Genomic DNA, 72,089 nt, shown 5'->3' with positions numbered 1-72,089 from the left:
GAGTTTGCAGACGGCGTCTATCAGTATGTGTCAGTATCGATTACAATACAACATATTCTACCTTGACAGTCTAAAATGTCATGCCTTGACTAAGGGTTGCTCTCTGGATTGTCTGTGCTGATTATGCCATAGTAACATTTATTTCTGCCTGACATGGCTGGTGAAAAGGAAGGAGCGCTCCTTCTGCCCAATGCTGCTGTCCTTTGTATCTCACTCTGTTTGAACAGCTTGTGCCTGAGCCGGATATGCTCAAAAGAGCTGAATAGCAAAAACAAAACATTAGCATAAGATGGAAATATATTGTCAGAGTTCTTCTGAGTCATGTAAAAAATAATTAATCTCAATAGAGGAAGAGGAAGAGGAGATGCAGTCAAAGTAAAGTACCTAATTGAAATACTTCTTTTTTCAGTTTCAAGACACGTAATGCAGAGTGATAGAGCTGGAGGTCCTGGTTTTTTTTTGGTTGTTTTTTTTTTTATCCAATTATAAGGTCAAGCTATTACACAGAAGCTGAATAATCGTGGATTTTTTTTTTTTTTAAAGAACCCAACTGAGGTGACAAAAAAATGTAATATTCTGTGCAGGTCTCTTTGCCTTTTTCAAATCAATGCAGTTTTAATTCTCCTGTCCAGAGCCCACGCTGCGTAACCCCCCCTCCCCCCCCAAAAAAAACCAAATGTGCAAACTGGTATAAACACGAGGTCCGTTCAGGACAGCGGTGCTGCATCGAGTGGCGAGTCTGACCAACCCAACGCCACCAACTCTCAGTTTTCTTCTGCTTTTCAGCACGGTGGGATCATTCTCTGCTTGTATTTGTTGTATGAACACAAACTGTGAAATGTGTGTACATTCTCATTTTCCTGTTTCATATTGAAGTTATCACGCTGTCTCTCATTTCAGGCTCCTTGATTTCAGTGCAGTGGTATGTACTGCGCTTTCTGCGATCGTGGTCTCTGCATTCCTGTGTTCCGACATTCCTTGTGTTTTTGGGGAGCCCCGTGTGACTTGAGTGGGTTTCGCCACCTGCTCCTTACCTTCATCGATCTGTGACACGAATACATTCGTTTTCTTTTTCTCTGGTGAAATCATGACATTACCTGACTTGATTCACTATTGTAATTTTGTTCATGCATTTGGTCTCAAACATGAACATTATTCCTGTGATGAGTTGTTTAATCTGTGTTTCATGTTGGAATAACTATAGAAATTCTTTTTTTTAATTTGTTCTGGTCTTTCCTACAATGTTGTGCATGTACTGATAACAACTCAACTCAAATATTTTGTAGTTTCAAATGTTTCACTCGGAATTTATTGAAGAGATTAATGCTGATGGCACAACTTCTCTTTGCTTGGCATTTTGAAAGATTCTGTGAAGATCAGACACGACACCTCATTCTTTGGTTGACGGGATACAAAAGACAGATTTTTAGCGCCAGCAGTGTTATGGGGAGCTTCAGAGAAATGAAAGTAGATTCTTCAGACAGGATTTGGTATTCTGGTCATCATTTCACCATGTCTAGAAAAAAAAAAGAAAAAAAAACCTTCACATTACCCGCAGAACATTTCATTTCCATCATCGGGGAATCGACAAAAGCTTGTGTAAGAAGATACAAGTGATGTTGAGCATTCTGATATGTGAGCGTCAGAATTTAAATCAATTTAAATGTGATCTATTTTGATAAAAGGTCACCTTTAAGAATTTTACCAACACGTGAAGGATGCCACAGGTAGACTTATCTCCCTCAGACACTTGAACCAGAACCAGGATGTTCGCGGACCTCGTCTGGTCGTGAAGCCATCCACTGTGCAAATGTGCCCATCCTCTATTCTTCACTGCTCCAATTCGATACGCACCATCCCATGGGACTATTTTCCCACAGAGCAAACTGTACAGCTGTGATGCACTGTTTGTTCTGGTACCTTCAGCAGTTTTTTGCCACGGTAATTTTTCCATTGGATCAGACGACACAGGCCAGCGATCGCTCCCCAGGAGCATTATTGAGCCCTGGCCACCCGTGACCCCCCTTCCCACTTCACTAGTTTTCATTTTTGGACCACTTTTTGTGGTCAACTAACCACAACAGCCTGTGAACTCCCACAAGAGCCGCTCCTCTGGAGATGTACCGAACAAGCTTTCTAAACCATCGCAATTAGCCTCGTGTCAGAGTCACTTACATCCTCAATCTCGGTCCATTTAATTATTTTTTTTTTATTCTTTCTGGTACCAGCTCATCAGTTCTACGGAAAATATGTTCACTTGCTGCTTGAAACAACCTGTCAGTGTAAGGAGATCATCAGCGGTAACGCCGCCTGTCATCATGTTCACACTGATTACTGTGGAGATGGGACGTATGTAAACTACCTGTTTGAATCAATTCTAGGAACCTTTATGTAAATTAAATACATCACAGCAGGAAATATTGTAAAATCCACTGAAATGTCATAACTCACTCAAAGTTTGACTCTGAGCTTTTAACCTTATAAACATTATTATTATGGTATAAAGATATGCATCTCTGAGTTAAACATTTATAGCACATTTCAATAGCGGTGATATCGACCTGAAAAGTTGGGACAGGTAATAATTATCATTGAACAGTGTTTCCTGCTCAAACAAAACCAAGTGAATATCCCAGAAGTGGTTAAAATGGTTGGAGTTTCACAAAAGGAATATATTCTGATTATTGTTTAAAGTATCTCCAGTTAGTTTTTTTTGTTTTTTTCGAGTTTCCTCTCGTCAGCCAGTGTATGTGTGTTGGAGTATTTGTGTGGTTGTGCGTGTCTCCTTGGAGGAGTGTTGATCTGCTCCTGCAACGTTTCCGGGTGGAAAAAAGCTTCGTAGACGATGGATGGAGGACCGTTACTTTTCACAACTCCTCCGTCGTCTTCTTACAGTTTTTGTTTTATGTTGCACCAACTGTTTTTTTTATATATATTTTTTATTATTATTATTGGTGAAAAGTCTGGACTGCAGACTCTACAACATCTGGAGTCTTGTACTGTGAAGCCAAGCTGTTCTGATGGATTCACTATGTTTTTAAAGCCTCTTCTAAGTGTTTATATTTACCAATGTTTCTTATGAAAGACTTTAGAACTTTTTTGCAAGTCTTTCCAGATTATTTTTACTTCTGTGAAACGCTTCCCATCCTCAGTCGAGTTGCTGCCCAAACTATTTCACTATTTTGTATTCATTGTGTCGCTTCCAGCTAATTCAAAATGAGCTTAAATGTTTAATTCCATTTATATTCGATTTGGTCTTTGTGCCATTGTGAATGTAATAGAGGTATTTAGAAAAAAAAAAAAAAAAGAATTAGTTTTTAAGTACATTTTACACAAAGTCCCAGTCTGCCTATAAACAAAAACATATTAAATGATTAAAGCGGTTGAGCATCGAGGCCCCCTTGAACAAAAGCACAGAAGGTCCTGTGTTTGATGCTTAAACCAGTTCTGTCACACCTGATGCTCAGAAATCTGTTCGCTGGGCCCGAATCTGTCGACTGCAGCCAAAAGCACATAACCCACTTCACATATGTGTCGTGTGGAGATCCACACCTTCACGGGGTTTACCTGTACTTTCCTCCTCCGCTGTTTGACCTGGAACTTTCTGATTGTCTCCCTCTCTCTGGCGCCTCTTAAATGAGATGCAGCGGGCGATTTAGGGCAGCCTGAGCTCCACTGACAGCCTGCTTGTTACACTTGTCAGCCAGCTGAGGTAGTTTGACACCTGTAATCTGGATTGCCTTGGTTTTCAGCCAATTTCTGTTGGCAGGGCTCACACTGCCCAGCCAAGCAAAAAGGGGAAAAGTGACAACCGACTTGACCACTGAGTTGTGTAAAAGTGGTATCATCAGTTTAATACACACCATGAAGGAGTTTCACCAGGAGCTTATGTACCTGTAAGCTGAAGACCACATGAGGCGCAGCAGTTGGTGGTTTTAGTTAAATTCTTGGAAATTGGGAGGGACACTGGGATAATTTACTGAATGCAATTTATTGGTAATACAAATCTCTTCTGGTTTTATTTTACTGGATTAATCAATATTTTAGAGGCAGATGTAATGGGAGCATCCCATCAATAAAGTGTCGTCTAGACTTTCACAGGCCACTAAACCAACATCTTACAGTAATCAACATAGGGCCTTTATAAGATCGCTTGTTGTGAAAATCATCACAAAGTCTGGCCATCAACCACCAAGACCATCACGTGTGGCGTGAGGGAGTATTCCCCAAATGCTTGCCCGGCTCATTTCACCGCCACTCATACAACCGTAAAATTAGATTTTATACATAAAGCATGAAAACCACGAACAGCAACTTTCCTCACTCGCACTTGATTGACAAATATTCCCTGTTCAGAGGATTCTCAATGACAAATCTGAATATTATTAAGAAACAGGCATCTGCCTGTCTCTGTGTGTGTGTGTGTGTGTGTGTGTGTGTGTGTGTGTGTGTGTGTGTGTGTGTGTGTGTGTGTGTGTGTGTGTGTGTGTGTGTGTGTGTGTGTGTGTGTGTGTGTGTGTGTGTGTGTGTGTGTGTGTGTGTGTGTGTGTGTGTGTGTGTGTGTGTTGGCTACAAGCTCCAGCTTGTGGTTTGGCAGCAGATTGTTCCTTTCTTTAGTTTAGACTCAGCAGTGCATGCAGTGTGTGTCGTTCGGAAACCGCAGCCAGGCACTGAAGTGCACTTAATGCTGTTAAGTTGGGCCCAGCAGTGCGTGTCCTGCAGTATGTTGTGTGTCCGCTGCGCTGGGGGAGGAGCTCTGACTATAATGTGGCCAGGCAATTATACAGCAAGTCGGGCCCGAGTCTGAGAATCGCCTCGTTGTCTGCATTTCCATTTCTCTGTGGGCATCCGGTGATCTGTTCTGTTTCCACGCATGGCTAAACATACATGTAGTTCCTGTGTGTGTGTGTCTTTGTGTTGTAATGAAATGGGACAGTTTCCTGTTGCCGCGGTAATGGAGCAGCAGAGCGTTGCCAGGCATGACGACAGATATGTGTATTATTGCGTCGTGTTGGGGACAAACAACAGGCAGTGATGGGTTGGACAGAGAGATGGATGGTCAAGACAGGAAAAAAAAAAAGAAAAACGAGTACATGACGCAAAAGACAGGTACAAGAGATGGGCAGCGTGGGAAACGTTTGTATGTCAAAATGAAGGCCTGTGTTTCTGTGTGTGTGAGAGAGAGAGGGAGAGAGAGATGAAGAGACAGACTGATGGACGGTTCCTGTCTGCAGAGCCAGAGGTGTACAAGGAGGAGAGAAGACAGAGATGTGTGCGCTGTGAGGGGACACGGATGGGGTGATGTGATCGATTTGACTGGGCCCGTGTCCCCCGAAGACGGAGCGAGACGTGCAGATAGATGGATAGAAACAGAGATACAACAGGGGAAGAACTGCCTTGACAGACGGATAGATCAAGTTGGAGGAACGCGGAGAGCCGGCGGATGGATAGAGTAAGACGATCAGGAGCGTAAGGACTGATGCCAAGATGGATATAGAGGTAGATGATGGAGGGACAAAAGAAAAAAGAGAGAGAGAGAGAGAAGGGCAGAGGTCGGACTGGATCGATGCGGAGACACTCCCAAAATGATCCATGTTCATGCTTTCATGGGAGGAAAGAGGCAGAGATGATTGCATTACGACCCTGAAGATATGAGTGGTTTAAATGTAGTTAAGACTGAGTGTCAAACAAAGACAGAAGCAGTTTGGAGTCCGACCTCCACCGCGCGACGCTGCGTCGAGCCGGCAGCCGCCGACAGCCAGAGACGGAGGGTCACGTCTCCCAGTCTCCAGGTAGTTTGCGCTGCGGAGGAGAGATCGTTTAAGTGCGAAGGAACAGACAATACGTAAGAAAGCTTCGCAAATGTACTTTCAGGGTTTTTTTTTTTTCTTTTTCCTGCAGACTTACTTTATGAACCATTTTTCTCTTCATCACAAGACTTTATAAGAACATTTTTCTATTCAAACCAGCCTTTTACCTTTGAGTTTTGATTTATGGCCACTTCACAAAAAGACACTTTCTATGGAGTATCAGTTCTCTTGTATGAAACATAATAGCACATTCATAAGGTAATGTGCTACATACATTAGGGTTTTATATACTGTGTGTTACTGTGTGTTATATAATGTGTGTCTATATATATATATATACATGATATGTATATTGACGTCTATAATATGTTAGGATAAGACTTTCTTAGTTTAAAGTGTTCTGAATGACCATGATTTGTCACCATATGGACTGTGAGACTGTTTAAAAATAACAAACAGAACACTTTTCGCATTATTTCTGTCACAATTCAGGCAATGTTCCTCATCGGTCGAGGCGTGTTGCACCATTTTATCAGATGAGGTCACATTCTGGGAAAAGTCATGGATTGAATAGGATTCTCACTGTGAGTGCATTTCCTCCCACAGTCCAATAAGATGCATTGGAGGTTTTTTTTTGTTTTTTTTTTTGTGAATCGAAATTCCCTGCTGCTGTGAATATGAGTGTGTCTCTCCCTCTGCGGTTCCCTGTGATGGACTGGTGACTGTAGACGATTTACTCTGCTTTCCCCCATAATAAACTACGATCCCCTGTATGCAATATAGACAATGCCGTAGTACAGTTGACCGGATACTGATTTCAGAAAGTATTAACTAATTAGGAATATGAAAATATGCTCATCTCAAAGTATTACAACTGTTTTATTTGTCAGAAAATGTAATTACATTTTGAAAAAAAAAAATTACATGATGCCGACTAATGTTCTGTCACAATACAGCCACCAACTGTGACTCTTTATGCAGCGTGTTAATTATGAACAATTAATGCATGTTTCATAAAGGACTATGAATGCAAGAACATACATGAAATCCTGATTATATATTTTTCATGTTACTTTTAGGAATTAATGTTAAACACTGATGTTTCACATACTGCCCTTTACTTAATGATGTTATCAAGAGTGTTTAATTTTCAGTTTGGTTGCGATTGTCATTTTTCACACCAGTGTGGTATGAATTTGTAATAAAAACCATTCATTACATATCTATGCCGTGCAATACATACTTTTAGAATTAGTTTTCAACCATTTGATATTATACGTATTCCTATAGCCGCTCCCCTGATAAATGTCTTCTGATAAACAGTTTAATAGGAAGTAGTATTCTCTGTTCTTTGAGTTTTTAAGTAACAGTACTTTCACTTGTAACTGAGTACAGTTGATGTGACAGTACTTGTTCTTGATCGCACAATTTCAGCACCTCTGACAGCAGCGCTACTTATCCTCATGTTCTCTGCTGGATAATAGAGCCAGAATAAATTCTCAAGCAGTCGGTTAGACGATAGACAGAAAATTACCCGAACATTATTTGGCTAATGAATTAATCACTTTGAGTCATTCTTTTAATTTAAAGGCAGCGCTTTCGCCATTTAGCTTGATAAATGTGAATCCTTTCTGGCTGATTTCACTCCGCCGCGATCATAAATATTGTTGGTAGGCTGGGCGAGTAGCGGAGTGTCGTCTCTTGATGAGACGGAATCTGAAATGGCTTTTTTTCCAGGAGTAAAGTCTCAGGATGAATCCCCACCCCCACCCTGCAAAAAAAATGAAAGAGAAAAAAAGTGTGGGAGTAAAATCAGAAAATGAATCCTCTAACTGCATGGACTGCCTCTCACACATTCATCGGACGCACTGCGTTCTCCTCTCTGCTCTGACCTACGTCCTCTGCAGGCTGTTTCCCTGTATATTCTGGTTTTTTGGGGGTGTTTTTTGTTGACATGTGGTAAAGTGAATCAGCAGAACAAGTCCTAAAAATTGACCCTTCACCGACTCGACGACTCATTAATCCAAAGACTGAAGGAAAGGCGGGAGAAGTGAACTAACGTTTACCAGCCTGGCTGCAGTAAAGACCGAAGGGCCGTCTTAATGGCCTGACACCAATTCCCCGGCTGTGACAGGTCAATTAAAGTGCTGATCACGTGTGACGTATGAGGGATTTATACACAACCTGAGAGCAGACGTTACCCGAAGGTCCGATTGTTTGATCGGCGTGGCTTCAGGTTGACCGTGGCGCCTTTTACATTTCTGGCAGGGAAACAGTGGAACCCACTGAGTGTGAAATGACAGAAGGCTGTTTGGATGAAGGCCTGCTGAAGGTTTTTGGGACTTGTTTTCAGTTAGAAGTCAAATGAAAATTCTGAGAATTATGATTTTTCTTTTCTCAGTGAATTCATTAAATTAAATTCAGTTTATTGCAACAAATCCATTACTAAGCTAATAAACTCACATAGAAAATATTAATATACAACTAATGAGACACAAATAAATTCTGTAACTTAACATGTTCCCAAGAGTCGAGGTGAGGTTTGTTATTTTTCAATGACTTAAGACTAAAAACAGAAAACATTAAAGTAGTTGGAAGAAACTGAAAGCAAATAAAATTTTATTTGAGCTTATCAACAAGTTCCAAAAAAAAAAAAATGTGTGCAAGAGATTTGTGAAGCTGTGAAGAGATTAAGTGTAACTTCAATAGTTCTGGATCATCTCTAAAATGTGTTTTGAAGATAATTAAAAAACATTGATTGCGTTTCCATTGTTGTTGATGTGAGTCAGATGAAATATGAGCAAATCGTAGGTTGTTTTCTTTTTGTTGAATTATCTATCTATCTATCTATCTAATTAACTATTATTTGGGTTTATTGTGCGTTTCCTGTGAGGAAAATCATACTTCCTGCTTGATTCAGTCTCTCACCTCATTAAGTCCTAAAATAAACATTTTAAAAAATTTACAAAAATGTATATTGTGTGTCAGAAGCACCTCATAAGAAGTTGCTGCCTTTATTAAATATCTTCTTGATTTTGCCTTCAATAGTTGATTAATCTCAAGAACTGCAAACTTTTAGATTATAGAGAAGAGATAAGTAACTGTAATCATGGCGAGAGTCACAAAGAAATAATTAAGATTGTTTTTGTTTTAAACTGTGATCACGATACCTTATTCCTTAAATCATCATTTGCGGAAGTCCACGTTTCATGATGAAATGATATGCCTGTTATCTAGACCCCCTGTAGCAGCCAATAATATAATACCTCCCAATAATGTAAGAATCTTAGCCATTTTCAATCTAATAAATCGAATTACTTTCCGATGCTGTAATGAGATAGTCGATTTATTGTCGTAATAATATTAATAATAAGTTAATACCACAAGGAGTAGCTTGAGTTGAATCCTTTCAAACTGAAATAATTGCAGGCAATATTGCAATAATACATAAATATGGCTGCATTTCTTGGAAATAAACACTTTTTTGCAGGTTTTTTTTGCCATCTGCTTGTCAAAAATATGTATAGTGGATGGCATCCGATTCTTTTGTGGAGGAGACATACTTTGTAACGCTCTTAGTTATAGTTATTAAGACAGTAACACGGGAGTTACTTTATATATTTATCTAAATTGCCTTCCCAAAATAGTCAGAATCATACGGCGCCAGTCGCAACACACTTCTGAAAAATGAAGATGCAGTCAGAAGTCGCCTGGGTTTTAATCACCTGGAGCACAGTGGCGGTACAAAGAGGCAGAGTCCTCCCGTCAGCCACGTCCATCAGGGTCGAAGGTGTTGGTGGAAAAGCCGAGCCTTTAGTCTGACGGTGACTCAGCAGACTTCCGCAGCTCGTGCCGCCGCCAGAGAACTGCAGGGGAGCCGGAGTCAAGTGGCGGAGACTGGCAGGGGCCTTTCACTGCAGAGCAGCGTGAGCAGGAGGCCGAGCGAACCTGAATGAAGGCGTTCAGACGGGCGGGAGACGTTTTAGCTGCTTTGTAGGCGGGAGCACTTTGAGTGAGGTAGCATTCGCCGGCTTTACCACAACTGCTGTTAAAACCTCAATACACCTCAGACATGGTGGAATCCACCCACACACACACACACACACACACACACACACACACACACACACACACACACACACACACACACACACACACACACAGACGAGAGACGTGTTTCCTCCCAAGAGCGAACAGGTGGATCTAATTGTCTAAATCATTAACCGATATCCCGCACTATCATGGCAAGGCGTTATGCAAGCTCTCGCTTGCTCTGTTTTTCGGTGGGGGTTTTTTTTTTGTTTGTTTGTTTTATCGACAATAACCGCCCGCGAAAAATCCTCGGAAATCCGGAGGACACAAACGCCGTCTCCACTGCAGCACTCGTTAATGTAATATTCGCACAAATACACTCTACCTCAGCACCTGACAAGTCATTATGCTACCATCTGGCAACGCTTTGCCGATTTCATACCGTTTTCACAATTTAGGAGGTCCGTCTTGAAATGTCAGTAATAAAACATGCAAGATGGCGTGAGTGGGAGCTTGTTTTTTGTTTTTTGTTTTTTGTTTTTTTTGTTTGTTTTTTTTTTTTGAATGATGAGCCTAATTACTGCCTCTGCTCTCTCTTTACTCTCACTGAGCGCGAACAGTATCTTTCCTGGAAATGTGTTGGCATTACTCAAGCCGCCCCAATAATCTGCTTCATTATCCTTCTCCGGCTCCATAAAAGGTTAAACTTTAGGGATTTATAAGATGGACAAGCCCTGATGTTTCCTGCCAATACTCACATATAATTTACTAGCAAAATCAATCGGCGAAAATCCCAAATGGTCACATCGATTCTGTTTTTCCTGGAGCACTTTTTTTTTTTCTTCTTTTTTTTGTTGTTAACGAGCAGTGATAATTCAGGTGGGACAACACACTTTGTGAGTTTACAAACAAATTAACACCCGATGTCCAGGCGGTGGACAGGGACTCCATCAGCAGCCGTGTGGATTCGTCCCTCCCCTCCCTCACTGTTACACTGTGTTGCACCATCATGGTAGAATACTGCTGAAAAGTCAATTATTCATTAAAGCTTTTTTTTTTTTTTTTTTTCTCCTCACCCCCTCTTTTGCTGTACTGCAATTTCACAAGGTTAGTTTAATGTCAAAAGTAGCCGCAGCTGTGAAACAATGCAGCAGCAGCTCAGCGTGCAGCTCCACAGTCAGACGCCACTTGGATTTTTTTTTTTTTTTCTAGAGCTGCATGTTAACTTCATTTATGGAAATATTTTTGGAAACTTTTAAACATTGATGAGAAGGTTTATCTCCACCGTTATCAGCGGCAGGCGCTCATCAAACGGCGAGGAGCAGCCGAAGCACCGGCGCTGGCCTTTGAAGCGGTGGAACCTGCAGCTCGCAGGAGTGTCTGCTTGATTTAACACTGAGAGAAACGCGCGCCGCAATTCCAGCGCCGCCGTCTTGCACTTCTGCAACGCAGTGTCAGGAAACATATACATTTCAGCACGATGGGAGGAATTATTTCCATCTGAAAGCTTCTCCTTTTTCCTTTTTTTTTACTGGCTCACCAACAGCTGTGATGAGTTAAGATTTTCAGAATCATCGTGGCCTGGAGAGAATAAACCTCCGTCGTCTCACCTGAGGAGGCCAGTTGTGAAGAAGAAACTTAAAAGTTAGACCATCCGGCAGGAAATAGGATCTGAATCGTGTACCACCTTGCATCTACACAGTGGAACACTGGAAGTATTGATCCTCTGGTATCTATCTGTACACCTTTAGAGTGCAGTATATCGGTTTTCCTCCAGTTTCCTCCCGCACACTCCATAAGCATGCATTTGAGGCTGAATGGTGGCTCTAACTTGCTCGCCGATGTGATTGTGTGTTTCTCGCCTTTCAGTGCTTGTCCTGTGATGGACTGGCAGCCGGTACAAGTGTAACCTGCCTGTGCTGATAGTCAGCTGGGATCGCCTCCAGCCGCCCGCAATCCTGAGACTGATAAGTGGTGGCTGGAGATAGATGGATACACCCCTCTCATAGTGTTTGGTGAAAACCCGTCCTTCTCCCCCTTCAGTTTCCCTTCTTTTTTTTTCCTCCTCTCTCCTCTTTTCAAAATCTGAGTCACATTTTCTCTCTCTCTCTCTCGCTCTGTCTCTCTCTCTCCATCTTGCAGCCCCCTCAGGTGCAGATGTAGCTCATTTAGTTAATTACTGTCATTTCTGCTTGGTTAGTGCTCGCAAATCTCATGCAAATGCATGGTAAGACAAACACACACACACACACACACACACACACACACACACACACACACACACACACACACACACACACACACACACACAGAGTGAATACCTGAAACTATATACCACCTATTCATACTGTGAAATCTCAAATAACACTCACGTTTACACTACGGATCACACTTGTCAGTGTTTGTCTATTTAGACTGAATGCAATGAGGCCATGAATGCTGCCCATAGGAAGGAAGTCTGTACACACACACACACACACACACATATTTCAAGTCCGAAGTGTGTGGAGAATGATGAAATGCTGTTGTTATTTACTTTTTTTCCCCATCTTGTGGATGACAGGAGGAGCAAGGGGAGGAGAAGGATAAAAAAATAAAAAAATATTGCTATAGTGAGAAAGTCAAACATTAACAGGAGTGACTGAAGCTGGGAGAAGATTGATTTTTAGAAGCAAGGAATGAGGAAATTAAAAGTAAAGAAAAGGCCACGACAAATACTTACACAGGCCTAAGAGAGGGGAAAGAAGGAAGGGGACACGACTTGAGGAATGGAGTGGGTTGAAACAGTACTTCACATAATCAGTGTCCAGATATGCTGAGCTTTATAAAATCGTGACTTTCTTTATTTCACGATATCAATAAAATATTGTGCAATATTTATTTAAGCCTTTGCTTCGTGTAATTTATGTTTAAAGTGAAGAACATGTGGCTGCAGACTATAGAAATGTAGAAGCTGTTTTTTTAGTCTGTTTGTTGAGTTTTTAAAGAGTCTGAATCTCCTTCCGGAGCCCAGCAGGGGAAACAGCTGATGCCCTGGATGGGTCTGTCCTTCAAAATACACCAGGTCTTCTTTCCTAGTCAGTTAGTGGAAATGTCTCCGAGGGGAGGAAGTGTCCTGTTGATAAGGAGATTTGTTAATATTCACAAATGTAATCATTTCTCGCCTGTGCTTTTGGATTCCTTGTGCAGTAACTGTTCCTTGTGTGTGTGTGTGTGTGTGTGTGTGTGTGTGTGTGTGTGTGTGTGTGTGTGTGTGTGTGTGTGTGTGTGTGTGTGTGTGTGTGTGTGTGTGTGTGTGTGTGTGTGTGTGTGTGTGTGTGTGTGTGTGTGTGTGTGTGTGTGTGTGTGTGTGAGAGCCCTTCCCTTCTGCATGTTGAAGTCTCTAATCACATAACAAACGCATTAAGTGCTTTCGTCCACCTCTTCACCTGAGCGATCCATCCATGCACTAATCCTATTTAGATCAGCCACAACACATCTTTCACCCTTTTCATCATAATGTTCCACACTATTTCATAACTAAGTTTCAGCTGTAGCGTAGCTTTTGATGTGTAATTTCAATCATCACAAACAGTCACTTTCCATTTTACAAATTAAAAAAACCGTCCGAAAAACCCAGTCTGACTCTTAAAGGTCTTACACATACGGCGCAGTTTTGTTTCTTTCTGGCTTCAGTGAGCTCTTCTCAGCAGCCGAGGTGAAACGTGGTCACTCCCTCACGGTTTCTGCTGGTTTTCCTTTGCAGTCGCTTCCCATCTTTTCATCCGAGCAGAGTCGGTATAAAGCCACAATGCTCCAGCAGGTGTTACTGTATAAAAGAGCACAACAGGACTCTTAACATGTGGTAATATCCCACTGGGGGAAACGCTCAGTTGTGGCTTAAAATGGATTTTCATGCTATAACCAATTGCCAGATATTGAATTAGAGAGGATTGGTGACAATCAACACAAAAATCTGGATTTTTTTTTTCTTTTTTTTTACTCTGATGTTGCTTATTGAAAATATTTCATTAGAAAACACAATAAAGTCAGACACGAGATTGTAGAAACCTAAAACTTCCAGCATACACATTCATTTTTGATTAAGCTAAAAGAAAACGTATTAGAATTGATGCAGTTTTGCACAGAACCACATGTTGAACAGCCTCCGTTGGGAATTCATGTGTTGAATTCATTTGCACATGCTAAAATGCATAAACGGAAATGCATCTAAGCCATCTTTTTTTATTACACTGGCCCCAAAACACTGTGAATATTATTCCTCCTGATGATATCACGCTGAGTGATACAATTCAGAACTGATGCAATTGTGCAGTGGAGGCAGAATTTGCCATCATTCATCTCCTATGAAAAGTAACTTCAGATGAAATAGTCAGATGATGGACTCCAAGGGTGCATTGATGCTGCCTGCTATTGCACATGGTTCCTGTTTTCCTTTCCTTTTCTCTCTGAGGATCAAGCAGACGAAGATTGATATTCATCTCCTGCTGCAGAGAGTTTCTGAACCTTTCACCAAAAAACCCCACCAAAAAAACACATCAGAGCTCAGACTCGGGCTGGAACAACAACCCTCCTCTGCTAGGACTTCATCAGCAGCCCCCGAAACATATAATCAGATCGATTAATATGGGAGTCATCGCTGTAACACTTAGCAGCTGTCAGGCCTTATGCTGGTAGAAACACCTTGATTAGGAATAAGCTGCTTGTCGGCTGTTTGAGCCTCAGATAACCACTATTTAAGCCTTGTCTCATTTTACTGTACATTTGAACACTGTACTTACATCATTATGTATTATATTTATAGCTGATAAAACACACCAGAGGTACGACAGTACAATGTTATGTTTCACAAAAGCAATATCCTCCTCTTTAATTCCCATCGCTGTGAAACATTGAAGGATTTGATAACATCTTACCACTCCACCCACTTCTGATAGATTAATGTTACTTTAGGAGCAATGTGCAGCCCTGTGTAAAACAGAAGTTAAAACTCAACAATGAGGAGCGACAATGCAGCCGTCTGCTCATTGGTCGTGATGATCGCCAGTCTCGACTTGCCCCCAATATTTGATTATTTCATCGGCTGTAAATCCTCCAACTGTTGTTTACATTTGCTGCTTTACTCACTGGTTGTTTTGTTAACTGGGTTTATTGAAATGTCGGCGCACGACACAACACCGCGGTCTTTCAAAGAGGTGCAGACGCTCCTCTCAGTAACAGGAGGAGATTCAGCAGGAGCTGGATGCTAATGTTCACAATGAGAAAGTCTTCTGTGTTCTTCACGCATCCCCGCATCCTTGACAACCCTGCGTTGCTCACAATCCTGCCTACAGTTTAACCATACTTTCTGTGGTGGGACCGCATGACAGAGTTGGGCCAAGGTGTGCTCATGTGTGTGTGGGTTTTCCTCCCTCAGTCCAAAAAAAACATGCACAGTGAGTCCCAGGACAGGAAACTATGGGCTCGCGGATACAACTGCTTGATGAGAATTGTGGGGAAGGCCATGAGTTGTTGTTTTTTGGTCTTAATACAAAAGTGATGTTCCAGTTATGCTTTGCTGCAGATGTTGTTACGGTTTGTAACTTCTTTTGATGCATCGGTTTTGCAATCATCCACACCAAGAACGCATGGGAATAGAGATGTTCTTCCTCTGCTTGTGTGGGTTTTCTAAACCCTAATTTATATTCCATGCGCAAGCGATACACAAAGGCTATGCGTTGCTGCGAACCGCCTCCGCTGCGTCAACGCTACGAGCTTCTCCAACAGCCTCGATCTACGCGTTCAGCGGAACGCAGAGCGCAAGCGGAAGTACGCCGACCACCAACCTCTAACTTTGTCATGGAGCATTAGGAAACTCCACATGTGATCCAGACGACGGTGTCGCAAATGTGCACTTTATTGGAGAAGCACTGTTTTCAAGAGTGAACGGCACACGCCTGTAAGTGACAGTCGCACAGTGGGGACCATCTGTTATCAATGAAGCTCAGTGGTTGAAACATAATATTCAAATATACAACATTACGTTGTAATGCTGCATGAGGCATGGAGAAAGTTTGTTTCAATATATATATATATTCCTCTATTTACATGAGTAAGAATACACTTGTTCAACATATTGAATTGTATTTAAGACTTGTGAACCAGTTTTTAAATGTAAACAAACAAGGGGAGCTTAAACTAGAAAGAAATGCCTGAAGAAATGTTGTGGGGATTCAAACCCGTTTTGACATAAAAGGCATATTTTTATTAGCTCTTGTTGGGATCTCTAGGTAACAAATAATATTTGCTGGAATGTATTAATCAGAAGGCAATTCTAACCCAAAAAGAAATACTTGTCTGATGGTATGAGAAAACAAATAACTTGCACCCATCTGAACTGTGTATAATCCATCCATCCACCCCACCCTCCTCCACCCATTGCCTTTCTCATTCACTTTTAACAACCATACTGTAATAAATCACAGGGCCTATGGGATAAATAGCCATCAACACTATCACGATAGAATCATAATTTTTAAGTAAAAGTCTAAAAGTAAAGTTCACAGCTTCCATGGCTCCATAGTGACACTGGATAGCATTGGTGTGTTTCCACCGTGGGTTCCCCGAGTACACACAATCCGGACACCAGGCTTGTTTTGTCACTTTGGCTTTTGTTTTCAGCTCTGAGACGCACATAAAAATCGCACTTTAACAGAAGGGCCATGAACCCCAAAGCTGCCCGGCTTGTTGGTGCTGCATGTCGAACCGTAAACCACGGTCCTCCTGACCTTCTGTTCCCCCCGGCGCTGCCTGCACAGCTTTGAGGATCAGTAAGCTCGCTCTTGCTCTCTCTCTCTCGCTCTCTCTCTCTCTCTCTCTCTCTCTGTCTCTCTCTCTCTCCACAAATCCTTCACAAAGAAGTTACAATCCCTACACACACACACATACACACATATATATATATATATATATATATATATATATATATATATATATATATATATATATATATATATATATATATATATATATATATATATATATATATACACACACACACACACACACACACACACACACACACACATATATATATATATGACTAAAATGAAAGCAACCTGGCGACAGGTGACTCCTCTGTAATGGAGCTTTAATGACCTGCAGTCTGCATCACTTTGTCTCAATCCACAGTCGAAATCCTGACGCAGGCTGTATGTCCCCTTTTTGAAAATGTTAGGTTTGTGCACAGTTGTTTTCGGTGGCAGAAAATAATCCTTCCGCACCATCGCTTTGCTCAACAAGTGCTCCTTTTTGCCTGATGAGTGTCTGTTATTAGCAGACGGGCACAAACACAGTTGTGGTCGGTTTGATTTGCAAAATGTCAAACCCATCAGCAAACATCGGAAAACTGCAGAAACATGGTGGTTACAGAAGATTGCGGGCATGAATGCCATTTCAAAGTCCCAACAAAGATTAGCCATCTGTCGCGGGTGTTGCCGTGGCCACATGGGTACGTGAGCGAGACGTTGTCCGGACATCGTGACTTCCTCGTGTTCAATAGCCGTGTGCACCTTGAAGATCTCAAACACAATACGAATAGATGTGCAGCCTGTCTTTACTCTGTATGGAGTCAATAAAACAACTTTTAGACGGACAGTCTCCCAGGAGGTTTCATGAATTGATCAATATGCTGGTTTGGTCTTTATAATAAATTTCTACTTGAGCTTTTGTAAATCTTCACGCCAAACGTTTGCTTGAAAGATACGAAACTCTGAGTGACAACAGCACTTATGCTAAATAACATATTCGTGCTTCTCTCTTTTGGTTGGGTCAAGGCTGTGGTGTTCATTACATTTACGCATCACATATTTTGGACAGGTTATTATGCCACAGAATTTTCAGCAAAAAAAATAAATAAATCTGCTTTCAGCCGGCAGATTGTAAAAAGCGTCAACATTACACAGGCAGCCAGAGAACAAGACAAATACATGCCAGCCTTGGCATTATCCTAGAATGTTGTGTGAACAGTTTGCTAACGTTGCCAAGAAAGCTCAGTGGACTTCCAGAGATCCACCTTTAGCTGCACAACTCAGGGTCACCTTATAAATACTTTCGACAGTTTGTCTGAATGTATTTGCCCCCCCCCCCCCCCCCCCCCCCCCCCCCCACCAGTTGTCTAATCCCACATCTGTGCCTGATCCGAACTGCTTCAACACTGAGTCTACAAGGCGCGGCATTGCTTTGGCATCGTTTTCCTGCTGCTGGGAGGACACCTGACAGCGCCAAAGCAAAGTCCCACTCAATCCCTTTGTAAAATGAAGTCTGCCTGAAAAGATAGAACGGACGTAAACATTGAGGGGAAAGGCGGTTTCTACAATCGTCCTGGAGTATCTTGTCTTCTGACTGACGACATGGGCGCTTCTGTGAGAGGCTGAATTAACCCAAAGTGAGCAAATGATAAAGCTGACTAGATAACAAACATGAAATATCTAAAGAGAGTTCGATCACGTCCCAACTTCCAATTAAAGATCCATTATGAATAAAATCTGTGTTTTGCAGCTCAGCCTTATGGTCCCAGATGAAGATTTTTAGCCACTAAAACAATCTTCAGTATGTATAATGGAGACATCCACAATTGTTAACAGGCTAATGCAGCATAATCCATGTTTTAATGTCACTTTGCACTTTGTACTGAAGGAGGAGAAGCAGAACAGTGTCAACAGTCATAACTTACACGCTGTATCTTCAAAGAGAGAAGCGTGAGCCTCGTCGGTGATTCCAATATGTCTTTCTAATATTATTATACAGCAGCTGTCTCCACCATGAAGTCAAAGAGAAAAGTTTGAGAACGATCCGCACTAAAACACAGGAGGTCTCCAACCTGTCAAGAATTTCCATAAACCGGAGATCCTTACGTGTAAACAAACAACCAAATCATGCACAGCTTCTTCTCCAGGAGGCATCGCAAGTCCAAGACAAATCTGTTACAAAAAAAAACAAGAAAGAAAGCAGTGTCCAGCGGACAGGCAGGAATAAGAAAGACATTTACTGACATAACTACCTGATTGCTTCTCAATCAGCTGCTGAGCTTTTTCAACTGCTGACATATTGATAAAGTGTAAATGGACACGCAGGGCCACTCAGTCCATCTGTGATCAGACAAATGCACTCAAGACAAAACAAAAAAAAAGATGAAATAAGTCATTTATTGTGGTGTAATTTCATGTGTAAAGCAGCCAAGTCTTCAAGAGTGACTTTATCTTAAAATGTCCAACATGGATATGTTATCGCATAACCTTGATCTTTATTCCTTGTAGATGGTATTTATGAATGTAGAAATGTTTAATTGTGTTCCGTATGATAAGCAGTATGACATATTTGGTGAATTTCATGTATTGAGTCATCCATTACATTTACATACAGAAGTGGGATTGTACAATGACAATAAAGATGTATTATTAGTTAAAAATATCTATAAATATATATTAAGAATGTAAATAAAAACCAAGATTGGGATCAAATTCAGAAATGCATATGCATGAATACTTCAGTTGGTTTTGATGTCAGAGAGGCACAACATGAGGCAGAAATTAAATGATATTGAATTAAATATCCTATTACTACAATTTAAATAACAAAAACAGTTTGCATCTTCTCGTTATGCGTGCGTGGGTTTCTTCCTCATTTCCTCCTTTGCCGCTTTCTCTCCTTTTTTATTTATCCTGTGACGGATGGATAGGTGAATATGATAAAAGTGAAATTAACACAAAAAAAATTAAATTATTATTTGGAATATTTGTATTAAAATTCAAATGTATCATAAAAAGAAACACAGCAACAGCACTGCACAAACTTCTGCTGCATCCTTTACATGGACTTTAATCCAGCTTTTAATAGACTCACAGCACGACGTGTTCACAACCGGCTGGCCTGACCACATTACCAAACACAAACCTTACCTTCTCACACAGCAGATAATTAACTGATCAATGGCATTGAATTAACAACAAAAACGCACGTAGAAAAGGAAGTAAACACTCCAGTTGCAGTTGCAGGGCTTATTGCTCGTATTACCATAGCGATAATGCAAAGTTGTGGAGGGAGAAGGAGATGACATTTTCCTAAAGCAAACTTTCCCCGACTCGCATCTCATCGCCTCCTGCAAGAACACAACAGACCCGGTAAAGGTCAAAGACTGTCGATAATAATACACAGACACACACACACACACACACACACACACACCCGGGAGGTAAAACCGACATGAGATCCTGCAGGCGAACGCTTAAAGCCTTAAGGTGGGGTGGGTGGAGGTAAGCTCTGCAAAACTCTCAGGTGAGCCCAAGAGCAGCAAGCAGAGCGGTGGAAAAGAGCGAGAAGAGCCACGGACTTAAACATTCCGCCCCCCCCCCAGCAAGGTGCAGGAGATTTATGTTATTACGCCATATCTTAAATGTGTGGAGCAGCGAGCGCAGGGTGTCTGCCCGGATGAGCCCGACACGTCTCGCTCCATCCCAGATAGCCAACCAGGATTGACCTAAATGCAAAAAAAGTCATTTCTGAATTCATAAGTAATTGACTCAGTCGTACAGCTCTACGTGCTAGACATATAGCAGGAGACTCCTCACACACCAGAACTGCAAAGTCATTTAATCACATCAGTAGTATCCACAATGTGATGAGTCTGATGTTGTGATTTTCTTCGTAAAAACCAAAACGCTACCAGATAATCCAACAAAGGCCACCGTTGGAATTTTGCACGCGCTCGCCTTAACTCATTGTGTCATTTCTGCGTGCACGTTCTCCCCGCGCATGCACGGCTTTCCTCCTACAGTCCAAAGACATTCCTGTGAGATGAACTGATAAACATAAAATTTCACATTAATGTGACTGAGCAATTGTCTATCTCCCTCCATGCCTTCACCCGTGGTTTGTAGGATCAGCTCCGGTGACCCCGAACAAGATAAAGCAATCTAGACGACGGAGAGATGACTTGATAGAAATTTAGATTTTTGGATTGCCTCGAGGCAACTTTCATATTTCTATTCTCTGAATGTCTGAGTAGTAGAAAGAGCTTGGGTGTATGTGAGGGTGTGCAAGGATGCATATATATATATATGAATACGGTTGAGTTGTGACTGTAACTTGAATGTCAAAACAGTTTTTTCGTTGGGACTTTGGGGAGAAACTAGGAAACTCAAAGAGTTTGTTGAATACCTGCTCAGGTTCCGGCGGTGTGGCATGCCACAACTCTGACTTTCCATTTTATTCTACTGGCACACTTTATCTTAAAATATTCTAGTCAGCAGCACATAAAAGGTTAAGGTCTCGGTGTTATGACCGCCGGCGTAACGCTCAGCTATAAATAAATGTTTTAATACACTGAAATGTTTTCTGAAACTGGGTGATTCCAGCTGAAATTCATGTTCGGCCTCACCGGTGCCGTTTGGTACAGAGTTGAACAGCCTTTGTAACAAAGATAAGAAGATTTTTGGTTTGAAATGGATTGTAAATCATCACTTTCTACTCTGTATTTTATGATCAATTGGAGCTGCTGATATTACCTAAGTGTGTGTGTGTGTGTGTGTGTGTGTGTGTGTGTGTGTGTGTGTGTGTGTGTGTGTGTGTGTGTGTGTGTGTGTGTGTGTGTGTGTGTGTGTGTGTGTGTGTGTGTGTGTGTGTGTGTGTGTGGGTGTGTGTGTGTGTGTGTGTGTGTGTAGTTTGTAGCACCTGTTTGTACACGTTCGGTAATGCAGGGACGTCATTCACAGGAGGGGACATGTGGCTAAGTTTCCCTTTGTGTTATTCCAAAGAGGTACAACTACGATATTTTAAAAAAACAACTACATTTTTTAAATAATTCTTTACAAAACCTGACCTTTTTTGAGATTATTAGTGCTTCGTCGACACCATGCCAAAATCCCTAATGCAAAATACAGTAAAATGCCCAATATCCTTCAATTGTGGCTCATTTGTGTCCTTTTTGAATTTTGTCAATTTCTGCATATTTTCACCATCACAGAATAGCTTTGATGCTAACGCTACATCAGTAACAATCAAGCTTTTGATGTGGCGTCGCCTTGATTCTTACTGTTGTCTCATGTCGGCTGCAATTATGAAAACAGTGCAATTCTTAGAGGGAAAAAAAAAATCCAAAATAGTGGGTTATTTTAATGGAATTCTTTCTACTATTTTGACACCTTTGAAGTTTTGGTGGGCCGGTTTAACTCCCCAGCTCATCATCAAAGGAAGCTACAAGAAATAACACTATAAGAAACAACATGTAATCATAAAGGTACAAAATTTTACAAAGCAATTTTGTATTTTTTTTTGCTCAATCTCCTTCTTTGTCCAACTAATGCACTTAGTGTTAAAGAGCAGGATGGCCATAGTGGTGGTATTTACATTTCTGCAGCTGGCGGGTCAAGGGTCGTGCTCAGGAAGTCACACCAACACCTTCTTCCATCTCCTTAAGTGATAATTAACGGTGTCTTGCTTTGTGCTTGTATATCCACAGAAGAAGGGAGCTTTCCAGTACTAACAGTTTATATATTTATCATACATTTATTTCACTGAACACTTTACATACAGTGAGCTTTGATGTGAAGAGTCTGGAAGTGTTTTGCACTTTAAAGAAGTTCGTAATGGTTGTTTTACTACAGTCAATGAGTTTGAACTAAAAATAAAGCAAACATTTCCATTTTAATTTTGCTTTATTTGTTTGTGGCAGTCTGTGCCAACCAATGCCAACTCTACCACTGCAAACTGTATTGAGAGAGATGAAAATCTAAGTATTATCTTTAGTCTTCATGATGTTCTCTCGATTAAAGCTTCCTTCTTGATTTCACAGATGGCGTCTTTATTGTGCTGACAGGCTGTTTTTTTTTCTTTTAAATGACTCTACTATGAATTCAAATGTAACAATGAGCACCGCTAATTGACTAACAGAATCAGTAGAACGCGACAACACAGTTTTATTGTTTCCGTTTTTATTTTAAGCAACAATTTGACTTGCGCGGATTCACGCTGCCGTCTAAAAATACTCACCGACGATTCACGGGTAAGGTGAGATTACCAAACGAGCACTGGGGCAACGTTAGTGGGTGAAACCTTAAAGATGGGAGATCGTTTCACGGCGAGCTGCTCCGCTCCCCTTGTCTGACTTTATTTTGGAGTTTGGGTGTGATGTGTTTGTCACAACAAGTCTGTGTAAGTCTGAGAGCCCATCTGTCTGTCTGCAATGTCGGTCTAATTGTGTGAAAAGTTAGACATCCGCCCTCCCTTCCCTGTTGTTCTCAGTCTGCTCTGCTCTTTTATATCCCTACCTGGGCGCAGTAATGAGGTTCACATGGTAACATGGGGAATTTAACCAGAAAACCTCTCTGCTTTCATCTGTGTGTCTGCCTTGGTGTGTGTGCGTGTTTGTGTGTGTGTGTGTGTGTGTGTGTGTGTGTGTGTGTGTGTGTGTGTGTGTGTGTGTGTGTGTGTGTGTGTGTGTGTGTGTGTGTGTGTGTGTGTGTGTGTGTGTGTGTGTGTGTGTGTGTGTGTGTGTGTGTGTGCGTGCGTCTGAGTGCTGCAGCAACAACACAACCCTAACCTTTCTCAGCAGATAGGTAGGGAGGTGAGTTGGCAGCGCGGTTCTCAGGAAGGCTGCACACATCAGCAGATGCATGTGCCGATGCAAATGTGGCATATGCAGAAAATATAATGAGACAGGCTTGCTGAGTTTTTAAGAGAAGGAATGGACACAGCGAGGAGGAGGAGGAGGAGGAGGAGGAGGAGGAGGAGGGAGAAGACCGGGGAGCGGCAGACAGCCGGAGACGACACACTCCGGCAGAAAACAGGGAGAGCAGGGAGAGACTGTGCATGTGTGTGTGTGTGTGTGTGTGTTTCTGTGTCTGTGTGCGATGGAGGCATATTGACGAGGAGTGATGGAGGTTCGGTGAGCAGTTGACGACCACACTGCTAAAAGAGCCAGCCTGTGCAGGTGGGAGAGCAAACAGAGACGTGGAAGAGGAAGAGAAGAAGAAGAATGGGGGGGTGAGAGGATGAACGAGGGAGGGGGGAGTTGAAGGAGGAAAGGAGGAGAGGATCACATATTCACACTATGTCTGTGCTGCATCCAGAAACAGGAGGAGGAGGAGAAGTGAAGGAGTGGGGAGGAAATAGAGGTAACACCAGCCGCCGAGGGAAAGAGCATATGGAAGGAGAAGGGGAAGGAGGAATGTGAGAAAGGGAAGTGGGAAGATGGAAGGGAGGCGAGAACAGACGAGCACAATCATGGAGGGGAGTTAGAAAGAAGAGAAACAGAGAGAACGGCAGGGATGGAGAGGGAAATGCAGAGCTGCTGCGAGCGAGGCGCACTCATGACATATTATGGCTATTATTAGAAAGAGAGGAGAGGTACACCGGGGGGGTCTGTGGTGGTGGTGGTGGTGGGGGGGGGAACAGCCACCAGCCAGCTCACTGACACAAGATGCCTAAACGTGGTATTCAAACAGGAAAAACGATAGTTTTAATCAGCCAGGAGGAAAGCAGAACCGGAGATGAAAATTTTTTTAAAAAGGAGGTGAGAAATAAAAACAAAGGGGGTAAAAGTCTACCAGCAGACGGATGTGATAAAGAGGAAGGAGAGACGGGTGTGTTATTGTGGAGCGAGCCAGAGCATGCCCGGATATGTCAAGTCAGATTTGTTATGTATCCTTCACTCCTTCAACCCCCCCCCCTCCTTCAATTCTCAGTCCTTCTCTCCCTCCTTCCACCTCATCCTTCGCTCCACTGACTTCACACTCACTCAGTGTGTGTGTGCGCGCGCGTGTGTGTGTGTATGTGTGTGTTGCTGAAACGACTGCCTCTCTGCACCTCCCGACTAATTTTCCACAGCTTGAAATTTCACATGTGAAAAAAAAAATTCCAAAGTGAAACTGAAATGCAAAACCTGTGACGACGCAACAGCGTGAGTAGGAAATCTAGCCAGCGGCGTTCGGAACGCATCGCTGAAGCAGGTCACATAAGAGTCCATTACTTTTCCATCAAGTCTCCCTCCGGACTGGAAAGTCCCCAAACTCTGAACGGTCGGCTGTACTTTCACCACTGAGACATTTACCGCAATTAATTCCTCTTTTCATCAGAAGCTCTTTACCCTCTTAGACTTGGCTCTTTAAGTTTCAGACATATACCCTGATCCCACCCCTGCTAAAGTCCATAAATGACAGTATTCTCAGAGGATACAGTAGGTAAGCTTGCACACTTGCTGTTATGGATCCAGGCCTGTAAAAGGAGGCTTAATTTTCTTACCAATTATAAGTGAGCTTCATTCAAACAAACTTTTCCAAAATGTGTGCTAATCCGGTTTGTCTTTTGGGTATTTTTTCTTCTTTTTTTTTTTTCCCTGAGAAATCAAGAGCCTTGATGTGAAGCTGCACAGCCTGTCTTGCTTTTTGATTCCAGGCCTCCAGTCTGCAGCTGAAGAACCACTGTGCCACCAAGTGGTCGGAGGCGTCCTCCAGAGCGAGACGCAACCACAACACGGACGTGCAACGTCGCTGGGAGCTTAACACAATTCCAATGCAATCTGTGTGTTTTCATGTTCTACAGGGAAGCTTGTTAGCTGACCAGTAAATCACCACTATGTTTTTTTTTTCTTCTTTTTATTTTTTCAATCACCTCTTTCTTCACTCCGGCTCTCCGTACGCCGGCTCCCCTGCTGGAGGCTTCACCCCCGCCCGTCTCCGACAGTAAATGGTTTCCTCTGTCTCTCCCCCTGCTGTTCCTTTCAGTCCCGGGGAAGGAGATGGACAAACAGCCACAGGTGCAGCCAGGAGCCGCGGCGCGGCGCCGACAACAAAGCCAGGTCTGTGGAGGAACATCAAGCATCAGAAAGACTGTCAACACCGGCAGCTGATAGTGCTGAAAGGAGGGGAAACAGACGTGTACAAACAGAAACAGACATCAGTGCCAGAGAGAGAGAGAGAGAGAGAGAGAGAGATTGGCTGTTCATACGACAGCAACAATGAGGGGGGATCAATCATTAAATTTGCACATTAATCTAAATTTGTAATAATTGACTCTTATTTGTGTTTCATTAGTGTGCACACAGTGCTGCTGAGCTGCCAGCACGGCGTGCTTCACTTTAATAACTGATTCACTCGTCAACCTCAAGGGTCAGAGGTCAAATAGCGGTGCCCGCATGGTATTTTGGTCTGTTTTAGTTCATTAGTCACTGTTAAAATCTGGTATTTTTACCAAAAGGGGTCTACAACATGAACTACTCTGAGGGTGAAATTCTCAGCAATTTCCAGGTCGTGCGTTAAAGAAACTAATGTGATTAACTAACGTCAATCCAGTTCAGCACTGACGTAGCTGAACTGGGTTGAAAACAGCAGACTGGACCTTTTCTCCAGTGGAGAAACTTCACAGCAGGTTGAACTTTTCTCCTCGTGTCCAACTTCTCAAAAAATAACTTTGGAAAATTGCCTCCACCAAATCAATGTCCTCCCTTTTCTCTCTTATTCAATGTGTGGAAGAAAAAAAAACAAAATAGAAGCCTCCACGAATATCTATTCAATAAAAATCGTGGCAGCTTGTCAACATTTTTTTTTTTTTTTGAAAGATTTCATCAGTTGATTCTGACAATCTACGAACATCTGGTAGAAATTGTTTGACACCCGAATGATGTTTCCTAAGGCCCAGAGCAATTTACTTTGATACTCAGAAATATGATTGAGTAAAGGCTCTGTTATAATATGCAGCCAATATGAAAGCTATGTATATTGATTCAACACTTTCAAAACAATAACACCTATTCTGGAGACATTACATTGAAATTAAGAAATACAACCGAAGACCATTATCCTGACTTGTTATGCTGCCAGTATTCAGGCACACAAATAAATATATGAATTGCTTGTTAAATCTGCTGTCTTCTTCTCATCACCTTTCCGGAGTTATTCGTGTTTTTCGGGTTGGCTGCTCCTCAGTGTGCTGGAATCACTCACATTTAGACTTCATTTGGTCGCCAGTGGAGGGTATCAACCTCATGAATGAGATCCCATTTGGCGGCTGAGCTGCCTTCTAATCGTATTTGTTGGCTCATGCTGTGTCTTCACAACATCTTTCCTGGCCTCCACTCCCACCGGCACTGGATCGAATGTCTGATTTCTTCTTTCAAACGATTTTGCATTTGCCAATTCAAGTCAAGTTCATAAAAATAAAAAATAAAGTTGAGACAATAATTTATTCAGCAAGACAAATATCCAATCTGGTGCGGGATCAATTACAAACCAGTGAAGTTTTTAATTCCAATAGGTCATTGTTTCCAACATGTAATTAGTACAGAATGAAGATACAAAGATTATATTTTTAAGATCTTAAACTAGAATCAGCCCAAGACACATGAAAGGTGGGTTTTTCCCCCCCTCAGGAGCTGGATCTAAAAAGTCTGAGAAAAATAACAAACTCTTGTATTGATCTTGGAAGCAGCTCAGTTATAACAAGGAGGAAACAAACCAGACGAAGTCTGGATTGCATGCATCATCATACTCATGCTTACAGACTATGTATAGGAGAGCGGAATTTTTTTTTAAGTCGGTTGGTAAACCAAACTGGAAATCCAGCCGAGGCAAATTTAAGACCCACAAAACCTTTTCTTTGAATCCCACTTTCTCTGTTACTTAATCTTTATTTTATCCAAAGCAAAACAAATCAATAAACTGCTGAATCCCGGGAGGCACGTCTTCCTCTCCTCCCTCTTTCGACGGCTTCTAATCCTTCAGTATGCAAATGTCTCTCCGTGCAAACATTAAAATGCAGACAGTCTTCCACCCAAGTGAAAAGTCCAGTGCGCGTGATGTGTGTGTCTGTGTTCAGTTACTTTGTTTCAAAATCATGCTTGAGAGTGAGATTTAAAAGGTGCACAAAGGAACTTTCTCCCTCCAGCAGATGAGGTGAGACACATTACTGCATTATTCTGCAGGCTCACGATCACATATCCACATGGCGTAAGGTGACTTCAGATTCACCTTCGCCAAATCAAAACATCCAAGGAACAAAAGGAGTGTCACGGCTGGTCAAAGCTGTGTTGACCCCAAACGTCTCGCCCACCAGGCTGCACGGTGAGATCGGATGCAGCGATTTTCTCTGCGACGCAGGTACAAAGACCGAAACGAGCGACCGTGACGCTTGACTCCGCAGGAGACGCCGCCTCTGAAACAATTCATGTTTCATGCGTCGATTCAAAAGTCGACTACTGAAGATGAAGCGGCTTGGTTCCTCAGATGAAGACGCTGAAAAGCAGCTTGTAAACAGTCCTGTGGGATGAGCAAAAACAAAAAAGAAAAAAGAATGTGGCGAAATCCTCCAACTTCTGGGGACTCCAGTTTTTGTCAAAAGCGCTTTGTTGTCAATACCTATAGAATGTGGATCAGATGGCGAAACTGTGACGATAAAAGACGCTCAGATGTACAATTGTGGAGACAAACCGACACTTCACAAGCAGCAGATTGATGCTGTGAACTCATCCTTCTGTGAAAATGATAAAAGGAGGAAAACAAATAGAGGCGGACGTTAAAAAAAGGAAAAAAAATCACATGACGGAAATGTTCCCCAAACTCTAAAATATACCGGGAGAAAACAGACACACCTCTGCATAAACATGAGCCTGCCACCAATGATGCAACGGCTGAAACAACCTTTATGAATATTTTATACGCGAGCACCTGCTTCTCACACATCACTCACATATGTACAGTAAAACATGTCAAAGAGCTGAATTATAGAGACTAACCAAAGTAGAATCATAATTAATGATAAAAAATAACAACAGATACTATAATTACCAAAGACGTGCACATTATCTGGTTCATCTTTTCCATAAAGTACAATATTTTGTGGATAGAAAAAGCTTTTTTTCTATTGATGATCACCTTGTTTGGCAGATAATCATTTGAATGTGTTGAGCATTGTAGTTTTCAGCAATCTAAACTTGACAAGAGTGTATTTAGCGTTAGTATTTCAACGGTGGTGCACTGTACCTGGACTGTACAGAAAAACATTGTACTTGAGGAAAACATGGCGTTAACCCTTTTTGATTATTTGGGAAGCAAATAGTGACACTCCTATTTCGTGATAAAAGAAATATGTCACCTCCTTCAAACAAGACTACTGTACTATTATAGCCAACAAAGAGGAACCACAAGACGAACCCCGGTTTATCAATCAGATTGACTTTAATTGTGTATCTTCCACCATAATTAATCGTCATCACCACGGCCAGGGTGGCATCAGTTAACAGTGTTATTGCCAGCGGCTCCGTCACCTTCACCACCGTCATTTCCTCAAATGAAACAATTACATTATCTTAAACAGGCCAGTGACAAAAGCTATAATCTGATGTGATATGGACAATCTCATTGTCAGTTACATATTAATTAGCTTAAATAATGATAGTGCTTGAACAGAAAGCCCATGCGTGGCTCCACACATCACCGTGTGAGGCGATGATGTGCCGCATGGGACGTTACTGGTTGAGCTTCAAAGAGGCAGCGTGTACAAGACGACGACGCCTTGGAAACAATTTGTCCGTCACAAAGAATCCAGCGGTATTAAATATTCAGAATGACACCAAAGGAACGTCTTGAAATGCGAGATCATCTGTATTCTCATCACTCAGATCTACTGTAACTGTGCTGCGACACAAACTGTGTTTTCCCTTTGGAATCACACTTAATTGATTTTTTTTACTTTACATAGGCTGCAAAAATTGTTGCAGGAAGTGAATGTGAAATTAAAGTCATATTATCGTGTTTACATGCATCTGACAAGAGACTCGCTCGACGTTTTCGGCCTGCATGATATCCAACGTTAGCGAGATACTTGCTGGTCATTCGCATGAAATTTACCCGGCGCGTGTCTGACGTTTGCGTATACATTTTGCAAACGTTGAGTATTCTTGACTCAGCGAGTGAAAGGTGTCTCCTCACTCCGGCAATCACTCCAGAGGTCAAGCAAACTTTGGCTCGGAATAGAATTGCTGAAGTTACTGGATGAGGATCGGGCTGACACGCTAAATCGCCTTCGACTCTCAGTTACTTTTTTTATTCGCAGATTACAGTGAAAAGAAAACAATCGGCATTTGACCTTTTGTTTTATACGTTCATTTCCAAAAGGTAAACCTCCGCTTTCAGGTGGTGGCCTGATGTTGCATCAGACAGAAAACGACTCACAGCTGTTCATTACTGCGGGACAAAAACACAGACACTCCAGAGATACAGATGTTTTCACATTGGAAAAGTGCTATTAATTATGAGTAAAAAGAGCACGGAACTAGAGTCTGTGCACAAGTTACCTTGGTTGGTTTAAAGTGTCTGAGGTGAAAGGCGAACCCTGAATACTGTCGTCAGTCATTATTATTCCTTGAATCCACTAATTGATTAAATGGGATTCAACAGAGTGAAGCAGTTGCCAACCAGGATCACATTTTTCCAAGAATTTAAGTGAAAATGTCGCTGGACTGTGAGGAAAAGTGAAAGATTATCTTTTCTTTCTCTTCTCACAGTGTTATAAAGTCGATTGATGATTGTTCAACTCACCAAATGAGCACGAGAGAAACAGCAACAGTACTGACAACAATAGTTGAGGAAGCATTTTATAGGATGTTCAAGTTATTATGTCGGTCACACGGTGGAAAATGAGTGCAGACCTTTGTGTCCACGCACAATCAAAGAAACCACGTTAGAAATGACAAAAGAAATTGTCGGTGTCGTTTAAGAAAACTGTCCAAAAAGAAAACCAAACCACCTTCCTCTCGATCGCTTTATTAGTAGTTTGTGTCATATAGAGCAACAGACAACGAGTCACGCGATGGAAATGAAGACTCCGTCACAGAGTGTGAGTTGTTTTTAGCTACCGGTGCAGTCCCGTCGGTGACTGACGCTCCCCATTGCTCTTGTGGTTATAGGTTCGGGAAGCTGCTTAGCAACATATACAAGTCCAGCCAGAAGCAGGGGGGGGGGGGGGGGGGATATGGGCAATATTGCTTTGCAACACATTCAGTCACAGTAGAAAGAAAATCAGAAGATCGGTGGAGGCTGAGAAGATAAAAAGCACAATAACATCAGTCAGAGAGTCGTGTCCTCCAGGTTGAGGCGTCTGTTGCACGTCTGCCCACTTCACAGCTCCTGATCTCCCAGCCTGTGCTTTTTTCTTTTTTTTCTTCTTTTCTTACATCAGTGGATAAACAAATCACTTTGTTTGTCGTGTGCAAACAACTGACTGGACAGTTGTTTTCTCCCCGGCCTGTCTCAGTGTTGGGCTGCCTCCTGGATACAGACATACGTAAAGGCTTTTGCTGCCACCTAGTGGACAAAATGCAACTTTGCCAGCGTCAACCACACACGCCACAACATGGATGAACTGTACATCAACCATTCAGTCGAAAATACAAACAAATATCAACATGATCGTGGAAAAAAAAGAACAAAAAAAGACACTATTACTTAGTGCAGACGTACAAATGCACACAGTGCAGACGTGATGCTGCCACCTGTATCCGATTCAAAAGTCTTTTTTCCATTTGTGGAACAAGCTTCTTCTTCTTCTTTCTTTTTTTTTTGCTTTGGCATGTTGATGGTTTCGTGTCGACACAGGAATGCAGCATCGTAACTGAAATCCTGAGCGATAAGACGTCGGCAACGCGGGACACGAAGGCAAAGAGAGCAGGACACTTCCATGCTTGCGGTGTGTGCGTTGTGTTCACTTTTTAAAGACTGCACGCTGTCGTGGAGGGTTGTTGGGGGGGGGGGGGGGGGGGGGGGGGGTGTTCTGGGCTTAATGTCACTCTAGTCTAAAGTAAGCGGTTTTACAATGGCTGCTTCGCTGCTGCTGTGACTAAACATGCAAGTGTGTTCCTGTAAGACATCATGGGCACAAAGTTCTCTTGGCACACCTGAAGCGGCTGACACACGTTTGACACACTCCGAGATAGTAAAACAGCATATAAATAGCCAGTAACAACACATATTAGTGCACTACATTTGTTTTGAACATAAATGAGTAAATAAACGAGACTCCCAAGCAAGTTATAGCTGCTTCCAAACACAGTACTCGACGTCGGACTGGAGGCTCCTGAACCCAGGTTCATTGAGCGTTGTTTGTTTTACAAAAGAAATCAAAGTTAAAATGTGAAAAAATCTGACACAAACAAGTGCAAATATTAAAAACGTGAAAAGAAAAACTCCTACTCAAGTATGCAGATGGTACAAAAGCAGCAAATTACAAAGTGAAATGTATCTTCTAGCTTATTGATTCAAAATGAAATTAAAGACAATCTTCTGTGACAAACTGTTCGTGTGAACAAAACACAAACAAAACAGCAACTCGAGTTTATAAATCAGTAAAAGCAACGTGGTTTCAAACAAACACAGAAGTGTGTTCAGTGCTTTTTAGTGCTTCTTCTTGTTTAAGGAACATCAATGGAGACAGTTTTATCTACAATTCAACCGACTGAGATAAAGATTAATTATGTAAAAATAATTGTCTTTTAATAATCTCACATCTTCAGTCTTTGTTTTTTGTTTTCCTCCGGTTGCCCACTCACGTAGAAACTCTTGTCCTTGTCGCTCTTGAGTTCTTTTGTCAGTATTTCATCGTTCGGTTTCCTTGTGCCCAGTTCAGTCCGATGCCCCCGAAAAGCTACAGAAGAGCCTGAATCAGAGTATGTGGTTGCGTGTTGAACAGTGTGTCTGTGTGTGTGAGTGTGAGTGTGTGTGTCCTCGACACCAAACCAGGTCAGCAGCGTTGCTCTAGTTTTACTCCTCAGAAAGTTGCTCCGAGACATGGTTTTCTCCACCATTGCTGCAGAAGCCAGGTTTGAATTGTGTGTGTGTGTGTGTTACCATTCAGAATGTGTATCCAGTATCACTTTCCCTCCATTTCCTGGAAACTCCACGTCAAGACATTCCTCTGGAGTGTTATTTGTCACGATGTGCTTTTCACGATCATGTCGAATGTGAGCAGGGAGAATGAGGGAGACCCTCCTGATGTCAGAAAGCAGCTAAAAGCAAAACCTCCGGAGGGCAAAGAGATCATCAACTAACTCTAGCGGTTTCTTGCTACTCAAGCGGGTTCGGTGTGCTTCGTTAGGGAATATACTTCAAAGCACTAATGGCTGTATCGTGTGTGCCAATCGCCTCTTCAGCAACTCTGAAAGTGGGACAGAGGGTTGATCCCTCTGGATTTGTGTCCATGTTCCCCATCTGCATGTGTCTTGGGAGCATCAGATTATTCTTTTAGTCGACGGGTCTCGCAAATCTGCTTTTTTGGCACTGCGTCGGCGGCCATATTTGCTACATAGCTATCGGTAACTACGTCACATGCACCTCTATGCCAGCAAACTTTTGCATGTTTTACGTCAGAGAGCGCCACTACGTTATTTGCAGATGGTTCTCGGGACAGAGGGGGCAGTAGCACGGCGCAACCCGGCCAAACGTATTCCATTACAGGGCAGGAAATGATCAATCACTATTGTCATATAGTAGGGGTTTTGTTTTTTTTATTGGTGTTGCAAACTCTTATCAGCAGCAATTTTGTTGCTTGCACTAGAAAGAGAAAGCGATTAAGACTTTTTCTTGTATATATATTTTTTTCTCTTTAAGAATCCCATGCAGTCCAACACTGTGGACATATAAGTGGCAAAGATGTGTTTTTTTTCCATGCCTAAACATATTTCGTCATATATAATATGTCGACACCGGAAAATAGCTTTCTGGTAATTACATTTTTACTGAGCAGGCCTGTCTTTGAGAGCAAGTGTTTTAAACTACAGCACGGCTACACTGGTTTAATGTGTTTATTCCTCTGAATATTGGTTGAATTCAACATTGTCGCTCACTTAATCTGCTCAAATTTCATTCTGGTTTCTTCAAAATACACAGATGCAGAGGATGCAAACGTTTTCATCTAGAGACCTTCACGTATGTGGGAATGATGGGTGTATGATAAGGGCTCCTTGGTGACAACCTCCAGCCTGGAGGTGATTTGATATGTGGAGAGAGCCGAGATGAAATTCGATCTCGGTGAGCAAAGAGGTGTATTATATAACCACCACTTATAAAAAAAAAAAAAAAAAAAAAAACAGAGAGCGGAGGAGGGGAGAGTAATGAAAGATGAACTAAATCTGTCTTTATGCAACACCCTTACCACACTGTGCAAGAGCTGCTAATTAAAAAAAAACAAACAAACTATAATGCTCTTCCTCACACATTTAACAACAAAAAATGCTTTTTTTCAAAGTTACACTGAACCACACGTGTAACTTATGTGCAGGAAGTGATGAAGGAGGAAAGGAGGAGTACAGGGGAGGTGGTGAAATTGAGCTGAGTGGGGAAGAGGAGGAGGGTGTAGCTGGGAAGTAGAGGAAGCAATTGCTCCACTTTTTTTTTTTTATGGAGTACTTTCCATTGCATTAATGGATTGAGTGGTATGGAGGCTAATGGTGAAGTGAGGCGCAGGGCGGCACCAAGAGACGGCGAGGAGATCAATGGTTCACCCCGTGTTGGTTCTGCCGGGTGCCGTGCGGCGCCGCGGAGTCACATTCACCGAAGGTTTAACTCTTCGTTAGATTCAAAGACAGGATTCCTGCTCTGGAGGTTAATTTGTTAAGATTGTTCCGAGACACATCACTGAAGACTCCGTCCGAATGGAAAGTGTGACATGAGATAATCTGCTCTGTGTAGTACTTTGGTCTGTTTCTTCTCTAGGTTGTCCAGGACGGACGACATTATTGAGTTTTACTAGCCCTGTTGCACATTTTTGCTACAAGATGCTGATTTCCTTTTTTAAGTGTATTACAAACGTTGGCCCTGATTGGAAATATTTCAAAATCCTCTCACAGTTGTCATTCTGCAAGCGAGCTATTCGGTTTATCGCAACATATTTTACTTTTAAGCAACATTAACTCTTCTGTATTTGTTTCTTCACCACTGTACCGGTTTCTCTCCAATTTCTCTTCAAGCTGCTATCTTTAGACCCGTTTACCCTCCCACTCCTGCATAGATATATGGAGAAGCAGACGTTGCTCTGCTCTCACCCTCATGTTTCCCTCCTTCTGCAGTGAAGTGTACAATTGTGAAGATTTTCTTGCCTCCACTCTGTCTTATTTGGCTCGGCTCTCAACCTCCTCGTGAGCCACTGGAACTCTTCCCAGTCTCCAACGCGTTCAGGTTTCTTACCATTTGTCATCCGAGACCTTCCCGCCTATGCTCACAGTATCTCCTTACCGTTATTCAGCGATTTCAACTTCTGTTTCAACCTTCTGGTCCCATTTCCTTCACAATTGTATCGCAGATCTATTCTTACCTCTTCGTTCAAACGGAGAAACTCTCTTCCTGTCTGCTCTTCTCTTCCTGTTCACTACTTTCATCTCCCTCATCTTCTGCCTTCAGACTCTGTTTATTTTTTTCTGTTTATCACATGTCGTCTCCGGCGTGGCAGCTCTCCTCTCCGTGTATAATGAGGACGGGAAAGAAGAACGCATCCTGGTACGACGGGGGCCGATCTCGCTCGCCCTCCCTCTCCTCCCCTCCCGCCCCACTCTCCTGCTCTGCCTCCTCGTCCCTCTCTCTCCCCCCTCTCCCCCCGTCGTCCCTCCTCCTCATCACCACCTCCTGCTCCTCTTCCTCCTCCTCCTCCTCTTCGTCGTCGCCCTCTCCTTCCAGCACTCCTCTTGTCTCCTCGTTGTCTTGTCTGGACCCTAACCCCAAGAACCCCACGCCGCCTCCTCCTCCTCCTCCTCCTCCTCCTCCACCACCGCTGCTACTCCCTCCACCCCCGCTCCCGCCTCCGTCCTCCCTGCTGCCCCCCAGCCCTCCACCCATGCTTCTTGAGTGAAACAGGCTGTTCTGACGCCCGCCTCCGAGTCTCCCCAGGGAGAATCCGCTCCGGCTGAGCACCAGCCTTCCTCCCATGCCTCCGCCTCCCTGCCCCGCTGCCCTGATCCCGGCCACGGTAGCATTCAGCAGGGCAGTGGTTCCCATCGGGGCCCGTAGCCTGGAAGGAAGACTGGCGCTCGATGTGGTCCTCCGGCACCGAGGGCAGCTCTGTAGGAGGTAAGCCGAGTTGAACACCACAGGCAGAGCCAGAGGAGGTGCAGCGGTCCCCTGGCTGGGGGTGGTGCCCGGCGGGCCGGAGACGGGCGTGGAGACCGTAGGGTTCGTCCCGCCGCTCGTGTCCAAGTCCATAAGGAGGGCTTCGGAGTAGCTGGGAACCATCTGTTGGTTACAGCGGATGTGCCACTCCAACTCCGTCATGTCCACCGTGTTGACTCGAGAGATGGCTCTGTAGCTCGCCCCGCTCAGGCCGCCTCCCATCCCGATCCCCCCGCGGTGGAGTCCGTTCTCAGTCCCTCCCTCGACGCCGTCCCCTCTCCCGCCCCCACCCGGCCCTCCTCCGCCGCCTCCTCCTGCGTCCTCGTCCTCCCCGAAGAGCTTCTCCACGTGGTAGTGGACGTACGCCGTGCGGTGTTCTGACACCACCCGCAGCGGCCACGACAGGAGGAAGGCCGACGCCAGCCAAAACACCCGGTGTCGGGAAAACCACGGCTGGTGCGCGGGATCCGGAAAGGCCAGGATGTGTTCACGGAAATCCACGTTCTTCAGGTGCATGCCTTCCCTGGCCTCCATGTAGTCGTCAAGCCCCTCGTTCTCCCCGAAGAAGCGCGCTCTCTTGGTATTAGAGAAAAAGGGAAAAAAAACAATATGTAGCAATCTGAGACAAACAACACGAGTGCAATTAAATGAATAGGAATACTAAACATTAAAAATTGTCACAATAAACTGAAAAAAAAAAATGAAAGCAGCTTGAATTAAAATAACACTTGAAAATAATAGCATATGTCTTATTAAGCATGACAACCAGAGCATGATAACCTGAGTGAGGTAGGCAGCTTCAGCACGAGCACTTGAGAAGCTAAAGAAACACAAAAAATAAGAAGTGTAAGAAAGTGTCTCAATCAAAACATACAAAAGACCGCCGAGATCAAATTTCAGCGTGAATTCAACCGCGGTTTGCGGTCGGTGACCGCCTGCAGGCACCTGAAACACTTGGTGAAACGGAGGCGAACAGCAGGGTGCAGCTGCAGGTCCAGCAGCTCCTTCGATACGTCCTTCACGCCGTAGCGGGCGTAGTCGAACTCTGAACTGGAGGCGTGAGTGTTGACCCTCTCGTGGTAAACCTGAGGAAGAGGCGAGCGGAGAAGAGGCCGAGGGAGAGAAAGACAGAAGGATGGTGGAATAAATTAGGATTGATAATAGAGTAAACTATTAAGAAATTTAAAAAAAGCTACACTAACAGTACAAGCGAGTGTGTTGCAATGTTTCCTCAATGATTCAATGTGATAACAATGTCATCTACTTATATATTTTTGACAATATAACTGTACAAAACCTGCAAAAATGTACTTTATTTTTCTGTTATAACAATTTTTGGAAGCTACAGCACAGGAATTGACTACATAAAAAAGAAAAGTGGCAAACAGAGTAAGTTGAGCTGCGCTTCGGGGACCGTTGCTCACCTGTGTGGTTGTATATGCGTCTCCATTGCGGTACCTGGTCACCTGCCTGGTCCTCCTCACGTAGTGATAGCTGATGGCCTTCCACCAAATGCAGGGCGTGGCTTGCTGAAGTCTCTGCACACGGTCGTACACCTCCTATAAGGGACATTGAAGGAGCTTTGAAAAGATCGCGGGCGTAAAGACCTTGAAAACAAATACAGCAGAAAGTGTTTGTCTGCATAATGTGGTTCAGGAACCGGTCCTGCCGAAAGGTTTGTTTGAGGTAAAAGTTGTTTTTGTGTTTCTTGTTTATATAAACTGATGTGAAAAGATATTTTAGCTTTTGGCAAAAAAATAAATGAACAGCTGTTCCCTTTCCTGCAATATGCTGGATAACAAACAGAGCCGGCCGGAATGAAAACACACGGGTGCTGTAAGGTCGAGTCATTTCCACATGATGGGGTGAGTATTATCTTACCCACACCTCAGTCGGATGTTGTAGAATAGTCACTTTGCCTCATGAATAATTAAAAGTGTGAGCAAACTGATAAGCCTGGGTCAGTAAAGAATAGTGATTGTTGTGTATAACTTCCCAACGCATTTTGAGTTCCCGTACGAAAACCAGTAAGTTAGCAGAATCTCTTACAGCTTTATTTATAAAGTGCCTTAAAACAGCTGAGGGCCAAAATGCTCTGGACTACAAAATAATTCCGTTAAAGTAAGTTGGATAGCTTAAAAGGGCAGCTCACGGATAAAAATCAGCATTTAATATGGGTGTAGCAGCTCAGTAGATTTCATTTTAAGTTTAAACGAGATCTTAAAATGAACGGCGCTCCAGTGGAGTGAGGTTGGACGAGGTGAAATCTAATACATTTTTCTTTCGCCGTGGGAAGACTTGAACCTGCTGGAGGTGAGAGGCAGAGGACCCACTAAGCCCAACATGAAGTGCATTGTGGGGTTTTGCTGTGGATTACTGCTTCGAGATGCTGCTTCTCAAGAACAGGCTCCATTTTGGCCCGGCTGCTGGACTCAACCACCCCTTTGACCACCCAGAGCTTTTTAATGCTCAGCTGGTCACAGAGAGCCAGAGAATCCAGACATACGGGGGGGGGGTTTAGATGGTCTTTAACAGATACCTGGAACTCGGCGTGAGCCAGCATGGCCGTTTTGGAGAAGCAGTGCCAGCACTCCACCAGGTAAACCACGTACAGCATGGCCAGGAAGGCCAGGGGGATGTAGACGTAGCCGCTGGAGCACGGGCTCTCCAGGTGCAGGATGTCGTTGTAGTAGGCCGCCGAGGTGGCATCGTCGTCGGCGCCCAGCGTTATGGAGGAGGAGCCGAGGACGGGCACGCGGCACAGAGCGCACCAGGCGAGCGTGGCGAAGCAGCCGTACATGAGGAGGGTCAGGAGGAGGCACTTCCAATGGGACTCCCGACACAGCGAGGAGGCCAGGGACTGCTGGACCGGCCTTTGCTGTGTGGAAACACGCAAAAAAAACAAAAAAACAACAAACAGACTTGATGTCAGGATAGTACTCACGAGGGCCGTAGTCTATCGGAAAAATAATGACGTGCACAACAATAAAATATCAGTGAGATTCAATCCAAAAGGGAGGGGTTGTAAATTTTCAGAACGAAAAAAAAAAGAAAAGAAAAGAAAATACATACTCTATCAGTTTGTGATATTCATAATGCAAGTGGGTTGTTTTTGTGCTGACAATAAATCCTGTGATAAATAATAAAGCACACTCCAGAGGGTAATATTTAATCGTGTCTGAGAAGTGAGAATGATTTCACACTACAAAGACGGAACAAAATGAGCCCAATATGTTCAAATAAAAAATAAATGCATGGTAAATCTGCCAGTGAAATGCCATTTCTTGAGCACATTCTTAAATTAGCAGGGGAGATTGAGCTTTTTGTGAAACTTCATATTAATGATGCTCAACGATGGAATTTCTTGAAAGGGTGAGTTGTAACTTTGACTCAAAAGTGACATTAGGTAAGTCACAACTGTCGTTTTGTTTTTATTTCCAGTAATTTTTCATTGTCAGATATTCCAACAGTCATGCCAGGTTCAAGACGAAGTCTTTCTGTGTGGAGTTTGCATGTTTTCACTCTCTGACAGTCCATATATATTCGTTTGAGGTGAAGTGATGACTCTACGTGACGAATGTGATCATCTGTCCCTCTAAGTCCGTCTGGGTTGATTGGCAAGACGGTCAAAGTTCACCCTTCTTCACTTTGCAGAATAAGTGGGATCAAGCCCAATAGAAGATATGATGGATAGATATTTCAAAGGTGATATTTTCCCCGAAACAAACCTCTTTGTTGAATAACAACAATGACAATGCAGTGGGGTGATGGCTGGGATTTCATCTGACACACAAAAATAAGGACATCTGTGTTGCATTATTCATGCTGTTTTAAAAAAAAACAATTTCTTTGTAGTTGACTCCTACTAAAATCTGAAGAAACTGGACATATTGTCAATTTAACGAGTGATTGCTCCAACAACTAAGAGTCACACGGAGACACAAAAGTCTGGCACATCCTTGTCACTGTGGTCGCAGTCTGGTTGCAAGTTGCTGCGGGAAAGCGTCGCGGTCTTCAAACAATATTTTGTCACAAGTCAGCCGACATGAAGAGCCTGGCACCAAGCCTCTAAAGACCCACATACAAGTTCAAAACTTCTGACCAGCCAAGAGAATCAGAAGCACAAAACAATAACAAGAGCAAAAGAAAAACATACTACTTGAAATTTAAAAAAAGCCCACGATAGTTTAGTAAGAAATACTCTGTTTAATTATTATCTTTCCGTTGTTTCATCTGTAACCCGTCTTGCTAAAATCTTGAAAATATGTACTTTGGATTCTATAAAATCGTCATTAAACATAAACTATATTACTTTAATCATGATGGATCAAACAAGTAGCCGCCCATCAAGACGTGTGATCTATTTTGAAGCAGCTCGGCCAAAAGGCTTGACAAAATCCTTTGCACAGTCAAGCTTGTGATGAATAATACAGCTTACTTCACGGGGTTAATATTTAATCACGTCTGACAGGTGAAAATAACAGCAGCTCTGGCCAGAAACGGAATATTTCTCACGGAAGCTGCCGGGATTTTGTGTTGGTGACGACGTGGCGAGGCTTTATTCACCACAAACTTCCCGTTTGGTAAACAGCTGAGCTGACCATAGGAAGGCCTCACACTGCCCCTCACCTATCGCAGGGTAAGTGCTGCTAAAGCCACCCAGTGAGTGCACACGGCCTCACTTGCACTGTGAGGACATCATATTACAGTGCACTCAAACACACACATGCATCAGATAGACCGACATAGACGGTCTAATGTGCTCTCTCTCTCTCTCTCTCTCTCTCTTTCATCTCTCCAGCCACACTAACGCCAGCACGCACGTTCTTAGTTTTGTAATGCAGCCGGCAGAGAGTATGTGAATAATTTAGATGAGAACGATGCTTCGAGACTGTTCTTCAGCCAACTGACTCCACTCCGACATCGACAGCATATTTGCGTTCTGCTGCAGTTTGTGTGAGCTGGAAGACATGGACGAAGAAAGAGAAGAAGGGGGGGGGCAGGTGTATTATGTATGTTATGAGTGCACGCTGTAGAAAAACAGACCATGTGACAAAGAGTGTGTATTTAAACTTGTGTGCACCCTCTCGTAGCCCCCGCCTCGCGGTGAATGCGACAAGCGACACAGCAGATGACGAGGAAAAAAAAAAGAAGGAAAAAACAGTTGGGATGACACCAGTGTCCTTCCCTCCTCCTCTCCGTTAAGTCTGCATGTCCTGTCAGCACATCCATTTATCTTACCCCTCCCTCCCTCCCTCTATTCCTCTTTATCACTCACTCCTCCTCTTCCTCACTCATGCACGCTCTCCTTCATTGTCTCCCCGACCAGTGCAATGGAGTCACAGTCGGCTATCCGCTTGCACATTTGGCTGACTGCAACACACTTTATAACTGCGACCCAGCGTCTTGTTTCCCCACTACTGTACGTCAAGGGCAAGCGGTGGGAGGTGGAGTGAAGGGCGCCTGCACTCCGCTCGCTGCTCCCCCCCCCCCAAAAAAAGCTGCAGACATCAGGAGCCAAAAATAGCTCCAGTGCTTAAAAAAAGAACAGCGAGAGGGAAATTATCAGAGGTGCCGTTTTCATATCTTATTCTCTCCTGCCAAAATGACGGCTCCTCTCTCCACATCCTGCCGTCGTCTACTCTTATGTAATCATTTTCTCCTTCCCTCCTTTCCCGAATCTCTCCTCCCACCTCCTAAGCATTTCGCTCTCCAGTCCCAACCTCAGTTCCCCCCCCCCCCCCCCCCCCCAACGCCGTCCTCAACCCCACGTCTCCTCCGTTACATCCTCTTTCAGAGTCTGTCTCTAAGTGGATTGATTGGGCTAAAGTGTAGAGTAGAGGCAGGGAGAGAGAAGGGAGGCATTGTTGTTGAGAGAGCATGTGAGATAGAGAGAGAGAGAGAAAGAGAGAAACAGCCATGAACTTTTCATGAATGCAGTATGCAAGGAAGCGAAAACGAGAGCGAGAGAGACGGAAGCAGCGTCAGACTGCACCTTCCTCCAGGGAACCTCTCCGCCCAAATCCATCCTTTTTTTTGTCCTTCTCCTTCTCTCCCTCCTCCTTTTTCCAATCTCATCTCCTCGTGCTCGTTTCAAATTGCAATTACCTCCTTGAAAATAATAGAGGAGCACATCCTGGCAATAAAGCTCAAAACCTCACCAAGAGTCTGCAGCAATGAGGACAAATCATCTCCGAGACGGGAGTCAAATTATTCTGACACACACGCCTCTGCCAATCAGTTTTTGTTGGGGTGACCATTTCAGGCTCCCACAGGTAAAACACAAGACTCAAGGCCAGCTGTGGCTGAGCGACACAGCCGGGAGAGCGTGTAATAAGCTCAGTCTCACAGAGACCTCAACACATTCGGCGAGAAAGCGTTGGCCACCACACAAGGTGAAGTGCACAATCAGATAAAAAAAAAAGAAATGGTGTAATGGGTGAAACGTTTCAGCACCCTGTCAATCACGAGGTGCACACCAAGCAGCAAAGCGTTGGAAGTGTCAAACGCATAAAAAAGTGGGCAAGCGTGAGGATTTCAGCTTGTCTGACAACTACTAGAATGTGACGCCTTGACAAGTGAGTCAGAGCTCCTTTGGGACGTCCCTGCGCTGCGGCGGTCAATTGAAAGTGGTCCAACTGAGAGGTGGCGCTCACTGATGCACAGAGGTGTGGTCCGATCCAATAGACAACTCACTGAGGTTCAAAATTAGAGCAGAACTTGGAAGCGGAAAGGTTTTCCAATACATGGTGCATTGCAGCTTCTTCTGTATGGACATCAAAGAGGCCTACCTGTAGGCAGGTGGTCATAATGTTATGGCTGATTGATGTATACAGTGCAGGACGTTCGCAGGAAGTGGAACCAAGAGTCACAAACTATAGGTAACAGAGCAGACCTTGGCATTATGGGATGATTGTCTCTAATAATGAAAAAGAATAAACACGTGTGCAGAAAAGAAACAGTAGATTATCAAAAATAATTGTCACAAACTAGTTCAGATATAATTATATTCAGTACTCCTGGCAGCAGTTTACAGTTTGGCAGTTGGATGGCTTTGTTCTCAAAATGTTTTGTCTCGTATAGAATTTGGAAATACAACAAGTTTCCATTAGGCACTCTTCAAAAAATAATAATTAGTAAACTAGTGTAAGATTAATTAAATTACAAATTGGAATTGCAAGTATTATAAGGTAAGCAGAGTTATACAGACGTTTTAGTCTGTGAAGTCTGAAAGATGTTTACAATTTTCATTTTAATAGCATGCTAGGGAAATTACAATGCCAAATGGTAAAAAGCAAAAGAAAAAAAAAATTGAATAGTGGATATATTTTATTATACGATTTATCCAAACTGTAACAAATGATTGCATATTCCCAGCAAAATAACAATGCAAGGTATACGTTGATAAAATAACTAAAAGCTTATTTTATTGAACATAGGTGATGTCACTTTTGCTCTCTAATAACATAATCGTGTTCAATATGGCTGCTTCTGCAGTGTTTGGATACGATGCGACTAAGGCCCTGTTTATGCGACAACAGTGCTCGGAGCCAGTGAAAATGCAACTTTTTGAAAACCACTCCAAAAGGTGGAAGGTTTTGAGGACGCACCACCTCGCAAAGCCTGAAGCCGTGTGTTGTCGACCCGTCTAGGAAAAGCATTTCTCCACCAACGGCGTCGCGATCGGGTTCGAGCTGCTGCCTCTGCTGAGACGTGGCTCCCGTGTCGGGCTGCGACACATTAAAGGCAAATCTCAAGTCTCCCTGTCATCGTTATGCAAAGAAATCTATACGGCGTCAGCTGGAGCGTGTCAGCTTTCACTTCTCCTTTCACACCAAAACTTTCTATCGCCCTCCCGGTGAGCGCTCTTTGAAGAGAGCTGAGAACGGGGCGGTGCTTACATGACAAATCATGTGGCATTAATGGCATAAACTCGGCACTGAATTTGCATTAGTCATTTGTCAAGTAAATTAACCCGAGCTGAAAATAATGACATGATGATAGATTTCCAATGAATTCTATACATTTTTTTAGAAACCTTTAACTGCAGTTTGTTTGTTTTGTGGCTTTCAGGAAATAATATCCCATCTGTGTTGACACTATGAACATTACATCAGTCTTTTTCATTCATAACCTCCTTCATTTGGTTCAATTTGCTCTAATCCTATGCAACCTTTGCATTGCACTGTGCAGAAACATGAATCTGTACACCGCACCTTTCACTAGCTCAGGTTAGGCGACTCCTTTCATTCATACATGTTATTTAATCCCTCCTTTCCATTCAGATGCACATTCACATTTTCTAACAGATGAAAAATGTGATTTTTAAACTGATTAATTAATTCATGCTCTGTGGATTTTCCAGTTTTTGTTTCATCTCCCTTCCTGCAATAAGGTGTCCCTCCCTCCGAGTCTCTGCTCACACTGATTCAGCTGCTTAGGTGTGACTGGAGCAGCTATAATTAGCCACCCTCGCATGTGGGTGGCAAATGGAAGTGAGGAAGTGAAGAAAGGAAAACGTGCTGTTGATGCCTGCGGTACACTGTTAAAAACCGATGCGACCTGCGCTGAGACGCCGCGATAAATTGTGAGCGCTTGATGTCGGTAGCGACGTGTCACCGTTATGCGCTGGCAAAGCTGCAAACGTTAGTCTTTGTTGTTTTACAGCGAGGTCCGTGGGGAGTTGAGACCCAGCTGTGACGATTACCAGCGGGCCAGGTGTAAATCTACTATTCATAAAGGAAATATTACTGGAAGCAGCAGTTGGCCTACGCACACGCACATTCATGCCAGTTACAGTAATTTACAAGGAGGGTGGCAGAGCCAATCGTCGACACTACGAAATGCTGCTCTCCATCCGTATGATCAGCTTTTACTACACCGTCATAGTTTTACTGATATATGGGATGAAAATGGCTTTTTTTTATCTTACTTGTACCTGCTGACACACGACAGATCTCAGTTTAATGATACAGATAGAATTAGGCCACGTTTATGCTGCAATATTGAAGTAAAAATGCAGAATTTTGGGGCATTTTCGTTTCAGGAAAGTTTCATGTTTCCATGACAACGTTTTGTCCATTTACCCAGAAATGGCAGAAAAGGCTAAAAACTATGTCGTTTTCATGTAGGGCCACTAGTGGGTGCTGTTTGTAGAAAATGTTTGTAGAAAAAAGAAAAACATTGGAGGTGTCGCATCATAACATCAGTCAAAGTGCAGGAATTAAAATCGAGGACAACGCTCAGCTTTACCGATGATATATATATATATATATTTTTAAAAAAAACATTTAACCATCTATTGGAGTAAATTAAGTCAATTAACGGTGTTAAAGCCACCGGGGGAATGCTCAAGCAGTTGAAAAGCGCAAAGGGAAATTTTTGTTGATACAACTCAACACACTTCAATAGAAGTTCAGCGTAAGAACGTAATTACACAAAGGTCTAAAATGGATGGGAAATATTTTGCTGTACTGGAGTCATCCTTCTCTACTTCATCTGTAATAATTCCTGTATGAGTGCAGGTGCATATCTGTGTGGGCCAGACAGTGAGTAAAGTTCAGGGAGATGTGCTTGAGTGGGGGAATCAAGTGGGGAGAGAGAGGGAGGGAGAGAGAGGGAGGGAGAGAGAGAGAGAGAGAGAGACAGAGAGAGATATTGGACGACGACGCTGTAAACTCCACGAGGCAAATCTAAAACAGGAAGGAGACTAAGAGGAGGAAGATGAGAGAGTAATGGAGGCAGAGAGCAGATTCAGGCTGAAATCGTTGCAGCGTCTGCACTGCAGGATTGGATGGAATCAGTGGCGAGTGGGGGAACGAGGAGGGACTGAGAGCTTTCGATTCCAGTTAAATCTCTAATTCTTGTTATTATTACTGTCAGTTTTAATGGTCGCTTCTTAACCTCACTTGTTTGCCGAGGTAGTTGGACAATCACGAGGTAGAAATAGTGGTTATCTTGCCTTAAAGCTTCCTAAGCACCAATTTAAAGCTTATTAAAGCTAAAACTCTTAATGTTTTAGCCAATTATTCGACCACTCAATCGAAAAATAAATGAATGGCTTCGTCTTTCTGTGCAACGCCACTCCCACTGTAACCATGTGAATATGTAGCAGTAGCCCAATTCAAACAGGTTATACATCACCCTGTTGTCTTTACATTTACTGTAGTTTATAATAAGCCTGGATATTTTATAGTGCACTGTGTGGGTCCTGTGATTGGTGGGTGGTGGTGGAAGCCACAGCAAAATGGCGATTCCTTTTTTCCCAGGCAACTGAATTATACTATTCAATATACAGGTCTTTTTTTTTTTTCATTATTTCTGCACAGGCATCAACCAGTATTTTTATTTTCTTATTATTATCTTATATTTATGGTCTCCATTTGGGGAAAAAGGGGAAAACATCTGCTCTCGTAAAATAATCCAATATCTAAAAGCTCCTGTGTTTTGTTTTTTTTTTAGATTTTTCATCAATTGTAAGATACCACTATTAAAAATAAACCAAAATAGCTTGGAAATGCGATAAATCTAAGCCATATGGAAGTTTTTGTTTTTAAGTAAGTTAAAGAGAAGACTTTTTTTTTTAGATTGATTTATAATATTTAGAGATCTGCATGTATTCTTCCACACACTCATTTAATTTTTTTATTTCTCAGAAGTTAGATTCTTCAATGACATGCAGGAGGTAAACTGCTAAGACGGAAGGTTGATATTCAATGGAAGAAAGTGCAGTTTGTCGTTTATTTACATAAGGCAGCACTGATTTAGGAAGAGTAACAGACATAAAGTCTTTCATTGAGAATTTGTGAAATCATGCACTGTAAAAAAAAAGTTGCCCAAATATAAAATATAAACACAAAATTTGACATTATCTTACACAGAAGGCAAATTTTACTTGATAAGAAATCTTGAACTAACATTTTTAAATCTAGTTTTAAGATTATACTGTAAAATCAAGGACAAAAAAAATAAGTAAATAACCTTTAAAACAAGCTCAATTATCCATCACATATAAAAAATAAGATTTTTAAATCTTGGAAAGTGCAAACTTATTTGCAGTGTGAAGAAATCCCTTTTGAGACGTCGTCAGGCCTGAACTACTATCACGTCCACAGATTGGGACAAACATCCCCTCCAAAAAAGGCCAAAGTCAAGTAATTTGTTGGATTTTTACTTGCAGATTATATTTTACCAGCTCAGAACTTTACTAGGTGAGTCACATCCATTTGTGTCTCGCTCGAAATAAAACGATGGTGGCTTGAATTTGCAAACTGATGATTGTAAGACGTTTTATAAAGAGATTAAATTCAATGTTTTGGTTTTTTTTTTTTGAATGTAGTTGCACCTCTTTGCCCTAAAACACAGATTAATGGTTGTTTATAGATTATTATGCAATCAAAACAAGTTTTATTTCATCCTGATGCATTGTGGGAATCCAGTCGAAGTGTTTATTGCTGAGAAAGGAAGTCTTGTGAGTGGGATTGTTAGAAACACACAGCTGAAGGGGCATATTGTAACCTCTCACACGTGATGATCTCCTCCAACTAAACACATATGAGAACCAGCTGCTGCCTCCTTCCATTCCCTCTCAGGAGGAGTCACTGGGGGGGTGGGGGGGCTGAAAAGTGGGTGTGTGAGGTTAAACTGTGAGGTCACCCTCCGGTGGCTCCGCCAGCTGCCAGGTGGACTCAGAAAAAAAAAAAGAAATAGAAAAAGAAGCAGCTCTCCCTGGAGCCACTCGGCGTTACCAGACGTCTCGCATCGATACGCCGAGCCTTGCGGGTCCGGGGGACACTGAAGGTCCTTCTCCGTGTCCTTCCCGGTGCACCCGGGCAATTTTGTCAACGAGTCGACGGACGTGGTGGAGGAATTAATTAAGGGGCTGAAAACGACCGTGACCCTGAGAGAGACGGCGCGGCTCTCGGATAGGCAACTTTGTCTCGTGACACTCGGTCGAGCGCGAACTCGCAAAAAGAGAAGGTGTCCTTTCTTACCTGCTCTCGTCCCGACCCTTCCTCCAAGATGGGCTCTTCTGCGGCGGCCGTCTCCTCCTCCGTCTGCATCTTCCCTCTCTTGCCGCTCCCTTCCCTTCCCCTATCAGAACCGGGCGCAGGCGGCTCCCACCCCGGTGGCGTCCGACGGCAGGGACCTCCCCGGCGGAGCAGCGAGCTCGGTCAACCCATCCGCCGCAAGTCGGTATCCAATTTCACGATGGCGGGGCCTGCGGCAAACAAGCATCGTCCACTCCGGGACTCAGCGGCTGCCTCGTCGCCCGCTCGCCGCGTCTTCCACCGCCGCCCCCCCCCTCCCTCTCCCCACTTCCAGCAGAGCCGCTCACGAGTCCTCCGGTCCCCGCTCCATCCTCACCCGGAGCGAGATGTGATGAAGCAGCCTCCAAAGTCACACAGCCCGTCGCCCTCCTCCCGACGAGCGGAGCCTCTCTCCGCCGCCGCTCGTGATGCTGATGCTGATGCTGGAGCTCCGCGAGCGTGCGCATGTGCACGTGGGGGCGCGTGTCCGACAACGCACGAGGAGCTGCCAACCGGGGTGAAGGATGTCCAAAGCAAGCGGCTTCGCACCCGTCTTTAAAAAAAAAAGCCGTTAAAACGAGCGGGACATGGAAGTGAAGGGACCGACAGCGAGGCGGGGGCTGCGGGGGGGTCACCCGTTTACCAGGTTAAACCCCGGCTCGTGTCCCCGCTGACGTCATTCAGAAGCATCATCAACCCCCCCCATAGATTCACCTAAGCACGCGGATCTCACCAAACAAACAGTCAAGAAGACACAGCGTGGAGGCAAAACACAAATAAAAACACGATCCTTTTTGGTCTTGATGGAAATTTTATTTTAGAAGAAATGTGAAAATCCAGAGTCACTAGAATGGAACGTGTCCTGAAACAAACAGAAACGGGTTCAGTCACGGATCTAAAGAATGAAAACAGCTGATGTAATTTCTAACACATCACATTGCTTCAACTGCAGCCCAACTAAGTTCACCTTTTCCGGTTTTGTAAAGATATGTTATTATTCTGAATTAGGATATTATTTTTTTTTAAATAACCAAACGTCTTTCCCATAAAAAAGGGGGACTATTTGGAGTTGTAGTTACTATTAGATTAATAGTAATAGCATTTTAATGGTATGGCCCATTTGAGATCATATTGGACTGGAGTGAGTTTGACACCCCAGGGCAAGTTGTCTACTTTTAATGTGAAATATCTTGTCTTCATATAGTACAAAACTGGAATAACTGTTATGCTTGTGATTTTGCAAATGTAAAAAAATGTACTTTTGACTTCTTTTCATTATGACTCCTCATAAATTAAAAGGAAATCATCAACCCTGAAACAAGGCATCACACAACCCCCTGGTTATTACTGCTGCTGGACCCTATACATTTTTGTTGCAAAAATACTAACCTGTAATCCCAGTAGGAGAGATGAGGACAACACTGAACAAACTGGAACAGAGGAAGATGCTGGAACTTTACTTTTTCTGTGCTCTGGTGTTTTTCTTTCTCCAAATGTCATATGACATCTCAGGGAGGATGGGTGCAATTATAAGGATCTTTAAGCAACATATACGTCATGTATAATGAACAGAGTAGGAAGAACACAAAAGTATGGAAATCAGCAAAAAAAATGTCACTTTCACTTTTAAAACAAGCACCAACCATATCTAGCTGTAACGGATTAAGTCTTTAAAGGATATTAGCCGTGACGGGCAGGTAGAGGATTTCTATCTCTGTGTTGATGACGATATCGTGGGAAATGTTCTCCACTTTGGTCGCACGCATGGCAAGTAACTGAACCTGCAGTTCCACATGCAAACCTGCAGCCACCTAGACCGACAGGAGACGGCACGTGTAATTCAAGCAACACAGAATGTGGAATTTCTGCATTTTTTAACTCATGTTATACCTATATATATATTTTTTTTTTTCTAAGAAAAGGTTGGAATATTTAATTTGGGCAAACACACAGATGTAAACTTACAGGCCCAGGATTGTAGATCACCCGCAGGCCTGTAGCGAGAGGAGGCTGTTGAACGCGAAACCTGAAGGAAACAAATAAAAAACCATAAAGGTTTTCACTTTAGACTTGAGGGTGACCCACAAGCTGGATCCTACTATCTTTAGCAGTGATCGCGAAATACGTCGGACAGTCAGACCGATGAAAATGCCCTTGGTCTCATGTCTGGATTTCTGCTGCTCTGCAAAATGTGGAATGGATTTCCTGAACGGAGGCGGGTCTCAATGAGACGCGGAGTAATGAGTCAGGAAATCCATTCCACAGTTTGCAGCCAGCGAGGACGCCAGGGAAGTTGGAATTGCGGCTATCTTAACTTTTCATGACATGTCGCTGTTCGGACGTATTTTAACGCTCAAAACACCGCAACGCATCCACCGGGATGTTTGCAAAGCCGTTTGTACAGCGAGGCGCTCTGCCGCCAGAGGTCACCGCTTTAAAACGCCAGCTCGCCGTACCTGCATGTGTCAACACCGACGTTCCTCATCACCACAGTTATGGCTGTGAAGGTGGTGTCCGGCACCGCGCCAAAGTCAACACTGGCTGGGAGGAGCTGGAAGCCCCGAACTATGGCGGCGGGATCAGTGAGAGAAACTGTGCGACACCTCCTCCTCACAGGCTCTTCCACTGTCAGAAACTGGGACAGAAGACACACACACACACACTGAGTCATCTGCATATGTGAAAAGGAGGCGGCAAACAACTGGACGACATCGACCTCATATGTCACTTCATTGTTGTTTCATTTTTACAGATTATCAAGGGAAAAAGTTGATGATGGTTCGCACTGCAGAAAGGTCACTGAGGTCTTGTGTAACAGTTGCATATAACACCCTCGAGGTGTCACTTTAGGATACTTTTTAATTCTTAACTGAACCCAGAAATTAATAAGGAGCACTAAAGGTAAACACAATTCTTCCCCTGTAAGTTGTTACTAACAAAATAAAAATAAACAATTATAATTGTAAACCAGATTTGCAATTTGCACGTTGTGAAGAAGATACAAGCAAATAAAATCTTTTGTTTGTTTTATTTTGGGAAGCTTGCATGTGTGGATTACCTGTTGATTCGGAAGGTATTTTGGTTTTGAGCTGAGGATGGATGTCGGTAGTCTGACTTTAGTCTTCCTGGGCTTTCCAGTCACGTCCACCTGGAGTGGATTCCACTGCCAACCAGAACCCTTCCGACTGCTCTCGCCTGCAAACGAACACACAAACACAGTCAAGCACCATAATGAATTCATTTATATGCTCCAACATAAAGGCTGCATAAGGTCCAGCCTTGAAACTAAAGACTGTGAATCATGTACACTCTTCCCTGTGCATGTTTGTTGGTATTGTGCCTTCAAGACATGTGACGGATTTAATTTACGTGCCTGATGATGCTTCCAATAAAAAGTCAGACTTTGTCCTCGAGATGTTCGGGCAATGTTTAGTTTAGACCCTGATTGATTATACTGTTCTTTCCGCGTAATGAAAACTCTATGAGGTCATTTACAGTATGCCCTGATCCAGCAGTTATTATGAGTTAAAAGGTCAGTGGTGAGTCGTGGCGGGGCACCTCTGAATATAAATGAGAGACATACAGTCGGTGTGGGACAAACCATCGCTCTGAGGCGTGGGGTTGGCGGGTCTCCTTTCAGACATCCTGCCTTTTGTGCCTGAGTGGCTGAGGGCAAAGAGCAAATCAAAAAGCGTCCCAATCAGTGCGATGTCTTGTAATTCACTCCGGCTCCACAGCGAAGTAAAAAGAAGCAAAATCACTAAATGTCCATTATTACCTGGCTGATTGAGAAGGTGTGGGGTTTAAAGGCCGTGGGGCTAAGAACAACAAATAAAATATATTACAGCCTACAGAGTATGGGTGATATTGAATCGACAAGTGCATTAAAAGCTTTTGTTTTGACACAAACTCTAAATCAACATACAGACCAAACTTAACACTGGTTGTATTTCAGTAGATGTTGGTAAATACTGACACCGTGATACTCACTGCTCTCTTGTGAGGCATCTTCTAGGAAGGATTCAGCACTGTCAGACTTGTAGATCAGTGGGGGTTCCATGGATAGGCTCTTCGTGTTCAGAAATTGATGGTGCTGCAGATTCTGGAATAGCAAATGATAATGCTGTTTCCCCTTATTTATGGTTATTAAATGCAACAAAAAAAAAAATCATGTTTGTATTAAGTTCCACATGCTGAAGTGAACTTATACAACACCTGGTGTAAGTGCTTATTTTCTGAGTGAAAATAAGAAAGAATGTCCTTCTTCTTCAGGGCCTCCCTGTAAGTCTTTTCTTCTTGTAGTTCCTGTCTGTGACACGCATGTAAGCAGCGAAAATGACTGACGAGGTGAGAAATTTAATTCCGTGACGCTGAATGACACAATGCCATTACACACGCGTGATAAATGCACCTTACCTGTGTTTCGCCAATCTCTCAGTCCACTTTGAATCTGTACTTTTTGTAAAACTGAAAAGGAGAGAAAACTAAATAAATAATTATACAATTCCAATGTCAATCGCATTGTTGAAGTCACATTACTTTATCATACGAACCACGTGACTCCCTCCTGACTGCCTGCTGAGGTTTCTGAAACATCGGGCTGCTCTTCCTCTGCAAAAGACTACAAATGTAGATGTAATTAATCTATTGTTCTTAGGCATTCCCTAATGTAGTGATAGTTTTAGTGAAAGTTGCCTGTCATCACAGCAACGGCAATTAGACACATCGTCTATTATGAATATCAATTGCTCTCTCCTGTACCTGCACGTATGTGTGCACCAGACTCTGTTTGAGGAGATCCCGAGCGTCGGGAGACTCCTCCTCAGTCCCACGGTCTTTGATTTGCATCTCTTCACGCCGCTCTTCTCTCTCCATTAAATTGTCGATGTAATTCTGCAATCACATTTCAACATTTGTCACAGTCTTAGTTCATAGTAGTACTCAAAAATTGATTTTCTGCAGATCCTAGAACAAAGACACAAAAGGGCTTTTTTTAAAAAATATATTTTAGTACAACATAACCTCGATGTCAGGAAGACAGAAGTCGAAAGAAAGTGTTGTTGTAACTTTCCTGACACACGTGATAATGAATATTTTACCCTGAGTCGTGAGTCGAAAGTATTTCTGAGTCGTGCAGTGAATGGCGGGTGTTGTGAGAGTTCCCTTATCTCCAGGACTTGGGGACAGCTCCTGACAGCCGGAGGCTGAGCCGCAGAACCACCACGCTTCCCCCACAGGGACAAATCGGTACCAAAAGGAGGTCCTGAGGTCTTATTCTGGAACACAGAGAAAGATGAAAGTATTAGATTGTGGATCTGCTATTTATTTATTGCACATGTACATTATGTTTGAGAATACTTGTACCTCGACTCTGGGGAAGTCATGCCAGCTGCGGTTCCTGAGGTTAGGAGGAGTGATGTCTGGACACAATTTTTTGAACAATTAATTTCTCAAAAAGTCTCTAAAAAAGCACAATCTAAACTTTCTTTATTTCAAATCCTTCGTAACTGATATTTCTTAATCGGTCGGGACCTTGTGGATCTGCTTCTTTCAGCAGTGTGACGGTTGGATCAGCGTGTGACGGCTCGAGCAGCTTCTGCACACTGTGACAATTCAACAGTTCCGTGCCTGTGCCATTCTTGTGCACCAGCAACAGCCTGGAGGACAAGATACGATGCGAGAGTGTACCATCCGTCCACGCTGTGAAAGCAGTCTCACTATTTGCTATGAAACATGCTCGTATTGATATTAGTAAGGTCAAAATGGAAACGACACAGAAAGCCTGGAATCGTACCTGGGAAGATTAGTTAGGTCTTTTCCACAAAGCCTGGATTCCTCTCTGTCATCCTCCCCATTGAATTCATCATGGCCTGAGCTTGGAGCAGGACTGAAGTCGAGCTCACGGACCTCTCCATCTTCCATTACCTGCAACACAGTTTGCCATTGCTTCCACGACACACACTGCGACAAACACTATTGCGCGATCAATCATGCCTGCATTTTCACGAAGGAGGAAACCGTCTCCCAAATCATAACGTTCAAAGTTTATCTGCTTGACGTCACCTGGAAGTGGCTCCCGTCCAGGTCTGTAAAGTCACACGCCACCTTGTCTGTGTGACTGATGGTGCAAATCCCTGCTTGGTTGGTGGGAGGCCCTGCGCTGGAGCTGGAGGTTGCACGCTGGCCGGAAGAGTAAACACACTTTCCATCTTTTCCGATGTGCAGGAGTCCAGCCTGTGAGGGAAACACCTTGGACACAAGTGTACAAACATACGGAAACAAAGCGCCACTCAATCATATGCATCTATACAAAAAAAAAAACCAACTATTAAACATAATAGTAGCATTTGCTGTACCTGGTATTCGCCTTGATTGTTCCCAGTGATGACGCTTCCGTCAGCCAGAAGCACGCGAGCGGCGTGACGTTCTGGGTACATCACCACGGTGGCGCAGCCTTCCTTCTCCACCGTCACCGCCCGCTCGGTGACGGGCACGCCACCCCGATCGCTGTCTTGTAGGAGACTGGTGATCCTGGTTCCGTCCACATGCTGAACAATCAGACATCCGTCTGGATTCCAAACTAAAACCGTGTGATCTTCACGGGTCAACATCACCTGACACAACAGCAGTCAGAAGCAGAATGTGACCATAAAAGTGGACCAAAGTCAAATGTTTCAGCGATAATTGATACTTTGACGTTGCAAACTTGTTGATTTCATGGATTTTCTTTTGTAACTTGTGTGATATCAATTGTGTAAGTAAAACTACAGTCTTGCCTGATGGGTGAAAAAGTCCGTGGCCTGGAAGCTAAGAAGAGGTGTCATGGGTTTGTGGTCGTCAGTGGTCCCAACTGTGCAGATGCGATTGCCAGATGGAGTTGTGGTTCGCCAGCAGCCCCTCTGAGTCTCAGCATCCCTCTCCGAGCTCCACTCTGTGTAAGCACATAAAACGGTCGTAGACGGCAAGACAAATTGCCTTTAAACACGAGACTAAATTATCCTCCAAGCACATGTCTCATACATGTTTATTAGCAGAAAGAACATACAGTGCTTTGTGCATTCTCACCTTTCTCGTCCTTGGCTTCCTCGTGAGACTTGTCTTCCTGGGCCTCGGAGTCAGACGCCCCCATTGGACTGGAATCCTGGCGGAAACTAACCGTGCCATCTGCAAACAGCACCTGCCAGACACACAAACACCGATGATTAGTGTATCTGTAAGAGTAGGGTCCGAGTCAATACGATTACAAAGGAATGCCTGATAATGCTGTTGAACCTGCTTTTACTCAGCTGAAATGTGTTGCGAGACATTACGGGGATGAATGTATGTGTGTGTGTGTGTGTGTGTACCTCTGTGGATCCGTCTTTCAGGTAACGTATAACGGCTCCCTGGCCGGTGATTATACGAAACAGCTCTTTGGAGAGAGATGAGTCCTGATGATGGCTTAAATCTCCTGTGCTGTGCAGGGGGAAGCTCTGCCTCACCAGAATACCCTTCTCTTCTGCCGATACTCCTACACAAAAATGCACCATAACAATTAAAATAGAGAGAAAAGTGAGGCAATGGTAATATCTAAAGAAATATATATATATAAAGAAAAGAAAAAAAGAGAAAAATCCTCCAAATATCAACTGTAAGCTCAGCAGACATTTAGTAATTGTGTGGCATTGCTGGTATTCTAGACACAGCAATGTAGTTTGTAATGTGTGAAAGAAAACCCACTTGATCCGCACATGGCAACATTTCAAAATACACGTTTTATTTTTAGGATTAGACGCCTGGTGAGCGTGTGCATCACATGCCTCCCAGGTCTATTTTGTTTCAACACACACACAAATCCACTATGTATGATCTTTTTTCGATCCTTCAAAATAAAAATAACAAATAAAATGTCATCAACAAACTGAACACGATTAACAAATCAACATTGTATGAAAAACCAAAACAGGGAGCCAAAACCCATTTGAGCTTAAGAAATAAACATTATCCTTCAGTGGGGACTTGTTGTATATCACACTCTGTTAGACCGGGTCCCTCAAGTAAAAGCTTTTATGACCAGTGACCACAGGCAGTAATTCGTTTCACGTAACAAGATCATAAACTCTATATTTAGTCAGCCAGGGCTCTTTTACGCATGAGATTAGTTAGCAACATGTGGAACATTGTTAAGGTGTAACGGTGACAAGTTAATAAATTAACTAATGTAAAATCCTCAAGAAACTGGAAACGAATTCATTATGATGTAATCCTCTCAATAATAAATAGAATTTCTGTAAAAGCCCACCCCTTGTGTGTGTGTCAGTCACTGACCTTGACTATCATCCAGCAGAAATTTCAACACGAGGCCATTAGGAACAGACAGGTTCAGACTCTTGAAAGAACTCGATGGCGATGGCGGTTGGCCTTCAGGCACCTTCCAGACACGTAACATAGTTTGAGTGCAACGTGTTTTTTTTCCCCGGGTGTATTTTATTGTGCGTTTGTGTTCCTCTGGATATAAACCTGGTTCTGTGGAGGTGTGCTGTTGCCGGGTTGAGTTTGAATGTCTGCTCCACTTTCTGTTCCCTGGGAAGCCACTAAACCATGATAATTAAAAAAGAAACCAGACAGAACGTTAATAACGACACGTGGCGCTCTCGCTCTGCAATGAATGAAGTAATTAGAGTGTTTTTGAAACCAGATGGATAGATGTAATGATTCAAGTAAAGCTCAACACTACAAGTGTGTGAGAATAATACCTGTACATTCTCCATTGGGACCATAGAAACTGTATGAGAGGCGGATTCCATTATTTAGCACTGCATTGAGAGAGCCCTGCTTCAATCTAATTATCTCCATAGTATCCAACACTAAAAAAAAAAAAGACACGCAAGGAGTCACATTAGAAAAAAGAAAATGTAAAATGACCAAATAGGTGCTCATGTATTTCACTCAGGGCTGTGAGCCATGGTGTTACTGGCATTATCAGCATTATTATACCTTGAGTGCCAGCCTTTTGTCTGACCTGAGGCTGAGGAGGCTTCACCGAATTGATATGCGTAAACAAACTATGTCCGTCCTTCATTACAGCTACCTTCATTAGGCGGGAGCCTGTGTGAAAACAGAAAGATGCGGGAAATAATTAGGAGCATCTCAACCACGAGAAAAATAACAATGACCCGGGAGGTAATCCATTTTGCTCAGGCAGCCATATAAACAAGTCGGTAACCAGGCTGTATGTCATAATCCACTGTTCCTGCTGGGCATCAATCTCGTTACTGTATTGACATCCAGAGCTGATTCAAATCTGAAAGATGTATTAGTAGACAGTTGTTCTGCTGTGACCTCATGTGTTCTTCTCAAATAAGCTTCAAAAGCTGTTTGCTGGTATGTTCCTACTGTTCCTCCACTCCATCATGTTTTTTTTTAACCATTTCCCAAGCTTTGTCTCTCTACCTTCAACAAAGTGGATGTTCTCCACGGTGATGCGTCCTCCATCTGAGGGGAAAATGTGATGAAGACGTCCTGAGGCATGGATCAACTGTCCATCCATGCTGTAGCCTGTGAAACCCTACTCACCACACACGCGCACACACAGACATTTACAAATCACAAACACATGTTATTGATCACTTGACCTGAATAAGAGACAGACAGACAGCCTGGCCTCACATTTAGAGGCCCCTCCTCCGTGGGCTGCAGTTCTGTGTTTCCATCCACAGGAGCAGCCGTGGTAATACCGGACTCTTGAGGAGTCTCGACTCTGGCGGCCGCCGTTCCTGGTCGGCTTTCTCGGCCCTCAGACGAAGGCTTGCCCTTTTTGTTGGACGTGGGTGCGCCCTCCTCCCTCTGTGACTTGGCCTTCGGTGTATTCTCTTTCTTTGATTTTTTAGGCATCTCCTCTTCCTTCAGCCGCTCCTGCTCGAGCTTCCATTCCTGCAAACGCCAGGCACACAATGGAGCGAACGCTTATTTAAATATGGGTTCAACATGAAGTATGCAAAAATATTTTGACTCTCGTGGTTTATTGAACTAATGAGAATAAAGACAGGTACTTCTTTGGGGAATTAAAGCCATTGAACTGAGACAAATCTGGTGAGGTTGCCAAGTATTCCATTTTAAGTGTACTGCAACTCTGATTAAATACATTAAAGCGGCATTAAAAAATAACACAGACAGCTGAATCAGGAGTCTGAGAGAGTTGTTAACATGCCTGTAATAAATCATTCAAAGAGGCGAGGAATGAGAGTTCGTTATTAAATTCTGGTTCAGTTTAATACCCGAGCATCCTGTGTGTGTTCACACTTACTTTGAGGGAGCCTTTCCTGATGACTGGTTTTAGAGCGTCTTCCTCTACAGCATGTTGACCGAGTTCCGGGACTAAAACAAACATTCGATGTATACATTCTTCAGCACGGCTTTATTGCTCGAGATGAATGATTGCAGATATGGCGGAATACCTTCTGGAGACTCTGTAGAGTATTTGACTTGCATTGCGTCTCGCTTTAATTCTTCTTCTCTCGTCCAGTCTGAAATGGTGTCTGCCACATGCTCCAGGTACATCCTGTCAGAACATATATGGAGGACGGTACCTATAGACCTTCTGCAAAGGCCTCCTGTGACAAGCAAGCACTTGAAACAGAAAGTCTGAAGTCAGACCTGAACTTGACGTCCGTGTGAAGAGCCACGTCCCAGGACTCCTTGCACTGGCGACGACGATTCATGGGATTGTGGCAGAAAACATATAGGGTGTCGTTGTGACTTCTGAAGGTGTCCGTACAGAGGTATTGTTCTGAAGCTACCTGGAGGACCTGTATCGGATGAATTTCACAAGGAAATTCGTGATTTTGAGTGGAAGTTTCTGCCTCGAGTCATTCGGCGCGTTGCAATAACGTCCCACTTCATGTTTGTATTGTTCGTTCCGTAATTAAGCTGCTGTGTTACACATTTAAAAAAACCTCAAGCAAAGAGAAACGGCCTTTAAAAGTCGCAAGATTGCGCCAATGAATCACAGCTATCGCAGGACGATTACACTTTTAACACAATCATCGTTTTCGAGGGGAGAACTGAGGTACAAAGGATCACCTGAGGGACAATAGTGGCGTCAAGGTGTTCAGCATAGTGCCAGTCCGACAGAGATCTCAAACGACATCTCTGCAGATCATATAGATCCAGCTGGGGACACACTCTCCCACTGGGCTGCTCGTGAAGGAAACAAACAACAACATTAATGACGAGCACATCTAATAAATAGCCTGTATGATTTTTGATTTAACAAGGAATATGAAATGAGGTAATTGAGTGGAAAAAAAAAGGGATATATGGATTACCTCGGCATTAGCAGTGTCTTCAGTCAGGAATGCCGGACCTATTGTTGAAATAAATGATGAGCACCATGTACATATTCTCTTCTATGGATCATAATATTTTTTCTTGTGGTAATCGAATATAATGAGTTAGCAGTGCATATTATTTCTTCTTCTGCATTTTTCTGTACTTTTGCATTGTGGCTTTAAATGAACAAAATGGGGATATTTGCATCTCCCTGCACTCTTTAAAATTTTTTTAAAGGAGTTCAATGATCACTTCAGCTGCCTCAATATGTTTTACATAATCACTCACGTTATCTATAATTCAAACACTCAAATACAAACAGTGATGGCTGCCATACAAGGTTCTCACACACATTGAGGAGACAAAGACACAAGGTGGAGGATTAAATCGTGGAAGTGACAAAAGCTGCAACGACTTCTTCTATATTATGCAAAACTAAGGCTCAGAACTATGACTCAAGCAAGCAGGCACGGACCTTCTTCAGTCCACAGACGACGAAGTTGCTGTTTAGCGTAGGATAAGGGGTCGTCCCATGGTATTACTGTTGGCGTCTGCTGCCCTGCTTCCTCCGGCGTCCCCAGTGCTCGGAACACCTCCGGTATCACATCATGCTGGTCCAATGTAGTCAGGGGCATCGCTTCAAACACACTCTGGTGAAGGAATGACTCAATCAGCTCCCACGCTGGAGTGAACCTCATCGAGGACATTTCCATCTCCACTGGATCGATCCTCGGAACCGCCTGAATGGGCTGCAGGCAAATGAAAATAATGTAAATTCATCGCACGTTCAATAATGAAAGATAGTGGATTCAAGCTGCAGGTAAGAATGAGCAAGAAATCAACTTGCACTGACGCCTCCTAAGCACGGTGCCCTCTCATCCTGGGGTCGGAGGATCACAGGATGCACACGCTCGTTCAGAGTGTTTTCTGTTCCAGACTTCCTCCACAGAGAAAACAGAAGGGAAAATTGCACTGTATTGTTGAATGGTGCAAACTAGAGTTGGTAAACTGTCAGGAACCAATTAAATAATTGCATTTCAGGCTTATTGAACGCAGTTTATTGAGAGTTCAAGTCAGGTTAATCGATATTCCTGAAACTTTAATAGACTTTACATCCAGACATTGGATTGGGCAATTTGGTTTTGGCATCTTCTGTGGAAATGTCAGGAAATGCAAAGTGCATTTATTCAAGCATTCAGACAAAGTGTGGAAAAAAATAGTTTTCGATGCAACAACAAATGACAAAGAGTTTTAAATGTTCTCATTGTCAAATTGTACTAATAGAGGTGGGAAAACTACAGGAGAGCCATATCCAAAGAATAAAATTATGACAGGGGCATTCTTGCCTCACCCTTGTCCCTGGCTTTGTGACCTTGATAACAGCACCCTCTGCTGGGATTTCCCTGGTATGTACTGTGTTTGTGTTGCAGCTGCTCTGCAGTACGTCCAGTTTCAATGGTGATTTCCAGTAAATCCCTAATTTATCCCAGTATTTAGGTTGTAAGACAAGAAGAAAACTTGGAGATTTCTTTAATAGACATACGTTCTGAAGACTCCCATTTTGCAAATTCATTAAACGAGGAAAAGCTTTGAATAAAGAACATTTTTTCCCCCCATCAATATGAATGACTGAGATTCAAATAAAAGACGTATGTCTGAATGAATCCATGGTCCTTTTGCTCCATTTGTGAATGAAGGAGGACACAGATTTCAGCTCACACGTCCTGCTCAAGTAACCCGGTACCTCAGCATCCTTACAGACGTCACCACCAACCCCCCCCACCCCCACCCCCCCGTGTATGGTGCTGCGACAGACCCAATATGATGACACAGGAGCTGGCAGGGAATGGCTGCTCTGCAACCTCTGCTGCCTGAAACACGAGCGGCACTGGCCCGGAATCAAGACCTTATGGGGGAGACCAGAGTAATCTGCAGTGTCCAGCATACCGTCTCGTCTTCTCTTGTCTGGACGAAAGTTTGCATGTCCGCGGAAAATTGGCTTTTCTCCTCTTCGGTGTGCAACAGAGGCGCGAAGCTTTGGATTATGTAGGTGACCAGCTGTTGATCCAGCCCTGGAGCGTCCGGGGGTTCGGGCTCTTCAGCCGTGTGGGATTGCTCCGTGTTAACCACCACCTGGAATCGCCCAAAGATTAATTGTGATCCTGAGTCCACATCTTGCAACTTTATTTTTAACCCCAGATGATCCGTTCAGGTGGCAGATACTTCAGTCAAGCAGCTGATCGATTTGCTTATTTAAGCCGGAATTGATTTGACTACAAACTTAGCTGGACTATGTAGATGTAATAGTAGTTAAATAAACATACCTGTTCTAGCATAGAGTTGAAGATGAGGGTCACCGAGTGGAATTCAGGGGGGACCAGGTCCAGCTGACTGCTATAGTGACGCATGTCCACCTCTGTGGACAGAGGACGCCGTTTGGCCTCTGTCCACACAAAAGGCAGAACAGATTAGGACAAAGGTGATGATGGCTTCCCATTATTTTGTCATTTGAATTAGAGAAAGAGTAAAAAGCAAAGCTCAAGTTTCACCGTTTCCTGATAAGTCTTCTTCCAGAACCGACTTCTTCTCCTCTAAGTATGGAGGTGAGGTCGGCACAGCCTGGCGCAAAACACGTTTTGATATAACAGAGGTTTACACACAGTATCGTATCTTTGAACCACTTCTGGGTTTAGAAATTTTATGTTTTTTTTTCTCGGCTTGTTGCGAGAACCACACTGCTATTAAACACCTGACAGTATTAAAATGGTTTTCTTCCACCGGCCACAGCCTCACGGGTCTGAAGCAGAGTGTTGCAGCCACAGTGTGCTGGGTTCACAACTGAATTTATCAGGACACAAATCAGCAGTGTGGATAATGAATATACAGGTTTATAAAAAATAAATAAATAATTGAGGTTTACAGTGGCCCAACTATATATTCCTTAAAACGTTCCTATCAGAAGGACAATATGGTCCTTCAATGGGAGAAATGTTGTTTTTTTTCTAATAAATTAATATTATTATGTTTCCCTAATGTTGAATGGCCAAGAAGTTGATAGCGATATTGTTTCAACAAAGCTTTTAGGTATTCATGCATTCATTCAGGTGTGTTTCAACGCACCTCTGAAGGCTGTGAATCCCTCCCAGCAGCTGAGGGCACCTTGAGGAGTTTGACGTGGTTCTGGTAATGCTGATGCTGCCTGCGCCACCTCAGACACTGGTAGATCAGACTGGCCACGCCGTCGAAGATGCTGCTTCCTGACGCCAACTGAATGCAAAAGTTCAAGCACAGGTTGTAAAAGAGTGTAAGCTTGGGGGGCGAATTCATAAAGGAAGCAGTCGCTCGCCATGGCCGCCGAGTCGCCGGGGGACGAGACATCTGACACAGGGTAGCAGAGCAGAACCACATCGTGGAGCTTGGAGTCCGGCGGACCACCGTCGAGGAGCGGCTTCAGACCCGACCAGAACAGATCCAGGTCTCTGGCCCCTACAGCCAGCTGTGAGCTCCCGTCGGGTTCCTCTACTGGACACACGGAAGAGGAAAACACAGATAAATGTGACGTGTAACCGATTCAACTTTCAACATAAACCTTAGATATGCAATGAAAACCAATATGCTGAACCTGCTTCACCCGCATCCAGAGCCGAAGAAGCTCCCGGACTCTGTTGGCTGGCGTCGCAGTCTTGTTGTCGCCGCTGTCCCTCACAGGACCGAGTTTGTTCTGAGCACAGCTGGATAACGTGAGCGACATGAACGCCCACAGCATCCAGCAGCTCGATCAGGTGAGGCTGGTAGAAGCCCAGCAGGAGAATATAGTGTTGAGGACCGTCATCTGGCTCATCATCTGCACACACAAACACAAAAAAAAAACCACAGGATCTATGCTCTTCTCTTACCAGACATTCAGGCATACCCAATGCAAACATCAGTATAAAGCAGTAGTTATTGAAGATGCAGTGCTGATTTAGGACATTTTGAACCTTTGAAAGTAGGTGGGTCAACATCACCCCTGCGTTTGAGCTTCGTTTGCCTTCCTTCTCTTGGGTCCGCAGGAGAAGACGCAGCCTTCTTGTCAGCGCCTCTGGCTCCACCTTTGTTCTTGGCAGAAGAACGACTCATTTTCGCTTTTTCCTCCTTGGATTTGAGAGAAATTGGCACAAAACGCATTATAAGAAAATCACATAAGGGAGTGACTTTAAAAACAAGTGTAATGGTTGTAAGATTATCCAAAAAAATAAATAATAATAAAGCCCCCTGACCTGCTCAGCTCCTGCCTTCTGCTGATCATCGGTCTTGATCTGCAGCAGCAGAAATTTCAGTATTTTCGCCATCAGATCACAGGAAACCTCCTGCCCGGCATCCAGCATTGCCTTCGCAGCCTCCATAACCTGCACAAGGCAAATTCATTTACACAGAAACACTCAGGTTTTCACTCAGATAAATGGAACAAACCATCACACAAGAGTGAATTTACTCCTTTAAAATATCTCAAACATACCTCAGAGAACATCGGAGGTTCAACTGACTTTTTACCTTTGGAATTGACCTCAGAGACCTATGTGGACAAAGTTTTCAGTTTTCATCGGTTTGCTATGACTTGGAAAAAAAAATCGAATTTAAAAATACCTAGACACACCTTTTCAAGAGTGTTGTCCCTGGTTATGGAGGTGAAAAGTTGGCGTTGTGGTACGGCCAAAGCCAGAGCCCCCTGGATCAATGCTTCTTCTGCCGGACTTCTTCCAACCACCATAGACACGCAGGCCCGCCATGAGTCCTGGGAAAAGAAATGAAAAACCAACACAGCTTCTTCTTAGGAAATGTTCCAATTTGCTTGGTGGATTGGGCCACTTTTTAACCCACGGGCCTTATGTTTGACACCCGTATACCATATTATCGATAAAACACATTTACAAGCCACTCCTACATTGAATTCTCCACCAATTTCAATAGATAAGAGGGTGTTGTAGTTGAAAATACTTCAAAAATAATTTTAAAGAAACCTTAGTAACTTCATTGTTAAAAACGAAAAGGTGCAGGTACTTTAAAGAGACACAAAGTGATGTAATTCTGAAACCCACTCATAAAACACTGTGGGGAAAAACCAGGCGATCACAGCATTTTGACATGACGTGACTTGATTTTCCACAAACCTCTTCAAACTGCGCCTCTCTGAGTTTCGCCTCCCAGTTCGTTTTTGCACTTCCGGGGTTTGTTTTCTCAGCTTCCGGCTTCTTTTTGCGGCCTTTCGGCGGCATTTCGCATTGATTTCACACAACGAGAAACACAACAACAATAACAATAACTATTTAGACAAGCTGTCAAGAAAGAGTCAATGTTGTGGTACTGAGTGGCGGCGGCAGGCGTCGCCTATAGCAACGTGATACTTCCTGCAAGTTTCAAAATAAAAACACGAACGCTTTAAAATTATCTAAAAATGAAAGAAAAAGAAAGAAATAAATGTCGTGTGCCTGCCTCTTTTTTTCACACTGAAGCCCTGTTTCTGTCTGCCACACCTCCTTGTTGATTTCATTTCATCTCATGTCATCTTCTCCACGAGGCGCATAATTCATCATTTTTTTGTGGCGTACCCCCATTTTTCTATAACTTATTTGGGACAATGTTTAGTCATTTACAGGCATATATTTTCCTCTCTCTTTTAGCATTGGTGCTGCTGCAATACATCAAAAAGTTATCAATCAATCAATCAACATTTATTTATACAGCAAGAATAAAAACATGCACTATATCAACAAGAGTCAAATCCAATCGAATCAAAATAAAATAAAATAAGATTGAAATAAGATCAAATAAGATTAAATAAGATAAGCCGCTGAGGGCTTTAAAAACAAAGAGTAAAATCTTAAAATCAATCATAAAAGAAAGTGGGAACCAGTGGAGGGAGAAGAGGACTGGGGTGATGTGACGCCTGACAGAAACTGTAGTTCTAATGTTGTTATATCACCCTTATGCCACTAGATGGCAGGAGAACACGTGGACTGGGAGTCAGTGGCTTTTTGGTCAAAGTTGTCTTTAAAAAGTTGTTGTTAACAGAATTTTACTGTTGATCTTGTAAAAATCAACTGTCGCAGTACACAGTTAATTTTTATTTTAGTCTCGAATTCACAGCGGCTACCGCAAATAAAATGCTTTTAAAAAGCACAGTTGGAATATTCACTTCGAGTAAACACATTTGAGATTTCAAAAGTAAAAGAAATCAGTGAGAGATGATGTTTCACCTATACATCGTTAAGTATTAACTGCTGTCCAAGAAAGACGTTTTAGTTGTATATTCAATATAACATTTATTGACTATTTACAAGACCGATACATCAATCGCACTATGCAGGGGATGCCATTCTTTTATATTTCCTTCAGTTTGCCATTGTTAGTTTATCCAGAAAACACGAAGAGATTCAGAAGCCATCAAACATGGTCTGATAAACAGTTAACAATGTTTTTGACCATTAATATAAAAAAGAAAGCATAGATTTTTGTAGCAAATATGATTATACTTTTAAAAGAAGGAAAACACAGGTGGATCTCCATATTTGAAACATTAATGAGTGAGAAATGATTTCTCAATGTGGAGGTTTATCCAGGTAATTTAAATGGAATGGCTGCTGTTGGCAATGAAATCACATCAAAAAGTGAAAAATACATTGAGTAAATTTTGGGGGGAGAGTAGTTTTACTTGTAACTGAGTACAATTTAAGCATAATAACAGTAGGTGTATTTGAGTACAAACTTTGAGCGCCTTTCACACGTGAGTATTTGTATTGGCACGCACTCAGTGGATTCTTTATGGCAAATATTCTTGAGGTATGTTGAAGACTTATTTGGTTTCTAACAAGTTTTTCTACACACTGCGCCTCTGTTTCTGGTTTCTCTGCGTCTATGCTTTCATCAGAACCTCCCGTCTCTCTTCATCAGTGCTTTTGATAAAGAATTCCATGACCCACATCTCTGCATACAAGTCATAGTTTGGCTTTGAGTCCGGCCTGCTCCTTTGGAGCCGCGGTGGTATTGTGGGATGCAGCCCATTGGCATGAAGGTGCCTTCACCCGGGCAACGACCTACTTCCAGGAGCTCGCCATCGCCATTTAAGGTGAAAAGCGAGATGACGGCCAGCTGTCAGATGCCAGAGAAATCCATGTCTGAAGCCAGGGGTTCCTCAGATTTGGAGTGGTCAGCTCCGACCCATCCGGAGCCAGTGACCCACAAAGGTCACACACACACACCAGGCAGATGACAACTGTAGTGATACTTAAAAACAAACAAAATAAGCCTCATACACACTGCTGCAAATAGTATAGCAACATCCCAAAATATGCCTATGTTTTTGGATTAGGTGCCCAGTGTGCATCATGTGCCTCCCAGGTCTATTTTGTTTCAATAATACTTTCCACTAGCTTACGTAAAGTTAATATGATCCAGATAAATCAAGTCAAAACACATTTGGGCTACGAATAAATAAACATCATCCTTGAGCAGGGACTTCCTGTATATCACATTCTGTTACACCGAGTCCTTCGAACCAAAGCATTTGTGACCGATGAGCACAGGCAGTAATCACTTACAAAGCTCACAAACTCTATATTTAATACGATGGGGCTGTTTTGCAGCATGTTGAGGTGTGAAAGTGGCAGGTTTATCAAAGGAAAACAGAAAATGGGCAAGAAACTAGAAATGAATTCATTCAGGATATGAACCTACTATTAATAAATACAATTTCTGTAAAGTTGTGTTTCCTCTCACACATATGACGAGGAGACTTCAATTAATTCGTCCTTCTATGTCGAATGTCAAGGTACAAATGGAAAGTACCATCAACTATGAACAGTTATTTTGATCCTAGATTAAAACTTGCCGTCACTTTACATGATATATATTACATTTGTCCCACATGGGAGCCAGGCACTACACATGCCATCTAATATTTTGCACACAAGAGGTTTGGAGAGATTCCCGTTGCTCTTAGGTTATCTAAGCGTACGCCGGTGCTTGTATAATCCACTCTTGCTTAATGCTCCTGTGTTTCTGTGCTGCCTACCAACAGTGCACAGTAGCCAGCTCCAATGGCAGCCGGGGGGGAATCTTTTGTTAGATTTGTATTTGAGTAACCCTGCAATCATTTTGATATAATGTCACTACAGCTCAGAGAGGACGTTCATGTTTAGCGGTGCGCCAGACTCACTCTGGATGCAGCCTGTGATCGCTGTGAAAGGAAAGTGAAGCCTTGGCAATTAATTAGTAATCAATACACTTGAATCCATCACTTTTTGCAGCTTCAGTATGGACGAATTAAAAAAAAAAGAGATTTGGGGAATAAATGAAAAGTACAAATACCAAGAAAAATGTACACATGTATCACACATGCAAGATGTACAAATACTTTATTATTACTCATGCAAATAGACCCCCGGCCCAGGTGCTATTGTATTTAAGGAAAACTCAGAAGCCTCTGTTTAACACTTCCACTGATTGATTTAAATTATCTTCCCTGTTTTTGCTTTTAAAAGGCAAACTAATTCAGAAAAGTTTGCTTGTCCCGCATCATTCTAGACATAAAATGAGTTGTTAGTGTCAGCGAGAGCTCAAATAACACTGAAGAGGGGACGATAATAATGCAAAAAAAGAAGAAAAAAAAGTTTATGTCCAATAAACACAAACACTTTGAAGACAGATAAACGTATCTGTTCAATCAAATAATCCCCAGTCCCACTGTGACATACATGCAAGTTCATCTGATTTCGACATTCCCAGAAAGAACTTAGAGGGGGGGGGGTAATTAAGCCCAAGTCAACTCTTGGGAGTGGGGCACAAACAAAGCTATCCAGTGACGGTGCAAACCCGGGGAGGGGGGGGGGTGTTAAAAGCTGGTGAACGTCTTTAGGCCTGTGTGCATTGCAGGGAGCGGCCATGTGCCGTCGCCGCTATGGACTGGGCGACGCAGTGCCGTTGCTGTGCGGCCGCGGTGAATCACGTGGACAGCGAGGGGCTCAAGTACCAGCGACAGACTCACGAGCTTCAGCGGACGAGCTGCCAAGGCGGAACGGAGCAGCGGCGTGCAAAGTGCCCCCCCCAGTACTTTTCCATGAGAGGCTTCATTAATCATCCTCCATGGAATGTAATGATTTACACATAGCTATAGAAACCATAGGTACGGCCATGCATGTTTTTGGGGCTTGTTGTTGACCCGCTTTGGCACAGTGAGAAAAAATAACAAAAAAAGAAAGAATCAGACGTGGTTCCATGCAACAGGCCGAACGATCAGACCTGCTTTTGCCCTGCACAATGCCAAGCAGTGCATCTGGCGCAGTGTCACGTTCCGCGCTCATTAACCTGCTGCAGCCGGGCCGACGGTGACGACACCTCTGGTAAAAGTTTAACACCAGCAACATTAACGCCGCCGACCGTGACGTCAGCGGCCTACTTCTCCGAAGCTCTAATCGGGCCTCGACAAAGAGCGGAACGAACAGCAACCCGACGACAAATGAGTTTTGTAGAAAAGTGGCACACCGGTGGCAAAACCCTTGATTCGTCTGCCTCTGGCGGTGAGAGAAATACCACACGGAGTCTGCAGGTTCACACAAGAAGCAGCTGAGGAAGCGAAACCAAACAGTACTGGAGGTGGCAACAGTATTCTCCAATGACAAGATAACATTTTTAAAGGGAGTTCTGAAAAATTTTCAGTAGCCCTTTGAAAAGCTGCAATTTCTTTTCCAGAGTATATCTAATTAAAATGTTGATATTTCCTCAAATTACAAAGGAAAATGACTACAATGGCAACAAACTACAACGTACCAAGCATCAGTTTCTCAGCTCGGGTCTCAAGTGTTGCATTCACTATGCTTAATTCATTTAAAAAAAATGTAATTGTGTTTTCTTTGAAAGGTTCACAATTTGATTTTGAGCCTCCTTGCAGGCTGGTTTTAGGCCACAAGGCCTCATGTTTTGCAGCCCTGATGTAAAGCATGCAGAGACGGCCATTCTTCCCATCATCTACGAAGGGATTTGTACTCCCATTAAGTCCCCGTTTGGCACGAAGCCACACTGATCATCTCTACTAATGAGCACAGAGTTTCGCATTATTTTGGCTCTCCATCAAAAGAGCTTTCCATTGTGCTGCTTCAGTCGCTGGCTCGACCACAGCTGGGAGGAGGGTGGTGGTGGTGGTGGTAAGGGGGAGGGGGGGGAGAATAGTCATTTTGCCATGAAATGAACTCGACAAGAACAAAGTGTTAAGTTATTTTATTGCCCAATTGTAGTGGCATTTAACATGAACAGTCAAAAAGCACATTTTAAATACAATCTGGGCTGCGAGGCTTCCGTTTGCAAGTCCCAGTCAGATTTTCTTTTAAAAAGAACAAACAAAAACAAAGACAAACAGGGATTCCACAATTCAGTGATGCAACCTTTCAATTAGATCAAACTTCTGCTTTGAAGAAGAGCAACTAGAAAAATTGAGTAAGAAAAACAAATCCATGAAACTAGTGAAAACTTGGACATTTTTAGATTTCAGGCATTTAAGGTATCTACATTCCCGTAGTGAGACGACCCCCCCCCCCACAAAACAATGACAGCAGCATCACGAGAACAGACGTCAACAACTCCAATTACGGCATTGCACAACTCGCTACATATGGCCCCCAAAGACTCCGTTTCAGTCCCCTGCTCAAGCCTCAGAAGTGCGAACGGCTGCTCAACATTCAGAGTAAACAAAGTGCCTAGCATTTTCATCACAAGTGTACCAAGAGCATGTTCCTCTCAAACGCCTCGACGTGAACATCGCTTTTACATTCATTTGCAAATCTGTGCGATCTAAAAAAAAAAAAAAAAAAGAAATGATAATAAAGTGTGTCTGATCAGCAACCTCACAAGTTTACACATTAAAAGACAAACGTCCTACAAACCCAACGGATCCAAATCCAATTCCACTTTACATCCCAAGTTCAACTGACAAAGAGCAATGTAGAAAAAAAACAAAGAGAACAACATCGTAGAAAAATATGCCGACAGCGCGCCGGGAGAGTCATTGACACGTTGAGCAGAAGTGCGTTCAACCCACAATCCCAATCTGACGCAGCTCAACACTCCTCGATCACGGTGCCAGCCGAGGAGGAGTACAGTTTTCTCTTGACGAGCCGGAAGCCCGGGCTCAGTTTGAGCGCGTGGCGGAAGGCCGGAGCGAAGCAGGTGCCCATGAAGAAGAAGTCCCGCAGGCTGGGCCAGGCGGTGCCGTCCTGCCTGAGCACCAGCGAGAGTTCGAAGGTGGGCACCACGGTGGCGTCGCAGGCGATGCTCTCCAGCTGCTTGCAGCCCTTGTCCAGCTCCAGGTGGACGAAGAGGATGCAGCCGCGCAGGCCGCAGGGCTCGCCGGCCGCCAGCCGCAGCACCTCGCGGGCTATCCGCCGCGTCAGCTTCTCCGGCACCAGCACGGAGGAGCAGTGCAGCGTGGTCTTCTTGGCCCGCGACAGGCAGCTCTCGAACATCTTGGCCAGCTGCTGACACGCCAGGTCCTCGGCGGCGTCGGCGTTCCTCTGCAACTCCGATGAAGAGTGATCCCAGGAATCTGTGGACAGGGGGAGGAAAAATAAATAAACAGTTCCAGTGACAACGTGACCAACGACCAGTTTGCTTTGAGAAGTCACGCTAAATCAACCACCAACTTGGATATAGGGAAGATAAACTGTTCTCAACACAAAAGCAAAACAAAGACAATTTAATGACTCAAAAGCGAGCAGCTGAAACAGATTCACTGCAGTCATATTGGAAGGGTTTTGTTTAAAACAACAATGCAGCTGAGAGCAGGAAAAAAATAAACCACTGTCAGATTTGCCATCAGGCGCAGGCTGTTGTGCAGAGCAGCTGATGGGATGACTTCATCCCTCCATCCCTCCATCCCTCCTCCTCCTCCTCCTCCTCCTCCTCCTCCATCCAGCAGTAAACAAGTGGAGGCAGCAGCCAGCAATCACACAAACTGCTCACCTTTCTCAATGTACACCTGTCCTTGTTTTCTCTCGACCCACTCCGGATGATAGTCGCTGCCTTTGGCTTTTAACGTGCTCGTGGCCACCATGGTGAAGAGTCTCGCCTCGTTACTTTAGTGGACCGTTTTCCCTACAATGATGATGATGATAAACAACAAGACATGTCTTTAGCTTCTTCGCCACACACTTGACGCGTAAAGTTCACGCGAGCAAAACTCTCCGGAAACACACAGAAGTACTCACCTTAAATATTGTTCAGTGCAAATCTGATTTAAATGTCCAATAAATACATTCACACGCCACCTTGAACTCCTCACACGGGCACTCGCAGAGACATGCGAGGCTCAAACTTCTGGGGAGTAATTTATACCTTCGTCCACTCAGCTGACCGGAGGGTTCGACCAATCAGGGAGCACGTAACGACGTGGTCACGCGGCGCACCTGATTGGCTACGAGGGTTGGTATGAAATCGAGTGAGTGACTAATGACGTGGCAGGAGTGGTGTTGGTATGTGTTAAATGTGCTAAACTGGAAGAAAAATAAATAAATAAATAAATAAATGATATAAAATATAAATAAATAAATAAATAATATAAAATAAAATACATTTTATATGTATATATATATATATATATATGTATATAGTTTTTTTGTTGCTTTTTGTTTTAAATACAGGCACACACACACACACACACACACACACACACACACACACACACACACACACACACACACACACACAGACACACACACTCACACTCACTCACTGAAACTGGATCTGGCCCTCCTGCCCCCCAT

The 72,089-nt window shown here is 43.3% G+C and overlaps 3 protein-coding genes across 3 annotated transcripts; all 3 read right to left on the bottom strand.

Annotated features, from left to right (window-relative positions):
* Window positions 1–35,284: 35,284 nt before the first annotated feature.
* LOC308147350 (transmembrane protein 151A) lies at window positions 35,285–48,024 on the bottom strand (the record flags this gene model as incomplete). Its single annotated transcript, XM_080519465.1, has 6 exons — window positions 35,285–36,538; window positions 36,743–36,782; window positions 36,908–37,047; window positions 37,387–37,521; window positions 38,502–38,840; window positions 47,956–48,024. The coding sequence occupies 6 exons, from the start codon at window positions 48,022–48,024 to the stop codon at window positions 35,285–35,287; spliced, it is 1,977 nt and encodes a 658-aa protein (XP_080375591.1).
* A 1,637-nt stretch (window positions 48,025–49,661) lies between these two features.
* Window positions 49,662–64,556, bottom strand: spag17 (sperm associated antigen 17; the record flags this gene model as incomplete). Its single annotated transcript, XM_080519401.1, has 43 exons — window positions 49,662–49,802; window positions 49,957–50,017; window positions 50,448–50,626; window positions 51,050–51,186; window positions 51,593–51,657; window positions 51,770–51,809; window positions 51,982–52,093; window positions 52,207–52,300; window positions 52,408–52,458; window positions 52,545–52,612; window positions 52,753–52,884; window positions 53,091–53,267; window positions 53,356–53,411; window positions 53,524–53,648; window positions 53,786–53,916; window positions 54,055–54,240; window positions 54,348–54,605; window positions 54,768–54,922; window positions 55,057–55,168; window positions 55,338–55,501; window positions 56,299–56,401; window positions 56,491–56,564; window positions 56,727–56,837; window positions 56,968–57,078; window positions 57,424–57,538; window positions 57,601–57,605; window positions 57,708–57,903; window positions 58,277–58,347; window positions 58,428–58,531; window positions 58,627–58,778; window positions 59,053–59,169; window positions 59,298–59,335; window positions 59,777–60,050; window positions 61,249–61,434; window positions 61,626–61,744; window positions 61,851–61,920; window positions 62,422–62,568; window positions 62,648–62,823; window positions 62,933–63,145; window positions 63,282–63,435; window positions 63,561–63,689; window positions 63,800–63,856; window positions 64,452–64,556. The coding sequence occupies 43 exons, from the start codon at window positions 64,554–64,556 to the stop codon at window positions 49,662–49,664; spliced, it is 5,271 nt and encodes a 1,756-aa protein (XP_080375527.1).
* A 4,987-nt stretch (window positions 64,557–69,543) lies between these two features.
* On the bottom strand, window positions 69,544–71,624 carry LOC308147210 (DNA damage-inducible transcript 4-like protein). Its single transcript, XM_080519311.1, has 3 exons — window positions 71,535–71,624; window positions 71,290–71,421; window positions 69,544–70,873 (listed from the first exon to the last, which is right to left on the bottom strand). The coding sequence occupies exons 2-3, from the start codon at window positions 71,378–71,380 to the stop codon at window positions 70,389–70,391; spliced, it is 576 nt and encodes a 191-aa protein (XP_080375437.1). The 5' UTR covers window positions 71,381–71,421; window positions 71,535–71,624; the 3' UTR covers window positions 69,544–70,388.
* Window positions 71,625–72,089: the final 465 nt, after the last annotated feature.

This window comes from Blennius ocellaris, assembly GCF_963422515.1.
Source record: "Blennius ocellaris genome assembly, chromosome: 23".
Taxonomy (NCBI): Eukaryota; Metazoa; Chordata; class Actinopteri; order Blenniiformes; family Blenniidae; genus Blennius; species Blennius ocellaris.
The sequence above is the reverse complement of the archived record's forward strand: the minus strand, read 5'-3'. Positions and strand labels throughout refer to the sequence as shown.

Bases quoted from the DNA above. Each gene is read 5' to 3' on its own strand.
- LOC308147210 (XM_080519311.1), bottom strand. From the start codon at position 71,380: ATGGTGGCCACGAGCACGTTAAAAGCCAAAGGCAGCGACTATCATCCG. The intron at 70,874-71,289 runs GTGAGCAGTTTG...CCCTGTCCACAG, and splicing joins ACAGGTGTACATTGAGAAAG to ATTCCTGGGATCACTCTTCA.